This window comes from Siniperca chuatsi, linkage group LG4, assembly GCF_020085105.1.
Source record: "Siniperca chuatsi isolate FFG_IHB_CAS linkage group LG4, ASM2008510v1, whole genome shotgun sequence".
In the NCBI taxonomy this organism is placed as follows: Eukaryota; Metazoa; Chordata; class Actinopteri; order Centrarchiformes; family Sinipercidae; genus Siniperca; species Siniperca chuatsi.
The window spans coordinates 32,450,118-32,521,354 of NC_058045.1; the positions used below are offsets into that span (position 1 = coordinate 32,450,118).

The window sequence follows — 71,237 nt, forward strand, 5'->3', positions numbered from 1 at the left end:
AACCTCCACAAACATAAAACCAACCGAACAACTAATTTAACATGAGCCAACATATTTTTTAGGGCTACAACTCATAATTACTTTTATTATGGATCAATATATGGATTATATATCTCGATATGAATTCTGGGCCCTGTTCATAAGCAGTCTCTGTGGGCCCCCTTCCTCTCTTGTAGGCCTAAAAGCAAAAGAATCCCAACTTTAGAAAGCTGAGTTTGGTATAATTAGGATGATATCATCTTGTGTGATTGTGTAAAGCACTTTGAGACATCTTAGGGAACTGATGCTGACACACAGGGCGTTAATATAAAAACACCAGCCTGAGCCCTGAGGACCAAACTAAAACCAAATGAAAATGTTTTACTCACATTTTGCAGTTTCTTATAAAAAAAATCCCGCAGAATGACCCAACAACATAACCAACTGAAGCGTTTTTATAACTTAAAATATGTAATTCAATACAACATGTGTTGGACAAATCAAAACATGATTAAACTTGGAAGATACGGTATTTTCTCTGAATATTAAAATGATTCAGCAGCGCTCCTCTCTCTTGTTTTCAATCACGTACTGGTTCTGTTCTGTTTTCAGGGTCTTTTTGCTACAAAACCGAAACACATCTGCAACAAAACCAGAGAAATCCCAGACCCTCTACTTATTATATTCTGAGTAACAAATCCCATAACACACACACACACACACACACACACACACACACACACACACACACCCCGATCTGACCCCCCACTCGTCCACCAGAAGTGGCCTCTGACAGGAGCAGCTGGTCCCCCCCCCAACCCCCCAACTCACCAGATTGATGAAATTTTCATAACCGCCTATCCCCAAGTCATAGTTCACCTTCAACATAATTAATGAGGCGCTCCAGAGATCCTTGAGCGGACAGCGTGCTCGCCGCGGGGCGAGCTGGGACACGTTAACGACGGGCTGAATGGAGGAGTTTACACTCCGACTGACTCTGTTAATGCCGCCGCGTCTCTTATTCACTCTGTAACGCTGTGATGAAAGAATGATCGAGGCAACTGAAGGACGTTTCTGTCGCTTCTGCACTTGACCACTAAATTTACACTCCAGCCACAGAAGCTGTGCGAGGCTGTACTTACTGTATACCTTACATGTTTGTTGTTGTTTGTTCTTTTTTGCCTTAAATATCGCTATTTTATTGCCTGTCTTATTGTTTTATTCTGTTCTAATTTAAAATATTTCAGTATTTGTTTCTACATTTTCGGTGTGTGTAGCGTGGAGGCGGCTACAGCTGCGTTTCACTGTGCAGTCCTGTGTATAATGACAACAAAGCTGAACCTTGAAGAACTTTGAAAGTGCAGCCGAAGCTGATGGGAACGTCAGCAGCTCTGCAGGTGTTTGGTCAGAAACCAAAGTGTCGGACACGTTAACATGTCGACCTGACGGTGGCGCTAGATGGAAAGTCAGAGGATCAGCAGAGTTATTACAGTTCATCCTGAGGGGAGCATGAACGATGAAGCACGTCTCATCACAGTCCAGCAGCTGCTGAGACGCTTCAGTCTGGAAACTCAGACAGCTGCAGACACGTGCAACATGTATTCAGCCTCCACCGGCACTCACACTGACCTCAACACACACCTTCACTCAAAGAGGAGGGTCAATAACCATCAGTAATTATACCACACACACACACACACACACACACAGTCGTGTTTCCATCACTTCAGACTTACCCTAACCCTAACATTAGCCTTAAAGTCTTCACCCTAAAATGTAATGATTTAAGTTATGGGGACCTGCGTTTTGTCCCCAAAAAGGAAGGCGAGTCCCCACAACATGAGTAACACATGTCACACACACACACACACACCTGACAGAGACAATAAGAAACCACCGATGTGCAGTTTAAACTGCCGTCTCTATGTCTACTGATGTTAAAGTGTGTGTGTGTGTGTGTAAGTCTATTTACTCAAGCGCTGTACTTCTACCATTTTGGCCTTTTCTACTTTTTTTAGTGCTTCATAACTTCTGACGTACACATCTCATCACAGATGTTCCAGCTGTGGTAACGGGCTCCCCACCTTCACTACAAAGAGCTCTGTCCTTTAGAGCCTTCTCTTTGATTTATGTTCAATTGTGTTTTTTAGGAGAGTACTGACTCTTAATATTAACACGCATTAAAAACATTTCTTACTGGAAAAATGTGCAGACGAGTTGTCGGTGTCTTTAGAGCCCTGAGTAGTGCCTGCAGGTCTTTCTCTCTGTGTAGCCTGAGAGGCAAAGAAAGTAGATCAGTCACCCTCTGCTGCTTGTGAAGCTTAATGACTGTGAGTGCACGATAATAACTGAAAGCGACCTAAATGAACGTATCAACGTTTTTATTAACTCCTCTCTTCTCTCCTCTGGATTTTAGCAGCTCGAGACTGAAGATCCTGCTTACAGAGATTTTAGTAAATAAACCCAAAACCTTAAAAGAGGGGGGACAGGAAGAAGCTGGAGTTTGATACCCACGTGGACGTAAAACCCCCGAATCACGTCTTAGCTTTTCAGAAAGACCAAATACAGTTCTACAGAACAAAAACCCTGGAAAGGTGTCAGACTTCAGCTCACCAGCGCTCGTGCTCGTGCTAGCCTGGCTGACTTCGTGGATCATGTGATTCCTGTTCAACATAGCTGTTTCCTTCTCCAATCAGATACCGATCCTGCTGTGAGGTCCAGGTTTAGTTTTGTGTTGTAACAGCTCAGTCAGCATCTCCATAAATCATAAAGCTCCCTTTGGCAGTCCACCTACACACACACACACACACACACACACACACACACACACAGGGATGCTGGCAAACACACTCCTACATAAGACAAGCAGCTGCTCCATCACTCTGGCATTTAGACTGTGAAAACAGAGTGAAAAATGACTCTGGGTGAAGCCGAACACAGGAGTGGTCTAATTGTTCCTGGAGTCTGGAGGGAAGCGTTATTCATCGCCCTAAACAGCAGCGTGTTAGCAGCGAGGCTGAGGTGAAGTCGCTGCGACGGAGACGGATCCCTTCATCATCCTGACTGCTGCGGCCGGCGTTAGGAAGAGACATTTCTTCCTCACAGTCCAGACTCAGTAGAAGACAATACAGCTAGACTCAGTCCACTGAAGTGGCTATCAAGGCTGATCATACTTTTGCAAAGAATCTACTGACTGCTAATTATTTTGTTTCAGTGTTTAACACCTTTAAATTTTCACATTTAATACTGATATATATTATGTACCCTGAAGAAGACTGTCATGTCTGAAATTATTAAAACATTTTCTTGCATCGTGACTACGTGCATCTCTTCAGTCAGCGTTTCTCCCTGAATGGCGTTGATGTTCGATGTTTAACCTCTTCTGCCTTCTGTCGTTTAGACACCGAGACCTTCATTTCACACAGAATGTCACGGTAGACTGTGTTTGCATGTGTATCTGTGAAGAAATGGATCCGGACATGTACTGTAAAGGTGCAGCTGTAACAGCATGGCACTTCAGTGAAGTAAAGGAACAAACAGACACCGATACATGTGAAATAAAAAGATTTCCTTCTTTAAAAAACATCTCAAAATATTTGAAATCCAAGGTTGTTTACATGCATGTTTGCGAGCTCGCAGTCGTCCTCCTGACCTGCTGTGTTTCTCGGCAGGAACGTGTACACGCTCGCGCACGTGCACATCGTGCAAACGCAACAGGGCCCCGCTCGTGAAAACATGGCTCCATAGCGCTGCTAGCGACCAAAACCCCCACAGGGAGCCTCTAAAGTTAAACTTCTAAAATGTAAAAGAGGAATTAATGTGTGAAAAACATAACTGAATGTTTTATTTCCGAAAAAATGCTTAAAGAAAATAACCTTTTATTACTGGTTGTTTCTATCTAAAAGATGACACTGACCTGCAAATATGGGACTTTCTTCTTAAAATAAACATTTAAATAAATGCTGTTACAGTAAAAACAGGCGGGGGCTCTGTGAAGCTCTTAATTTGTGAATTTGTTAGATGTTAAATTTGAGTTGTGAAAGTGTTGTGATTTAAACGCTTCGTCTTCTATTTTTCCCTAAAAAGACGCAAAACACACGACATACTGTGTGCAGTCCATTTACTCAAGTAGCATATTCAAGTATATTTTCTATTTTCCAGTATTTCCATTTTATGCAACTTCCTCAATATTAAGACGGTGTCGTCCCTCGTTCGTCCAGGAGTGGTCCATCGTAGAAAAGGTTTCAGTCGCAGTCATCTGGACGCTGTTTTCAGAATCAAGACGTTTCGGCTCCCATCCGGAAGTCTTTCTCAATTGTGAAAAAATAGGACGGGAACTGGAAATTTAAGCTACTCTGTGTTACATAAGCCCCGCCCTCAGGGAGGAGTCTACCTGAGTATCTGTTAATAACTAGTTTCACCTGAAACTGACCTAATAGTTTCCATGATGGCCCAGTGATCAGTAATCAGGCCTCAATATTTCCTCAATATTTCAGACGGAAACTTTTTACTCTGCTGCATTTATCTGACAGCTGGAGTTACTTTGCAAAGACTTCAGACTAAAGTGTCCAACAATGAATCAAGTAGTTTAAATGACCTCCACCCTGAGCAGCTACAACAGTAAAACTCTGCTCACACATCAGTAATACTGATGAAATAATAAATAGTAAAATACTGTAACACTCTACATGGGGCCACTCTGCATATCGCACCTTTACTTTCTGATTGTGCATGTGTACTTCCCACCAGAGACAGTTCTAATAATACTAACAAATAAGCAATCTTCCGCCTCTGTTGTGTAACAGGAGTCAGAACAAAAGAGGCATTTATTTACATGAAAATGTGACTGAATAATATTTTTGCAATTATAATGCTTGAAAATGAACATAAAAAATATCAGTGTGTTAACAACCAAAGTCCCATTTCAGGTACAAGAGATGACGAGTCGCTTCAACTTTAAATTTCTGAAATAAAGGGCGTGTTTAAACGTCTTAGAAGCCACCTGAAACTGCAAATATGAAGCTTCATTTCTCACCGTAAATGATCTGAACTTTGACCAGTTACAGGTTAACTTGTAGCCATGGCAACACCTTACTGCACATACATAAATACATACTAATTTTCTGAAAATTGTTGTTTATTAAGTTGTTAATGCTAAAACCTTCACCTTGTCCTGCTCATGGCGTTAAACTCCTGTCACCATCACACTGACACACATTCGTATCGTCACGTTACCCGAGGGGTTAAATTCCTCTCATCCTCATCAGTACTGAGGAGGAGGAGGAGGAGGAGGAGGAGGAGGACGCCGTTCAGCTCCTCAGACATGTGAACTAACTGCCACCTAGTGTCCCATCTGGGACGCTTCTCTCCGGATCAAACACTCACTGATGATCCAGGTCCGCTCTGCACTGCACCTAGATCAGTTAAAAGGATAGTAAAGCAGAAAAAATTGGTTTCCAGGTTTATTTGAATACCTTTAGAGGCCTGAAGCGGCAACATTATTCAGTATTTCATAAGAAAAAATAGCAAAGATCAGAAGAAAGCTTGAAAAAAAGAAACCTAATTTTGCATGGCTCAGATGCCAGTTTAAAACTCTAATACAGCAGTTTGTGCTGAAGCTGCTTTCTGTGTAGGATCATTCTGGAGTTACACTGAGAGGCGTTTCTAATATTTAATCTACCTTCATTGATATAAACCGGGTGGACAAAATATTTGAAACACTTTTCTGTATAACGCTAGAGGATAAATATATGTGTATATATATGTTAATCCAGTAATATATATTATTCTGAAATTAGCCAAAGTAATGTAATAATGTGTACTTTTAGTAACATTTTTAATGCAGGACTTTTACGTGTAACAGTATTTTTACACAGTGCTGTTATACTTTAATTAAAGATCCATTCCAGACACAGAGAAATGCTCTGCTTGGAATAATAATTAGTGTCTCTCTCATGTACAAATAAAGTGGAACTGCTGGACACAAGATGCCTCCTCCTGTGACCCGGAGGCTTCACAGGCTTCATACTGGACAACGATTGGCTCCAAACTAGTAGCGATGTCATGAGTCCTGCAGGTACGTCCAGGTGTTAAAGTGAGATTTAAGGTGAGCTCAGAGAAACTTTCCTCCATCAGCAGATGAACACATCATTCAGCACCGTGAAGTGACGAGAAGCAAAACACGCTTTAAGTAAAAGATCATCCGCTACTGTTGAATTGTAGATGGCTATTATATATTCAGATGGTACAACATCTTAAATGGCATTACAGGTCTGAACTGTCCTGAAGACAGAGGCTGTTTGAGGGGAAATACGGGGCTGAGACGAAGGCAGATCGTGCACCAGACAGTTGTTGCATGGAGGCGGGCACGGCCTGTTGAGCAGAAGGTCGGCAGGCATCATAGATTTCAACGACAGGCTGACTCTCTGACAGTCCGCTGCTGACAGACACACATTTCGCTCCATTGCCAGCCTTTGCCGCACAGTCCCAGCCTAAAGAGACGGGGGGAGGGGTCAAAGGTTATGGCTGGAAGAAGCAGCAGTGATGGGAGACTGTCACGGCCCAGCGATCGCTGCGTGGCAAACCGTGAGCCTGACATGTAGGTTGAACTCATTCTGTCCAGCCAGCACGCTCGTCTCAGGCTACTAAATTAGATCCATTGCCAATTCATGAAAGGCAGACATCTGACAGCGTGCCTGTCAGATTCCCCGGGATATATGTATACTAGTGAGCCATCGCACCACCACGCTGCTCATAAATAGGCCTACATGTAAAGTCAGGTCAGACAAAGTCCTCAAATTGGCCCAGTGTCCCTCCAGAAACATTGTCATGGGAAAACGATAACGTGAAATAGAGCTGATGGATACACACAGGAGACACATGAGGGAGCACTGGAATGGAAATATACATGAAACATCAGGAACACGTCTGTGTTAATGTTCACATTACTGTTATTGTGTGTTGTGCAAATATTTGGACGAATTATATTTTGATGCTTTGGCAACATTGTTCTTGAAACTTTCAGTAAAGCTCTTTGAATTGAACTGAATTAAAAAAAAAAAAGAGGTTAGAGTTACAGATTCACTCACATCCACAGTCACCAGCTTTCTTCATGTTATGTTTGATCGAAAACCTTACATCTGTGGAGTGAAAGCAGAATGTGTTTAAAATATCAACAAAGCAGCCCGGAAGCGCCACCTGCAGTGGCAAAAGGCTTTCAGTTCGGATAAAACTACATTTCCCACAAATCTCCTCGCATGGCGCATGCGTAGTAGCGTCATAACGACATGAAGAACTGTTATGTTTTCAGTAGCAACCGTCAATCTGGACTGAATAAAGTCGTTGTAAAAGGTAAGAAATGTTTAAAAAGTAAACACAGAAATCCTTGAAACATATTTTTGTAAATACGAAGCCACAAACGCCACTACTATAATGTCTTATCATAATTAGAAGAATGAGCTAGCCCGTCAGCTAGCTGCCTCAAGAGTGCCGAGCTGAGCTAGCTAACGTTAGCTGAAGTTAACTCACCGCTCGTATGAGATTTGATTGAAATACACCACAACAAACACAAAACCTAATTTTTATACCACGCAAAACATTTCTGACCGTCGTCGATACAGTTACTTGTGCTACGCGCAGATATGTGAATGAGTTCATTTAAATAAAGATGCTTTCTTAAATCAGTGTAGAGGACGTGACAGCAAGCAGCACGTATTTCAGTGAAATGCTCCAGTTTTTGCACAGACTGATGGCGGTGGCAGCAGGGGGAATCTCGCAATAAAATTTGATGTAATATTAAAATGTAATGCTACTGGCAGGTCACTTGTATGCCGAATACATTAGAAGACACACGCTGTCAGTTAAAACTCTTGAATCTTGTTCTGCCGTTTGTCGTTTTTATCTCCACAAGGACATTAGTTTTAATCAAACATATTTCAAATGGAGTTTGGCGTAACTGTTTTCTCCCAACACTACAGAACGGTTTATATTACTTTAGTCAGGGCTGTATACCGACCCGGTGTTTGGTCTAAGGTGGCTGATAAGGTGAATGTAAATGTTGTACCTTTTCATTTTCAGACTGAAATATGTCCACTCTACTTGATGAGACAGCAGCAGATGTGCCAGTCAGAGACATCACAGTAACTCTGTCCCGACTTTCAGCAGGTCCACAAGGTCTGTCCAACCGAGCAACTTATGTGACTGCAGTAACTACATGTGCTCTGTGTGATGCTGTTCATTTTTAGCACATTAGTCTGTGAAATCATGCATTGTTATATCCAAATCCCTGATGTTGTTTCTACGTTCTGTTTCCACCAAGAGGCGCTTTGGAAGCCATCAGAGAGCGCTTAACCTGACTGATTGTGTGGAAAGAAATATATTTGAATATTGCTGTACATGTTGGTATTGCTGTATGGAAACTTGAAATTGCATCTGGTGTAAATGAATGACAAGATGCTTAGATAAACAGAGAAATCACTGTGAGTAAGAGTGTGTGCTGTATAAACAGCAAGCAGGAATCTCCATGGACTGTGATGTTTGCGGATGACGTTGTGATTTGTAGTGAGAGCAGGGAGCAGGTGGAGGAAAATCTAGAGAGATGGAGGTCTGCTCTGGAAAACAGAGGAATGAAGCTCAGCCGCTGTAAGACAGAATACAGGTGCGTCAATGAGAGGGACCCAGGTGGGACGGTGAGGTCACGGGGAGCAGAGGTGAAGAAGGTGCAGGACTTTAAGTACTTAGGGTCAACGGCTCAGAGCGATGGAGACTGTGGAGAAGAGGTGAAGAGGCGAGTGCGAGCAGGTTGGAGCGGGTGGAGAAAAGTGTCAGGTGTGTTGTGTGATAAAAGAGTCTCAGCAAGAATGAAAGGAAAGGTGTTGGAGACGGCGGTGAGACCAGCGATGTTGGACAGCTTAGAGACAGCGGCGCTGAAGGAAAGACAAGAGGCAGAGCTGGAGGCAGCAGAGCTTCAGATGCTGAGGTCCTCTTTGGGAGGGACGAGGACGGACAGGATCAGGAACGAGGACATCAGAGGGACAGCTCGTGTTAGATGTTTCGGAGATAAAGTCAGAGAGGACAGATCGAGGTGGTTTGGACGTGTCCAGAGGAGAGACTGTGAATATATTGGTAGAAGGATGCTGAGGCTGGAGCTGCCAGGCAGGAGGTCTAGAGGAAGACCAGAGAGGAGGTTTATGGATGTAGTGAGAGAGGACAGGAAGCTAACTGGTGTGAGTGAAGAGGACGCAGAGGACAGGGTTAGATGGAGGCACATGATTCGCTGTGGCGACCCCTGAAAGGGAACAGCTGAGAGGAAAAGAAGAAGAAGGTCGATATGACCGTAAGTCCCACCCGAAGAAAGAAAACAGCATAAATGGGGTTTAATTCAGGCTGAGCTCTCTGAGGACGATCACACTGCACATGCAGCCTCGTGTTCCTACATCTTCCTTCCTCGAAAGTGTTTTAATTTTAGAGTTGCAGTTTGTTTACTCACAGCTACATGCTTGAAAATATAAAAAGAACAACAAATGAGCATTTTTTTTTGTTGTTGTTTTTTTATGGTGACAGATTCATCCGTGTATCAAAATGCTCGGGCGCGACAAGACATCTCGCGGGTGTCCAGGGAGGAGCTGGAGGACCGGTTCCTGCGCCTCCATGAGGAGACACTGCACCTCAAACAGCATATTCACAAACAGGATGACAAGATCAAGAAGTGAGACGCGCACACGCACACACACACACCAAAAATTTACAGGCCTTTTCTGAATATTATCACTATAATATAAACATCATTTGAAAACAGTTGTTATTAAAGTGTTGAGACACATTTCAAGGGCCAGGAGCAAAATAAAATGAAGACTTTCTTACGCTTTGCTCAGTTTTAAATTAAAATGAGATTTTCTACTTTTAAAAATGTCAGTTAGGACTAAAAGTTTGTATTTAAGAAAAGTTGGATGACCCTGCTGAAGCCCACGAGCCAGAACATGTTGGTCTCACAATAAAGTTGCTCTTTATACTGTAAGTGTTTCTGGAGTTTTGACGTCTTCAGATTATTTCTTCGTCTCCTCGAAGGCTGTGAAGCTGTGCCAGAAATCCCTACTCTCCCTAAAGAGAAGTTTAGGGTTTGTAAATGCAGTTGTCCTTTAAATTACGGCTACATCTAACGATTATTTTCATTATTGATTAAACTGTCACGTGATGTCACTTCCATAAAGTCGGGGGACTCATTAAAAACAGGATGGCCGAAATCTGTGGATCGGTGGAGATCAAACGCCAAAAACACTGGATCCTACATTTCCCATAATGCATCTCGATGGTGTTTTTCATTAGCTGCCTCCACCCCCGCCATTAGATGGCTTCTTTTTCAAAATCCCCCAACTCCACTTTGTAACGCAGGCTCTATGTTAAAAATTTTAAGTCTCAAGCCGATAACCCAGATGACATCACTATGACATCATCAGGGTTATTTTTTTCAAACTTTTTAAAGCGCCCTCCAGATCCTCAGAAGACATTATACAGCTGTTTTCGCCGGCTGTATAATAACCCTCATGAGTAAAGTGAACTTCATCACAGCGACGTTATGACTTTACTTTGTCTATAATTCTCACCTGTAATCGTCCGTGTCCTCCTCCTCCTCCTCCTCCTCCTCCTCCTCCTCCTCCTCCAGGCTGGGCACTAAGCTGATGAGGCTGGTGAAGGACCGGGGTCGTATCGAGCAGCTGGCAGTGGGGGGAGGCCAGCCGGCCTCCAGAGTGCGGGACGTGGAGATGGAGGAGATGATAGAGGAGCTCCAGGAGAGAGTCCGGGGACTGCAGGCCGAGAACGAGGGACTGAAACAGCGCCTCCTCGTGGCCAAGCAGCAGCTCATCAACTCGCAGAGCAGGAGGTCGACGCCATACAGCCACGTCCAATCACGAGTCAGCTCTGGGTTAAAGAAGCTGCGAGATGACGCTTCCTCTCCTTCTCACACACGACCAAAAAGTACGTCACAGATATTTATCTGAGAAGTGTCCGGTAGAGTACCCAACTCGGTTTTAAATGACCACAGTGATATCGTATTTCAATTTATTCTGCTGCTGCACACATTGTAAAGTCATAGTTCACCCCAAAATGAAAAGCAGTATCTGATCACCGTGTCAGCAGAAACCCCTTTAACACATGCACGGCCCTCCAGACACATCCTGTCGCAGGTTTGCCCCTGTGAGTGCATCACAGCCGCCATAGCTCCACCTCGCTCTACAGACGAGCCACGTCACTTTTAAACCCGCACGATAACACTGCAATGTACGAAAGGATTTTACATTTTATCTGCTTTTACCTGAAAGTCTGCGCAGGAGATCCTGTAGAACCTGTTACATGTTGAAAATATGATGCATGAAATACCGTTAAAATAAAGGTTAGAATCTGAAACATGTTTTCAACGACGGGTAGATTTTCATCTGCAAATCACCAAAACCACGCTGACTGTTCTGTGCTGTTATCAGCTGAGGCAAAATCCACCAGCCTCTGTTACATGAAATTAATTTAAATTGAATTCTTCTTCATTAATCCCTCACGTTTGAGCGGCTGCCGGCTGCGGACCCAGCAGGGGCCGAGCGGCCTGCGGTGTCCCGTTGATCTCTTGCTTGCTGGGCGCGATGCACTCCATAAGTTTCCTGGCCAGAATTCTACTTTTACAAATTCATATATTTTAGTTTTTATTTCAACTGATTGTAATGAAGAAATCATGGATTGCAGGTAGGGCTGCACAATTAATTGAAATATTATCGAAATCGCAATATGGCCAAGTGCAGTATCAAAATCGCGTAAGCGGCAGTTTTTTGATGAAAGCAAAATGCGACAAAACAGCGTTATAATGACGTCATAATGACGGACTGTAGAGCTGCAGAGACGCCCCGCCCTGCACACCTGGTTCTCCAGGTGTAAGAAAACATGTTTGTTTGGTACAGACCCCAGCAAATGTCACATCATCATGACTTGAAAGGAAAATTGTGACGCAAAAATGATCATTTCCACTAATCGTGAATCACAATCGTAATATCTGTCAGTATGGCATTATGATTTTTTTTACCTTATCGTGCAGCCCTAATTACAAGTTTGTTGATTCGTCTGTAGACGAAACAGCTTGTGAAGCATAATTCAAGTGTTCTCTAACTAAACAATATCACTTAGAAATCACTTATACAATATATTTATTTAACCCCGTTTGTCCTCCTGCTGTTTGTTTTTCCTACATCTCTCTCATGGATGTCACAGCGATTGTACTGATCCTCTGTGAACAAACTCTTTGGTTTTGACTCCTGCAGGTACCAGGAGTTTGGAGGGAGGTGGGAGACCCCCGACCGGCCTCGTACCTCGATTCGGACACAACCTGCTGGAGGAGGCGAGGGCCGAGATCCGCAACCTGTGAGTGCTGCGCGTCATCGCTAAGCGTCTGTCCGTCAGACTCTCTTTTAAATCAGCCGGTTTAAAGGTCACATTTATAACCTGGAACAAGATTCCTCTGCTGCTTTGTAGCGCGTTGTTTTTACACAGATTAACCACAGTGGTGAATAATCAAGACAAATCTTCTTTTTCTGGTTGCATCCATATTTTACCATGATTGCCAAAGAATTTAACCTCTCACCTTGTGAGTTAGTGCTGTGCTTTAACCTTCAGACTTTGTCTCAGTTTATATTCTCTGTCTCTCATCTCTCAACCCACGTAACTCCGATGTTTATCTCAAAGTAAAGGATCACACTCTGCTGCATTGGGATTACAGAAATCCACAACTCTTTACACACTTTTTTACTCTGCTCATTTATCAAAATAAACACTGGTGGGTGATTATTTTTTTCCGTAACAGTAGTGCAAGGGATTACAATTTGAAATTCAATAATTACATTACAGTTACTAATCCCAGTAACGCTCCTTTACTTTGACATTGTGGGGGTCGGCTTCACCTTTTTAGCGGGCTTGGTATCAGTTTGATCTGAGGACACACAGAACATGAGCAGGTTAACCTCTACCAAAAGAGGACAAATGTTTCTACCTACTAAGTCTTATTTACATGTTGTGTGTTCTTAGCTGGCTTGCTAACATTAGCCACTGGTAGGCCTACATTGTGTGAAGCCCGAAGCTTCGCTGTGAGGACTCCTGGAGAGCTGCCATGTGGGGTCACAGAGTGTCAACAGTAAATCCCTCCAATCTGTTGGCTGCTTGCTAAACCACAACGTCTCTTTTTAAATACAGAATATGAAATGTGTGGAGGCTGTGAAGTTGTTTGAAGACACCTCTGACAGAGCTGAGGGCTGAGTGACGAAAGTAAAGCGTAATATAACTAATTACTCTTGCTGTTGAGTGATTAGTAAATACATTTTTCAATTAGTATTACGAAATGAGTGATTGATTACATCTTTCAGGGAACATGAAACGCTGTGCGGGACAAAACAAGGCTTTTTGTTCTAGTCCAGCGGTGTCAAACTCAAAAACACAGCGGGCCAAAATTTAAAACTTGAACAAAGTCGCGGGCCAACACTGAACAAATGAACCTTTCAACATGAACCCAAACAAGTTTTGCTTTAACATTGAATATGGAACAAGCAACGCTTATTACCGTTCAATATACATTCCCCGACAACATTATAGGGCAATGAAAATATTTGAATTGACATTTGCTTTGAACCAAATTTCAACGTAAAATATATTTATTTTTTTATATTTTTATGTATTTTTTAGTTTTCTATATGATGCAATTTCTTTTATAAAAAGATCAAAACATTTTTTTTTTTTATGTTTTTATTCTGACAAAAATATAGGGAAATTAATTAATTAATAATTTATTGACTTTCCGTGCCCAAGAATTACATCTGAACGCCCAACTGACAGCTGTAGCACGAGGTCGCTATGACTGCTGTCACAGAGGAGAGGGCGTTTCTGGGTCCTGTCAAGATTGACGCGCCAAAACAACAGCAGAGCATTATGGGATTTGTAGTATTAGCGGTGAATGCGCTGTATAATACCAGCGGGCCAGCTCTAGTAGCCATTTGGTATTGCCTGGCACGCCAAATATAATTACACTGCGGGCCAGAGTTTGACACCTTTGTTCTAGTCTCTGAAATGCAGGGTTTTTACTCATCTGACTGGAGACGGTATTATGTTTGCCATATCTGTATTAAGCTGAAATAACTGAAGCTAACCAGTAAACTTTCTTTGTGCACCAGAGAGAATGTGATCGAGCTCCAGCGGAGCCACATGGAGGAGATGGAGGGAGTCTCGGAGCGGCTGCGGGACGAACTGAGGAAGAAGGAGGCAGAATATCAGGAGAGGCTTCTGCAGGTCCGACAGCAGCAGACCTCCAAACTGAGGTAAAACGATATTTCGTCATTTGAGTGAACTCACCCTTTAAAAGCTGTTATGTGGCCAGTATTGCTCTCTCTACCTCAGTACCAGGACCTCTTGTCATTCCACTCATACTGGAATATGCTTCGCTCTTCCAATATTATACTTATACCAGTGAAATCTCACCATTTTCAAATCCTTCAAATATGTAATTTAATTATGTTTTGACAGTTTTATAAAGTTGTCGTTGGTAAAAAAACAATATTTAAGTGCATAAATGGTCCCGGATATCATCTGTCAATTGAAACCACAACCAGAGCAGCAACAGTAGCTGTAGTCAAGTCAGTTTTATTTATATAGCCCAGTATCACAAATCACAGTAAATCTGTTTGACTGCAGCTTTTGCAAACACTGTTTGAGCAGAACCTGAATGTGAGAACTATTGGTTGTGTTCGGTGGGACCTTTCCGTTATACCAGACAGAGGAGAGAGGGTGCACACATGTATCTGTATGAATGCACAGTAACACCCGTGCGTTGTGTCGTCTCTCAGGTCACATGTCAACAGCAACGTGACGATGATCAAACTGCAGAAGCAGCTGGCTGACAGGTCCAGCAGCGTAACCGAGCTGGAGGGCCGATTTCTACAACTACAAGAGGTGAGAAGCTTTTACGGCTGGAATCCTGCAGTTACCGCAACTCACAAGGCAAACGGTGAAATCCAATAATGACAAATCAATACTTGTAGCCCTGTGGGGAGCAGTCTTCCCCTGTCGTTTCTGAGACAACAAATCTCTGAAGAAAAGAAGAAAAGCTGCTTCTCGTTATGAATACGATTTTCAGCCTCACAGTGAGTCAGCTGAGACCACCGGCCCGTTCTTCCTCCGTGGATGACGGAGTCGTCCAGATTAAACTGTTGATGACTTTGACACGAGTCTGGATTTTTTGTTTCTTCGAAGCTGGTTTTAAAATTCATCTGGAACTGTTGTCATAGCAACAAGTCCTTAAGCCCAAACCTGCAAAAGTGCAGCTTATTGACAGTCAGCTGGATCACGACCAAGACGTTTGACAATGAGTTCAGATACAAACGGATTCCTCAGATTTATAATGACTTAAGTGTCGACTTAATTATGATTTTAGATGAGAGAGATCACTATGATCTGTTGGTGTAGTTATCATAATTTAATTATCGAAACGAAGAGTTGCACATACTTATACGTGACCAAATACACAACTAAATAAATGTTTGTACACTTTAATAGAACCAGTTAATATGTACAGTAGTTTGAGAGCAAAAAGACAAACTCAGCTAAGAGATTCTGACGAGTAAAAGACGAACTGAGTCATCTAATGCAGCATTTCATTTGGTGATAAGATAAACAACAAAACTTGGATGAACTGCGGGACTCTTTGCTAAAAATGGTCATTGCAAGTACAGTTATTGTTGGCAAGATGTTTGGAAGGTTTTGGATTTATGTTAGGCCTATAACTGAGAACCTCACCAGTCACGCACCCGACCTCATGTACTTGACAATCTCAGTTACTCAGCCAATCATAAGAGAGCCGATCATGGTTTCAGCTCTCTACTCATTTAGCCTTTACTTCAAAATAAGAGCGCAGTGCTACTCATGATAACGTCATCCAGGACCAAATCAGTCAAACTGCTTTCAGAGAACCAGATTAGCTGGATGAGAACTAACAGGATTATTGTAGCCTGATATCAGCATGTTAGTCTGAATTAGTTAAACCACATTTGATGAACAGGGCCCTGTACACGGCCAGGATCTTAATCCTTCCTCTGCTCTGTTTGTCTTTGGTTTAAATAATTGCCCAAATCCCACCAATCAAAGTGTTCTATGTCTGAGGAGACGTATCCGTCATTTCATCAGAAACAACCTGCAGCGGAACAGAAGCAGGTTACTATTTTCTGTCCACACTACTAAAAGTTAGTAAATGAAAGATTGAAAAATGTTTGACTTACATGTTTTAGTTTTTTTTTTCCACATCTCACTACCCAGAATGTATCTAAGCTGCAAAAATACTGAGCAAGTAAAATCTTTGAACAGCTGATTTTGAGTTGCAGGACACACATCAGAATCACAGCAGTAGAGTTTCAGGAGAAAGACGTTGATGAAAGGATTAAAGGATCAGGCTGGTGTTATTCTATATTTTTCTACAAACCTCATGTTCAGACCAAAACCAGCAACACGTCGGTCCGTCCCTCAGCGCCGTCTCACTTCCTGTCTGCGGCTCTCAGCTGCGAGCCCGTTGGTTCCTGCTGAAGACGTAAACCTTTAAATATATAGTTTCCTGTTTGAAAAGGCTCAGTAGTTTCCTCAAACAGCTGCTCGCTGTAGTTTCTATCAGACCAACAGGAGGAAACAGAGCATCTGTTGGGGACTATTTCCAGCGGCGGATGAATCCACATGTGGTGCTGTAGTGAGTGTTTGGGGCAGCAGGACGGTGTGTGTGGGGCTGAGGCAGAATAAACTACAGTGTGTGTGTTCATGGTGATGGAGGAACATGTCACCCAGTGCAGCAGAGCGGCTCGCTGATGTGTTTTAACAGTTTCTGGACAACAGTGGAGGCTGTGATACACACACACACACACACACCTGTTAGCAGAGACGTTCACTGCTGGTTTGAGTCTGAACGTGAGGTTTGATGACAAGAAGAAAAATGTAAAATATTACCAGACTTATACTTTGAAATATGTTGTGTGTTTTTGCTGAATCTTAATTTGTGGATTTCAGAGTCAGAGGACCCTGAAGGTCAGTCATGATGCAGCGATGCTGAAGGTGGACGAGCTGTCGGGTCAGCTGAAAGACGAGAGGCAGAAGAGTTTGGACCTGGAGAAACGGCTGCAGAGTTCGACCATATCCAAGATGAAGATGGAGCAGGTGACCGCTACACTACACTGTGGCTGCTTGGTTATACACAGAAATGTGAAATGCCTCACGTTTGTTTGGAAGATGGCTCTCTGCTGCATCTTCATCCAGTTCAAGAGTCTGGACAGTGCTCTCTCATCTTCATTAAGGCTCTTCTCTATTTTTGCCCCACAGTGGTGGCTGAAAATTCACCTTTTCAGACCACAATCCAAAAACCATCACTTTTATAAATCACTTTTTATTCCTAAATGAATTAAAACATATATTAAAAAAAGCAGACCTGTGTCTCCACCTCCCTTATAAAACATTGGCCCTCCAGTGAACACTGCTAAATAACCTGAATCACTAAGTGACAGAAAAGAAAATCTTAATCCTTGCATAAAATTATTATTTCTGCAGTATTAACCCAGCTCTGCCCCAACAACTGCTGAAAGAGAGTACTTGTGCTTGAAATAATAATCGGCAATAAAAAAAATACTCAAACTATAAATTCAGGATTATTAAAGGTGTGGTAAGCGATTCTAATCCAGTACGCCTCTTTCTGTGAAATTCATTGAATATCTCCTCTCGGTCCGCTAGCTGTGCGTTCAGCGTGAGCGCTGAAACCCTCCGGTGTTCGTACTCAGCCCCGGCTCTGTGAACGGACCGAGCCACACAGCACTGTTCCAGCCATGATCTGTGTGTGTCAGTAATATTAAATGACTTGTCCACCGACATTCAGCTGACTCTCTAGTTTCTAGTTTAAGATCTGCTGCTGTTGTGATGTTAGCTGTAGCAGCAGCAGAGTTGTGAGCGTCGCTGTCTGGAGCTGCTGTGCTGGCTCTGGGAAACCGTCTCGTCCTCTCTGGCTGTTAGCTTCGCAGCAGCAACTGTAGCGACAGTTTGCTAACCCACAACCTAGCTAAGCTAACCCACAGCCTAGCTAACGTTGTTCTCTGTATATCACGGTATTTGTCACGGTATTGGATTCCTCCAGAATCGCGTACCCCACCTTTAACTGAAATATATTGAGAACAGAACAGTTTGATCTGTAGATGGATATTCAGCTGTTTGTCTGCTAATGTATGTATGTTTGTCATCCTGTATTGAAAAGTGCTGTAGAAATAAAGCTATTATTATTATTAATATGATTAATACTTTGATCAAACTAACTGAATTTAAAATATAAAGGGTGAACGTCATATAAATAAAGCTTTTTATAGTCTGGAAAGTTGGTCTGAAGCTGCTTTCTGTCAGTCGTTACGTTTAAGGTTTCAGTCCAGTGGATCGTATAATCAGGCAGCGGGGCCGGACCTTCTGTGGTCGGTCTGTGGTGGAGATGAACCACAGGACAGACTCATCTCTTCTTTCCATCCTGTGCGTTCTCTAGTTGCAGGAGCAGATCAGTGAACTGGAGCAGGAGAAGGACCTGCTGAGGGAGAACAATGAGAAACTGGTCAACAGGTAAGCAGCCTCAGTTCTGCTGCGGTTCTGATGGTTTATATCAGGTAGATGTTGAGTCTGTTACACAGGTGTGTACTAGGCCTGTTCTAATCCACGGGGCGATTCTCCCTATTACTGAGTTTCAACACCTGGTTATCATCTACATGTCAAGGTCCCACTGCCAATCAGCCAATCACAGGGTGTCGCAGTCCTCAGGCTGCACCTCTCCCTAAAATGGCGCTTTTGAATGTCAGATCACTTTCCAACAAGTCCTTGATTTAACATTATTTTATTTTAACCCACAAATCTTGATTTCTTACTAAAAGCTGGTGTGTTTAGTGCTAATTAGCACGTTAGCATGCTCGATGGTGATCATAGCTATTACACAGTGTACGTTTTCAGCCGCACTGCTCGATGCACAGAGCTGCACATCTGCTGACAGTTCAAATATCATGACTCAGCTGTACCTTCAAAGGCGTTTCGGTCTCCACGCTTACATGTCACCAAATCCAAATGTTTCCAGTGCCTTTGATGTGTCTCGGCAACAAAAGTGGCAGATTCAGGAGCAGCAGCTGAAGTTACAGATCGCCCAGCTAGAGACGGCGCTGAAGGCTGACCTCGTCGACAAAAACGAAATCCTCGACAAAATCAAGGCCGAGAGAGGTACTTCTACTTCCTTTACTTGAATATTATAGCTGCTCTGCATGCTGCTTTCTAAATAGATTCACTGTTGCTGTGCAGGTTTAGAAAGTCCAGAAGAGTAAACAAAATTAACATGATAATGTTCTACTTATTAATAATTTGTAACTGGACTTTTGTCTGATCTGAATATACAAAATAAATAATTTCACGTTCCTCACTGATGTCATTTAATGTATTGTCATACAGAGTCCTTTAAAGAAAATATATGAATAATGATAAAGAGATTCAACCCCCGATTTAATCGACGTGGTTGTTTTTTCAGATACAAGTGAGAAGCTGGCAGAAGAGAATAAGAAACTTCAGATCCAGTTTCTGGAACAGAAGCAGCAGCTGGAGGAACTCAGTGATCATTTGAAATTCTACAGCAGGGTAAGATTTTAAAATGAATCCTGTAATCTTAAAGTTAGTAAATAGTTAATATAATGGACTCGTATCGTGTTCTTTTAAAGGAGAGTGAGTACGACGTGGCCGAACTCACCGAGGCGCTGCTGCTCATTAAGGTAAGTGGAAAATAAACCTTCCTTTTTTTTTATTTAAATTTTATTGCTTTTGGTTTTGTTATTAAAGAACAAACACAGAAAGTTATGTCTGTGAGGTATTCAACGTTTTCATTATGTAAAGGTTTTAATAGTGTCTTTGGGATGGTTTTCTAGGGAAAATAAACCTTTTAAACTGTCCGGTGAATACAGTAAAATGTGTCGCCCCCACAGACGCGTAACTCCCAGAGGAGCGGACATCTGGACTTCCTGAAGGAGGTGGAGGAGGGAGCGAGCAGCAACGCAGAGAGCACCGTCCGAGAGCTCCGAGCCGCTCACGCTGAAACCATCCAGGAGCTGGGCAAGACCAGAAACCTCCTCAGCATGGAGAGCAAGATCTGCAAAGACTACAAGGTGGAGGGGGTCACATGCAGACCAGCAAACTTTATATCTTTCTGCTTATCTTCCTTTTTTATCCTTTATTATCTTTTCATTGTCGTTTATTTTTCTCTTTATTAGCGTAGTATCTTTCAGACCAAACTCATTTTAAAAAACTGACAAGAAATTGAAGTTAAAGGAAGTTTCCAACCCACAGACATCAGCAGACACTTTGGATGTTTGCAGGTTTGGAGGTGGTGATGGTTTGTGCTTGTTTCAGGGGCTTTTTGCCTTCAGTCTGGTCTTCAGCAGTGAAAGACGTCAGCAGTTGAATTCATGTTATTTGTCTGATTTGACCAGTCAAGAACATTCAGCTGTTTGGCCCTAAAAAGTCTTTGGTTGCCTTGTCTGCATTTTAGTTGCTGCGTTGTCCTAAAATATGTGGGACTCCTGAAACACCCTCAGAGCTGATGGGCAGCACTTGAACCTCATTGTCATTGTTGTAATTCAGATCCACTGTGCTAGGCAGGGCTGCACCTACGATTATTTATTTTATCAGTTAATCTAACGATTATTTCTTCGATTAGTCGATTAATCGAACGACTAATTTAACAATTATTCTAAAGATAATTTTTTTATTACTTGATTAATTTAACAATTAATTTACCCAAAATAAATATCAAAAACATGTCTCATTAATATTTCAATATTTCTCTTAAAAAGAAACAAAGTGTGCACTCCGGGGCGTTATTCTGCAGCAAAAATATATTTGTCTACTGAAAATATTAGAATATTTGAAAGAATAAATTAATATATTACCCTGTTTCTAGTAGGTCGATTACGTCGATGAATCGCCCCAGCCCTAGTGCTAGGAGCGTCCTGGTGGCCAAGGGGTTTAGACCCTGACCGTGTAATCATAACATCTCTGGTTCGAGAACGGCTGGGGAACTTTGATGCACGTCTTCGCCGCTCTTTCTTCTTTTATTTCTTGTCAACTCTCTACTGTACATTATCCTGTAGAGTCAAAAAATGCCAACGTGTGAGAGTAAATCCCAAACAATGTGTGCTCTGAAACCATTAATGAGATCTGATAAGAAAGTCTCCTTATTGCCAGAAGTGTACATGCTCAGTCGACTTTGTTCTGAATCTCTTGGCGATGAGGCGGAGCTGGAAGCTGTGTTAAAGAAGATGGACAGCGACAGAGTCGAGTATGAGCAGAAGCTGGAGCGGCAGGCCCAACTGCTGGACACGAGGGCAGCGAAGATCAAGAAACTGGAAGGTATTTATTTATCCAGGCTTTCAACAAACCTTCATCTAAGAGAAAGTTCCCAAACACCCTGCAGTTCATCCACATCTTTAATGTAACTTTCATAGGATCGGAGTCTTTTCAGCATGTGGTTATTAATCTTCTGTATTATTAATCTAGAAAATTATATTGTTTAAAGGAACAGTTCAACAGTAAATCCTCTTCTTCTCTTTCTCTCAGAGAGTCAGATGTTCAGATTGATGCCTCTCATGTCTGTGCGCTAAATATGAAGCTACAGCCAACAGCTAGTTAGCTTAGCTTAGCATAAAGACTGGAAACAGGGGGAAACAGCTAGCCTGGCTCTGTCCAAAGGTAACACAATCCACCTCCCAGCAGCTCTAAAGCTCACTGGTTAAAAAGAAAGCAAATAAGTGTGTTTCCCAATAGATTGTTTAAACAGAGTAACTACACCCTGCCGGTCAGCGCAGCACTTCGCAATGTAGATCTCTCTCTTCAAGTCTTGCATGTAAATGAAACTGGCAGAATCATCAAAATAAAAGATGAACAACTGTGTTAGAAAATATCTGTTTTATGATAAAAAGTCATCCAGGAGAGTCTTGAGTTATTATGTTCAGTCACTTTAGGAGATCCAGCAGCTCCTGAGGGAAACATCTGGCTCTTTAGCTGCTAGATGCTCCGCTATGTTCAGCAGCTGCTCTCTGACTGCGTCTGTCTGCTGTCTGTTGCTGAGCAGCTCGTGTTCAGCAGCTTTTCACAGCTTTCTCTCTGAAAACGACTCTATGAGAGCGCTGAGAGGGAACCAGAACAGTGAAGTTGCAGCCGGACAGATGAACAATGAGCTGAAACTCACTATGAGGCTCTATGTATGAAATGACAATGTGAAAACAATGAGAAAGGGTATACAAAATTGGGAAAAACACTCACATACAACTCTATAGTGTAGAAACGTCCCATGAAAAACAGGTTTTTGATGCATAACTGTCTAGTAAGAGGTTGTTTTATGATATCTCCTCCGTCTTTGTTTGTTTTTGTGTCTGTTCTCCATCAGCTGTGATTATTTATGAACTCAAACTTTCTGTTTTGTCCTGTTGCTGCTCCTCAGCTCAGCTCAGAGACATCGCCTACGGCAACAAAACCTACGTCTTCAAACCAGGCATCACAGATGAAGGCGAGACAGATGAGTTTGATGAAACTCTTCAGTTCGAGCATGGAGAGAACCTTGTTGAACTTCAGATAGTCGCCGCCACGCTGTCTCCGTCCGCCCTGGAGGCTCTGGGCGACCCTGAACCCTCCACCTTCTGCACCTACTCCTTCTATTTGTTTGAGCTGCACTCCACTCCGGTGGTGACGGGCCAGAAACCAAAATATGGGTTCACATCTAAGTACGTGGTGAGCATGGACGACCGGTTCCTGGACTATCTCCATAGATGCTCCGTCACCGTCGAGCTGCATCAGGCCCTGGGTTTAGACTGGAGGACAGTGGCGACTGGTCAGCTTCGGCTGCAGCAGCTACTAGAGCAAGACGGAAAAGTTCATGGGAGCGTGCCGCTGGTCGGTGAGTTTAGATCAAACTAACGATCCCTGCTGGCAGGTAGTAACAGAATATGGCAAAGGAAAACACAATACAAACTGCGAGAGAGACACACAGAGTGAGCAGATCTGTAGAAGTGTTTTGTAACTGGAGGCAATTTGCCAAGTAAAGAGGCAGGTCCAAATCCCCAGATCCACCGTGAAAATGTAGGTGTGAAAAGTAGAAAACACTTGAGCAAGGCACTTAACCCTTACTTTCTCCAGTGTGGCTGAAGTTTGTGGTTGTACTCCGGAGTGCTTCCCTGTATATAGCAGAAAGGACCAATAGAAGAGACATTTAAAAACAAGTAAAATTAACAGCAAATGATAATAAATACTGTGGATGAGGTTAAAATATAAAAACAACTTTCCAGTTAAAATATAGAGAGAGTCAGCAGAACGCAGACTTGCACAGACCTTTGCAGTTGCAATTAAAACACGTTTGCAACTCGTTCTCAGGTACGTCCGATAAGGCGTGGTCCTTTGGCTCAGTGGATTACTGGCTGAGGCTGAGGATCCCCATGACAGAGACCATCCGTCTGTACAAAGAGAAGGTGAAGGCCGTCGGCTACATCAACACTGCACTGAACCAAGACGCACAGGTACCGGCACTAAAGGGAAACTTTAATTACGTTTATTACAGCTAATAAATGGGGGTTTATTTCTGTCCATCATTTCTATTAGTTATAATAACATTGTACCTATATTATTATGTAATACATAATAATATAATAACACCAAAGCAACTGCTGAAATCTCAGAAAGCAGCAACATCGCTAACCGAAGGTGCATCGGGGCAACAAACACGAGCAGTCAGATGATCAGACAGGTTGTAAACAAAGCAGCAGGTTTGCCAGATTAGCTTCCACTTTACTCGGAGGTAAAACTGAAACTCCTCATTACACATTACAGTAATAATAATAACAATAAGCTTTATTTATAAAGCGCCTTTACAAACCAGAGTTACAAGGCGCTTCACAAAATACAATACCATACAGATAAAACAAAATATTAGCACAAATACAGTAAGTTCGGAAGGTCAAAGTTGAACGTGCCTGTAAACTGTGATGGATGTTTCGAACCGGCAGTTTCAGTCACGATTTCAACATTTTCCTTTGTTTTCTCTCCCAGGTAAGTTTGACTGAGCCGGGAGTTTGTTTGCGTCCTGTTTGATCGCGTTTCTGGACTCATTTGACTTATTTTTTAGCAACGTTTCTGCAGTCCGAGATCTTAGCAATTCATTTTGCAAGTATCAGAACTGATAGAACCGGTGGCCGGAGCTCCAAAAATGAAACCCATGTAGTTTTACTTTAATTGTCTTGTTCTCGTATCTAGAACGACTCACAGTAACTGCAACGGCAGAAGTTTCAGTTGAGTTTCTGCAGAATGATGTAACCTCTACATAAACCAATCATTTTTGTCCAACGTCGCACCGCAGCTGCAGCCACCCAGCAGCAGCTGGAATGAACTCTACGTCACTGTCCAACGCTGCCGAGACCTGCAGTCCAGAAGCTCCCAGCAGCCGAGCCCCTACGTGGTCTACAAGGTCTTTGACTTCCCAGACCACCCGACCGCCACCGTTCACGACTGCTGCGACCCCCACTTCAACGACCTCAAGTCCTACTCCGTCCAGATGGATGTAGATCTGGACCAGCACCTGAAGTCTGAGGTCCTTCAGTTTTACGTGTTCGACTACAAAGAGGAGCGGATGGACACGTACCTGGGGAAGGCCAGAGTGCCTCTGCTGTCACTGGCCCAGGACAAGGGGGTCACTGGTGAGGGTTTACTGGGTTTGTGTTACTCAGCGTCGGGGCTCTTGCTCCCAGACCTGCACTTTTCTCACGGTGCAGTCTTAAATCTAATCTGATCAACCTAAATTCGGTTTTCTATAGTTTCAGAAATCTTGTAAAAAAATATACTGTGTTGTGTTTTCCTGTTTGGTTGTAGCTGCAACGATAAGTCGATTTATCGATTAGTCAGCAACTATTTTGATAATCGATCAATCGTTTCAGTCATTTTCAAGCAAAAATTACAGGTTTTCAGACTTTTGCTGCTTTTACCTTACTTTATAGCAAATAAATAAAAATAATAAGAATAGAAGTCCTGAAAGACATCTGCTGTCCCACGACAACTGAAGATCATATGATGTGATTGAAAGCTCCGGAACAGCTACTAAACAGACCTTGAGGCGAGATTGTGTCGTCAACGATCACATCACTGTTTTTTCAAGTTTTAACTACAACAGAGCTGCAACAATTAGTCAATTAATTGATTAGTTGAGCAAAAGAAAATTTATCAGCAACTATTTTGATAACGTGCTGCTTTTCTCTGCCTGTTATATTACAGGGAGTTAAATACTTTGTGGTTTTAGGCTGCTGGCTGGAGACAACACGACATTTGAAGACGTCACTTTGGAGTCTGGTGAAACTGGGAGTTTTCACTGTTTTGTGATGTTTTATGGACCAAACGTTGAAGCGATTAATGGAGGAAATAACTGGCAGATTATTGTTAGTTGCAGCCCAGTTTGGTTCAGTGAGATTCAATCTGCTCAGTCATGAATGAAAAGTTACATCTCGCTGTGCTCGTAACACAGACCACCTCCGCTGCAACGAAAGACTTTCCCCTCGGGGATCAATAAAGTATGACATCATAAAGATGAACACACTTCTGTGAAATATAACATTAACTTTTAGGTAAAAAGAGCAGAAAATGCCACATATTTAGTGAGTGTGGCTGTCACTTACTAACTGAACTGAACTGAGATGTGTCAGTGTCCGCGTTGGTTTCCCTCCTCGACTAAACAATAGACCTTTTTCACGGCAGACATTTTGACGTGTCGAAGCAGGAAAAGCAAAGGTGTAATTAAAGACATCAACGATGGCTGCATTACATTTAGATGCCGGCTCACTGTCATGACTTACTGGGACACTTAATGGACACTTAACAGAGCCGTTATTAGTGTTCGTAGTTCCACCTGTGCTTTTCCTGCTGTGACAAAATGTCGGCTGTTTCCTGGGGAAACCCTGACACGTAATCATTTTAAGAAATTATCTGAACAAAACATCAGATTTTTGAGCCACAGGAAGTCAAACCAAATCTGATTTCTGTCTCTGTGCCTTTTAGATAAATACGATGGATTGACTTTGCCGTAATTCACCTTCTCTGCTGTTCATAATAGTTAGGACTACATGAAGAAACAGCTGAATTTGGGTCCATTTCACTGTTTTGAATGCCGTACTCTCCAAAAATACCAAACCTGAAAAACCTCTGGATATTACATCTGTCTCCTCGTAACGATGACCTCACCACAGTTTGAGGATCTGAGACGCCCAAAGTTTAATGACATTCCCACTCGTGAGAAACTGAGTCCAAGGAGTAAACCCAGCATAGTTTTGATAAAACACTCCAAACTCGTCATTAGGTTGGTTTCATTAAAGACGTCTTTGTCTGCTTCTTATTTTTTGTAACAAGTCAGATCATTTCTCTTGTTTGTCCTTCAGGTGTGTTTGGGCTGACCGATCCCTCTGGACTCCCCGCCGGCCATATTGAAGTGACGCTGAAGTGGAAGTTCACTTACCTCCCTCCGCCGGGCTCCATCATGACCGTCAAAGAGCCAAAGCTCATCCCAAAAGAGAAGCACGTCGAGTTGACGGCTGAGCCGAGGCGGCAACAGCGCAGCGTGGAGGAAGAGAAGAAAGATGCCGACACGCTGCAGGAGGAAGCCAAAGACCTTTTTCATCGCTCCGCCTCTCTGCCTGAGGTCGCCACTGCGTCTAAGGTCAGGAGATAAATTACAGTTTTTCCCAGTTGCTAACAAGCATTGTTCAATACTGAAACCACATTTTCAAAACTCTTCACACAGTCAGCGGAACAGAAGTCCGTGCGGACCAAACTGGGAACCATTTTGCATTCAGCGACCGCACTTTTCAAAGTTCAGGAACTCTTTTCCCGTCCGTACTCCACAACATGCGAAACGCTAACACACTGCATTCAAAATGATCACACACATTCAAAACAGGATGATGGCACATTCCAAGCATTCACGCTGTAATTATTTTAAAATACTGAAAGTAAACTAAAACACTGGAGGCAGTGGAGACGTGTCTCCTGCAGGCCGCCGGACGGATCGGACGTCCAGCAGGAAGTTTATCAGCTGTGATGCTGATGAGGACAGAGAGCAGACTGGAAGCATCGCTGTGATTTACTGTAACGAACAACTGCACATGTTGCTACAGTAATGTGTAGGAAGTATTATATTTATTCTTTTTTTATTATCACTGCAGCCCTGGAGTTTTTCCACTCTTTTTTCACCTTTTGGTTATAATTTTCAAGAACTATATTCATATAAAAAAATGAAATTTGAATAATTTCTGATTCATTCGTGTTACAGATGCTTTCAATAAAGTGAAATTGTGTTACAGCATTTATGTGGAAAATCGGTGAAACTGTAAAAAAGAAAAGTTCATCCGTCATGTGACGCTCCCTGTTGTTAGTGTTTTTAAGTCAGTGTGTGAATGAAATGTGTGTTTCTGAATGAGACGTGTTGCCAATGTTTGTCGGTCTGAGTTTTGTAGGTGAGATCAGCTGTTTGGCCAACATTCATGCTGCTGATGCTGACTGTGTGAAGAGTTTTGAAAATGTGGTTTCAGTGTTGAACAACGCTTGTTGGCAACTGGGAAAAACTGTAATCCAAAACAGTGCAACCAAATGTCAAACGGTTCGTTTTCCTTTTGTGTCTTTTCTTTCTGGCTTCTCTGGAGCCACAAAGTTTTAATTGTGTAGAAAAGAGAAGTCTGCTCTCTGTTTGCCTTCAGAACCCAAAGATATGTGAGCAAAGCTGAGAGGAGCCCAGTCTGAAATGTCGACGTCTACCTGTAAAGGTGCATTCCTACAAACTACATTCCCTAATGTGAGTGTTTTCTCACCTCCAGGCCCCGCTGCCCAAACTCAGACACAAGACACAAGTAAAGGAGGGACTGACGGCCAAAAAAGTCACATTTGTAGATCCCACAGCTGCGAACGACCAGGTGAGATTTTTAAATAAGAAGTGAGTTACTGTGGCCCGCGCACGTCTTATTTTATGTGTTTTGTTTCTGAAAGCTGTGAACCAGACTAAGACCACAGACCGCCGATCAATAGGCGTCACTGACTGACTTCCTCCTCTGCTTTCTGATTGAAGAACAGGGTTGCAGAACCGATTCAGATTATACAGAAATGGCTTTAATAACTAGTGTAATTACTAATAACAAGGTTTTAAAATGGGGAGGGAAACTGCTTCGAGCTGCAGTGATGGCACGTATCCGTTCTGCTGAAGAGTCTGAGTCTGCTGTAGAGCGTAGGGCTGCATCCAAGGTTACCATGGTTATTTATTAATCTATAGCCCCCATATGTAGAGTTTTTATGCCATTATAGCATCTTTAAATTTATTCTGCTCTTGTTTGTGGGCAAATGAAACAATCTCAAGTCTATGTGTTGCTTTCAGCCCGTGCATCAAAGCGTCCCCAGGTCAGATCTGTTGACCACAGCGTCTCTGGTGAAACTACCAAAGTCAGAAATCTCTAATTCTGACTTTAACTAATTCTAATTCGGGCTGAAACCTTTAGAAACAAATAAAGGTACAAGTGGAAATATTTTTCAACTGTTATAAACCAGAAACCACCAAATCAGTTGAATGTTTTGGTGTTTGGTTGAGGACAAGAGCTCACCAGGTCACCTGTTGTACAGGTAAACCTACAGGGTCACTGTCTGACTGTGAAGAGGGTCGCAGTCAAACCGTATAAAGATTCTTCACTTCACCTATAAATAATAATAATAATAATAATAATAATAATAGGGTTGTATGGACACTTTCCTTCAAAGATTCTCTTTTCAAAGTTAATATATTTGAGCATAATTTACCATTAAAGGGTTAATATTCAACAAGTGGAGCCATTTAAACTAAATGTTAAGTGAATTAGAGAAAAAGGAGTTTACTCTGCTGAAGTATAACTCATTAATTAATGACAGCTGATGTGAAATCAATCAGTGTGTGCCTTTTTGAAACCTTTTTGTGTTTTGTATTTGCAGGTTTTGTCAGAAGCGACTCCTCAAAGCACCGCAGAGGAAGAGGATGAAGAAGAAGAGTCTCACTTCTCTGAAGGACAGCTGGTCCCAACGAGCTCTCAGTCCTGCTCAGACGATTCTGAAATCTCTGAGGAAATCGTCGAAGGTAAGGAAGTATTGATTATTAGAATCACCTGCAGTACTGGATGTGATGTGGGCCTGCCCTGTTGTTGTCAGCATACGTTTCCTCCTGAATATAATACTGATGATCATTTAAAATAAGAGAAGAGTCATTATTTATTCTGTGGACAGACTGCAGCAAAAAGCTATTAGCTATAAGAAATATTATTATATTTTTTATTATTTACTATTATTATATTACTCTGTATATTATAGAATTCTCTCTGCACAGCTGTGGTGCAGCCACATGGGTTGGTTATATTGTATTACCTTATTTATTTATTTATAATGTTTAAGGGGTGAAAAAGCAAACAAACAAAAAAAACAAACACCAATTTCATCAAAAAATAATAATTCACTGGCAATATTACAGAAGGAAAAGAAAGATGTTGTTTTTGTGTGCACTCTGCCAAAGTTTCCTGCTGTTCTGTTTCCTATAACTATCATACTTATAAGATTCACACTGTGGAAAGAAAACGCGTGTTGAGCCAGTTTGTTTTTAATTGTGAGTCAAACTCCGACGTCGTCTCCCCAAACGCCCTGCGCTCTGTCTTAAAGGTGCTAATGTTTTTGTTTTCTGACAAGGCTTCCTGAGCAGAACAGACATAAATATTGAATGCGGCTGCCAATAATCTTTAGACCGGGCTTCATAAATGTTACTCACCTTGTTTCTCAGCATCATCCTTCAAATCTTTATCATTCGCTTTTTATTTCCTTCTTAAAGAACACGCTCAGAGCCGTTCATCAGTTCTCCAGAATCAGTCTGATTCATGTCACTCCTGTCTTTTTTCCTCCTCTCCTGCTCGCTGTCCGGATCCGTCCAGATGTCGAGGAGGCTCCAGCAGCCGAAGAGGATCAGAGTGAATCGATTCAGTCCGACAGCGATGACTGCATTGTTCATGGACAGGCCACGGGGAGGAAGGTCAGTGAATCGCCTGTTTACCTTCCACAGAAGTGAGAGACAACCTTGGACAGAGGGCGCAGTCGATGTGCAGGGAAGGAATAGAGGCAGGGAGCGTTACAGCCCGGGACCACTGTTGCACTCATGTTTTGATTGTGGAGTGATTTGTGAAGGTGTTTTGTTTTTGTTGAGTTCGATTTTGTTCTGCGTACAAGCAGGAGCTCGTTTCTGACTCCCGAGCGCTCGCTCTGTTTGTTAACACCACAAACGGCCGGCTGAAGGCAGCGGGTTATTTCTCATTCTCTGCTGTTGTTATACAGAAGACAGTCAAACTGAACGTGAGGCTGCAGCTGCCAATTCTTTTCACTATCGATTAACCTGCTAATTATTATTATTACATCAGAAAGAGATAAAAATGTCAATTTACCATAATGTTAAGAAGAAAAAGCAGCACGTTTTCATGTTAGAGAAGCTTAAACAAGAGAACGTTTGGATTTTTTAACTGAGAAATTACTTTAACACTAAATCAGAATCAGAAACACTTTATTGATCCCCGAGGGGAAACTCTTTGTTACAGCAGCTCGCTGTCACGTCAGCGCACACAGGAAGAGAAGCACTGAGCAAATCATATAATACACTATAAAACAGGTCAGATAGATTAAGTACCAGGTGGGTATAAGTATAAGATAAAATAAGTGTGAAGTACAAAGTGGGTTTACCGCTTTGGATTATCAAAAGAATAATTTTCTGTCAGTCGACTAATCGATTAATCAACTTATCGTTGCAGCTCTGATTGAGTGATGGACTTAGAGACTTACTAAATAAATTCATATTCATTTATACAGATTGCACAATATAGTAAAAGCTGATGAGATGACTCTTCCAGCAGTTCTCCGTCAGTCAGACACTCTTCTCTTCACTTTCCAGATGTTCAGCAGGAGCAGCGGGACGTTTTGTCCTCAAATGTTTTTATTCACTTTCAACCCATGACCACATTCAGAGACAGTGTTCGCTTTGTCTTTTATTCCCAGCCCAGATCCTTCGTTAGAGGAAAACTCCCAACGTTTGATTCACTGTCGAGGCGTGGAAATGTCTCTGGGGTGGGGGTGTTCAACGTATTACTGATGCTCTTTCGTCAATACGCCCCACCTATGATTATGAAATATATAATTCAGCTACACGAGTCTCATGTTTTACTTGTCAGACTCCCGTTTTAATGTCTTTGTTCATCGTCTGTGACGTGAAAGCATCAGATTTCCACACAGTCAGAGAAATACAAAGTGTGCGTCCTGCTCATAGCTGAGTAATAAAGTCCCCCACAATGCACCACAGAGCGCCACAGGAAGTCATTCCTGCCTGTGGCCATCAGACTCTTTAACTCCTCCCTCTAAGTGTCAGTCTGTATGACCCGAAGTCACTAAACTGGACACTGATCATTAACATCTCTGCAATACTTGAAATATTGTGCAATATCCGTGTAATACTCATGTGCAATATTTAGCTTTTTCCTATTTATTATTCATACCTCCATTACTACTGTTGCAATACTACTTATTACTTATATTATTACATTGCATTATTATACCGGTAAACCCACTTGGTACTTCACACTTATTTTATTTTATACTTATACCCACCTGGTACTTCATTTATTTTCTGACCTGTTTTTATAGTTTTTATAGTGTATTATATTATATTGTTTGCTAGTACTTTCTCCTGTGTGCACTGACGTAAAGGTGAGCTGCTGTAACAAAGAGTTTCCCTTCGGGGATCAATAAAGTATTTCTGATTCTGATTCTCTCTCCTGATTGGCTGCTGACAGCTCCGTCAGCTGGACGGCAGTGGAGGAGGTCGCACCAGCGTCAGGTTCAAAAGTAGTTTAACAGACAGCCGAGAGCGTCGCAGCAACAGAAAGCAGTCGCTGTGCTCTGTGTTTCCGTCGCACTTCGTTTCGTAGTTCGGTTGATTTGAGTTGACGTCCTGTCATGTTGTTATCCTGCGTTACTCTTTACGGTGACACAGCAGCCGAAACCCTGATTACCAGGTGAAATGACCTCCAGGAGTTCGATCGCTGCAGAGACTCACCCTGCGTGGTTATAAGTTGAATCTGAAGGCACCAAACGTTTTCCGTGTGGTTTCAGTAGTATCGTGATTTGTTATTGCAGATTTATGTTTAGAAATACGACTTATTAATTTGTCCGGCACCCACAAAGGTCACAGCAGCTCTAGTCAAAGTCGAACAAATCTGAACTTTTGGGCGCAGCGTGACCATCACGACACAGCTGCACACAGAAGCAGTTTTTCCACAGCGTGATGAATGTGCCACTCGATAGGAGTTAACGCTGTGATTGAACTCTTTGTCTGAACTAACTGTGGTCCGTGCGTTGGCCCTCAGCCCTCCCAGCGAGTGCGGGTGGAAATTATGTCTCTGAGCTTGAGGCCGGAGTCTCGGGCGGCCCGGGACGGCAGCGTGGTGCGTCTGTTTGTGGAGTACTCTCTCCTGGATCTGCCCACGGAGGAAACCCCCCTGTCTCTGCCCAAACCCCCCCGGGGCAAGAGCATCAACTACAACTACAGCAAAGGTAAGAGCCTGCACATGGCACGGCTGTGCTCCAGGAGACGTAGCTACAGTGAATGTGTTTACGTTTATGTGAAATCACTTGAGAAACTGTTGATGGATAAAATAACCAAACCGGAAATGTTTGTTTTGGGTAAATCCAGCTGATTCAATTCCTTTACACATCAAGCTGCTTTATCACATTGATGCAAAAATCATATAAAATTTGATCTTTGATCTTTGATCTGCAGTGGTCTAATACAACCAGAGATATTAAAGGGAAAGGGAAAGGAAAGTTTAATGTCATGTCAGCCGACCTGCGGTGTAACACGATGTGTCGCTGTACAGAAACACAGCGATATGCATCATGGAGCTGGAAAACATGTCTGTTGTCTCCCAAACAGGACGTGTGAGCGGAGTGAAGTAAAGCAGCTTTAAAAACCTCTGGCTTCTGCCTGTGTACATTCATGTAGTCGAAACAGTTTCACCGTCCTCTCAGTTCGTGCCACCAGGTGCAGATCTTTAATTCCCGTCTTTCCGTTGACTTTATTTCCAGTCAAACTGAAACTGAAGCGCAGCGTTCACACCTGAAAGGTGTTTGGACACTTTTTACAAAATGATTCTATTGAAATAACAGCAGAGTTTGTTTCACGAGTGAATGACGGCTCTGCTCCCTGAGTCGTCAGGAGGGTTCGACTGAAAGGAACAACAGCCATGGAGGGAATCTGTTCCTGCCTGACGTCCGTTTCTGTTCCAGAGTGTTTCCCTCCAACAATAATCCTCTCCAGCTTTCCCGCATTTTGAGTCGTGATAAAACGTGTTGGTTTTACAAAGAACTAAAAAGTCTAGTTTATTAGTGAAGCCCAGTGACGTCAGGATGTCTCTCTCTAAGAGCTTTCCAGGGTCACAGCATGGGTTCCTGTCGGAAAGTCAGTGTTGTCTTAATCTCCTCTTTCCTTGTCTGTTCGTTCTGTCAGAGCGTCTCTCTGAAACCAGAACATATTAACAACACGTAACAGGGACTCTCCGAACAGCTGAGCATTACTGGGATACCAGCACACATCTGAGCACACTCACTGGATAACAACACGTCCACCATTTTAGTCCCACTGGTGAAATATTAAAGTTCTCTCGGCTCATTTTAAATATAACTTAATATTTCTTTTGCGGCGGTGAATGTTGTTTTTGGGTCGTGTGAGATCCGGAGAATATGAGAAGCAGCACTCTGTTTTCCAGTGAACTTCAGACTCCAGTGTGTCGTGTTTTTAATGTGCGAGGTTTGACCGTTTGTTGTTCTGCCCTTTCAGTCATTCCTGTGGACGCAGAGAACAACGGGGCGAGGCGGCGGCTGCTGAGGGGCGTCCTGCAGGGACGAAACCCTGAGATGGAGAGGTGGGTGCGGACAGGACTGATGAGAAAAGGACGTTTTTGTTTTTCCTTGTTGAGGCAGGAAGTGAGAAGGCTGAGAGCGAGGCAGCTGGAGAAACAGTCACAGCAGATCTCAGAGCGGCAGCTTGAATTCACGTCAGTTCTAATGAATTCTTATCGTACAAACTGAGATAATAAGAAGTGTTCAGTTTGCAGTAAAGGAAGGAAACACCTCGGCTTCACTATCACCTTCCTTCGGTGGCATCTAGTCATGCAGATAGTTTTCCTGCCTCTGAGATTTCTGCCTCCACCCGAAAAAAAAAATTACACTTGAAAATTCAGAAATCCGCTCTCAAGTCCTGCTGCACAGGAAGCGATGCAGTTTGTATTTCCTGTGTGTTGTGAATGAAAGAAAAGAAGAAGAACAAACAGAGCGCCGCCTATAGAAAGCAATGGATGAAAAGAACCTGCTCGGCTCTTTAAAGCTTCTGTCTGTTTTGCATCTTTTGGCTCTTCATACAGACGTATTCATGGATTCTTTGTTTACGGAGTTCAGTCTGACTAATAAATGAACTTTGCTGTTTCGGTTCACTCTCGTCACGTCAGAACAACTTCATAAGATGATGAAATGTCAAAGTTGTGTTTGGGTTTTGTGCTGCTGATCAGACAGAATAAGCAACGACTGAAGAAATATTGACAGGAATTTTTCACTATTTTCTGACATTTTAAAGACCAAACCATCAATTGACTAATCCTAAAAAAAAGAATCGACTAATTATTTGATTAGGAGAATAGTCCTGATTTGCAGCCTTAAAATGAGGGTCATGAAATGAGTGACGGTATTAATAATAAGTGTGGTTGTTGTTGTTGTTGGACAGAATCCGGTTCACGGTGGTGAGCGAGCCTCCGGAGGAAGAGGAGCAGGAGAGGGAGTGTGAGGACGTGGGAGTGGCCTTCCTCAGGATCCCTGAAATCCTGGAGAAACAACGAGACCTGACTGAGACCAGCCTGAGCGGTCAGCACGCGCACACACACACACACACACGTCAAACATGAGAACTGATTACAGATCAGTAACACGACTCAGTGGCGTCGGGGAGGTTTTCGGTGAAGCGACAGTGAGCTCAGAACAGCAGCATAGCCAATCAATAACAGGCGAACGGTGAGTCTGTGCAGCCTCTAACAGCAGGAAGCAGAGTGGGACACAAGCGAACTTTGATTGGATCGTCGTAAAAACACACAAGGAGCAGTTACAACCGAGCGCGACAGCTCATTTTGCTTATTAGGACCAGTTGATTGACAGCTGGGTTGGTCGCTGCTGGCAGTCAGTGTCTGTCTGTGTTTCCTGCAGTTCTGGACGTGGAGGACGGCAGCGAGGTGGTCGGCAGTCTGACTGTGTCTGTGGAGGGACTGGAGGCTCTGCAGGCCATCATGGAGGACCAGGACCAGGACCAGGAGCAAACCCCCGTCTCCTCTCTGCTTACATCAGCATGAGGCAACGACACTGACTCAACATCACCTGACTCCACCGACACGGCAGGACCGACTCAGTGCTTGGTGAACGGGGGTTCATTCAGGTTTTGCACTCTGGTGGTTTTTAGTAGATATTTGCACTGTGAAACATGTCAGTTACTGCATGTTCACACGTTTCTAAGCATAAGGGGACTCGGAGTGTTTGAATGAATGACTGTTCAGGTCACTTCAACTGTTTCTTTGCCCAGGAGGCGCAGATTTGGTTATTTGCAGGTCAAAATAAATGCAGGGTTTTTAACCACGTTAGCAGCGCGGCTCTTTTTAATGTTAATGTCTGCCTGTCTGTCCACCTCTTCGGTCCAGACTGAAGCGTCTCAGCAGCTGCTTCATCGTTCATGCTCCCCTCAGGATGAACTGTAATAACTCTGCTGATCCTCTGACTTTCCATCTAGCGCCACCATCAGGTCGACACGTTAACGAGTCTGCTGAACATCAGCATGTTAGCATTTAGCTCAAAGCACCGCTGTGTCTGAGTGCAGCCTCATATATTTCAGACATCTAGGTTACATTTAGCAATTGTTTCAACAGCATTTCAGTGACGATACTTTAGTGTGTAATAAGGATTTGTTTCATATTGAAATTCAGTCGTTACGTGTAACCAGATCGATCCCAGTTTTAATGTGAACTTCGACACGTGTTTTGACCTGGAACTCACCAAACGGCTGCTCCGTGTGATGGAAACATGGTAAAGAAGCTGCGCTGGTCAGACTTGGCTGACGTCGGCAGGTGAACAGTCACCATGTGGAAGTCTCAATAAAAAGTGAACATAAAGATAAAGTGTAGTTTCCTTCCCTGTTAGAGAGGACTGTACTGTATGAAGACAAATGTACTGCGGTACGATTAGGGAGACGTTAATATATAACTGTATCCTTACATCCAGAAGCTATTATGACGTATGTAAAGGTTTGTTGATAAAACGTGCTGTTACAATGATCTATTTTTAAATGTGAAAAGAATTTAAAGTTTGTACTGCATTGATGCACTGCAGTTATTTAATGTATTTTAGGCAGAGGGGATTCGTTAGTGAGTCTTCACCTGTTGATGGGATATTTCCTGTAGCTCGGGTTCGGGGGACGACGAGCAGCGGTTTCATTTAATTTAGACGCTGGTCCAAACCTGCAGAATAATGTTTGTAATGTTGTTTATAGGAGAGAAAGGAGTCTTACAAGCGTGCCTTAAATTTGAAACTTCCTGTATGATGTTTTGTATTGTGCTCTAATAAAGAGTGTTTTTTCTGTATACGTGGGGAACCAAGTTACTCATTTTACACACATTTAGCTTCACAAACATGATGAAGCTGCTAAAGACAGTTGGAAGTGTGAAGTGACATCTTCTTTTCAAAGGTCAAAAGGACACAGTCGCAACCTGAGATCGAATTTGGTAATAAAAGCTCCACATTTAAAATCGTATAAATATTAATTTTCATAAAGTATTAAATAACAAAAGATACAGAAAAGGTCGACTGAGAGCCCTGGACTTGTAACTGAAGCCTCCTTCCTGAGTTCTGCTGAAGGCTTTAAAGCAAACGTTCGACATTTTGTGAAATCTTGAGAAGTCCACTCTCAGCTGGTTAGCTTAGCTTAGCATAAAGACTGGAAACAGGGGGAAACAGCTAGCCCGGCTCTGCCCGAATGTAACAGAATCCACCTCCCAGCTCCTCTGAAGCTCCCTGATTAACACGTCCTGTCTTTATTTCTGTGCACTTTGGGTTCATTAATTATTAACGATGTTTCTGAGCTGCTAAACTAACGGTGCTCATAAAGGCCTCGTTTTGTACTAAACTGAACTTAAGAGTTTGAACGAGCAACAAAATGAACTCGTGCACTGAATCAACGCTGAGGGATGAGCGATGATGAACAGCGACCGAATCTTCGAACTGAGGGAAACGTTTCGGATCAGCGAAGTGATTCATAACTCACACAGAGAGACAATATCGTGTTGAACTCAGACTGTTCTGAAGAGTGATGTATAAATAAAGTTTATTGTACAGCGTATCATATGCACTTCAGCTGAACTTTGAAATGTATTTTTACTGTGGATTTTGTCTCCTTCACTTTGGGACGGGATCTGTCGAGGGACAATTTCAACAGGGGATCAATAACTTGATATTTCCACGTGAGAACTGTTTTACGACGGACTTGCAAAAATGTGAATCTGTCCTTTTAACTTTGGTACGAAAATGCAGAAGCTGCAATAATGTGATCAGTTCCCATAAAGTATTAAATAACAGCAGGTTCTATAAGAAACAGACAACGACCGATCGATTAACCGATCGACGAGAGATCAGCAGCAGCTTTTCGTTTGGCGCTATTTTATTTAGGGGGTGCAACTGTAAACAGACGAGGGAAATGATTATGGAATACATCCAAGTTTGATTATTAATATTATTATTAGTGTGTGTGTGCTGTTTGTTTGCTTTTGTGTGTTTATATAAGTTGTACATTGTCTTTGTTATTATTGTGATCAGTTATAATATATATATATATATATATATATATATATATATATATTCAGCAATTGGGTCATTTGGGTTATTGATTAATCATTCAGTCATTTTACAAGCAAAATGCCAAATAATCTGCTTTCAGCTGCTCAGATGTGAGGATCTGAATTTGAACCGAATCTGTCGGACAAAACGAGACATTTGAAGACGTCGCCGTGCGCTTTTCCACAGTTTTTTAACATTTCATAGACTAGAAAATAGTAAAAATAGTAAAAAATAATCATTAGTTATAAAGGTTTTAAAGTGTGGAGCCTGAACTCTGGACTCGCTGCAGTGAGTTGATGTGGGAAATGAGTCCGGTCCTGCTGTAGTGAGTCCGAGGTTTAGGTTAGTTCCCGTCCTGCTCGCTCGGTAACTGCTGCATGTGTGTTGCTGTGCTCTCATGTTGCAGTGGCCCAGTTCGGCCACACGGTGGCTCAGCTCAGCGTGTCAGCTCCAGCTGACAGCCTGCACGTCTGACGGACGGGAGGAGGAGGAGGAGGAGGACAGGAGGAGGTGACGAACAGGAGGAAGAGGAGAGGAGGAGGTGACGAACAGGAGGAGCTGAAGAACAGGAGGAGGAGGAGAAGAACAGGAGGAGAACAGGAGGAGGAGGAGAAGAACAGGAGGAGAACAGGAGGAGGAGCTGACGAACAGGAGGAGCTGAAGAACAGGAGGAGGAGGAGAACAGGAGGAGGAGGAGAAGAACAGGAGCTGACGAACAGGAGGAGAACAGGAGGAGCTGACGAACAGGAGGAGGAGGAGAACAGGAGGAGGAGCTGAAGAACAGGAGGAGCTGAAGAACAGGAGGAGGAGACGAACAGGAGGAGCTGAAGAACAGGAGGAGGAGACGAACAGGAGGAGCTGAAGAACAGGAGGAGCTGAAGAACAGGAGGAGGAGGAGAACAGGAGGAGGAGACGAACAGGAGGAGCTGACGAACAGGAGGAGGAGACGAACAGGAGGAGCTGAAGAACAGGAGGAGCTGAAGAACAGGAGGAGGAGACGAACAGGAGGAGCTGACGAACAGGAGGAGGAGACGAACAGGAGGAGCTGAAGAACAGGAGGAGCTGAAGAACAGGAGGAGGAGACGAACAGGAGGAGCTGACGAACAGGAGGAGGAGAACAGGAGGAGCTGAAGAACAGGAGGAGGAGACGAACAGGAGGAGCTGACGAACAGGAGGAGCTGAAGAACAGGAGGAGGAGAACAGGAGGAGGAGACGAACAGGAGGAGCTGACGAACAGGAGGAGCTGAAGAACAGGAGGAGCTGACGAACAGGAGGAGGAGACGAACAGGAGGAGCTGACGAAGAGGAGGAGCTGAAGAACAGGAGGAGGAGACGAACAGGAGGAGCTGACGAACAGGAGGAGGAGGAGAACAGGAGGAGCTGAAGAACAGGAGGAGCTGAAGAACAGGAGGAGGAGACGAACAGGAGGAGCTGAAGAACAGGAGGAGCTGAAGAACAGGAGGAGGAGACGAACAGGAGGAGGAGACGAACAGGGGGAGCTGACGAAGAGGAGGAGGAGGAGAACAGGAGGAGGAGACAAACAGGAGGAGCTGACGAAGAGGAGGAGGAGACGAACAGGAGGAGCTGAAGAACAGGAGGAGCTGACGAACAGGAGGAGGAGACGAACAGGAGGAGCTGACGAACAGGAGGAGCTGACGAAGAGGAGGAGGAGGAGAACAGGAGGAGGAGACGAACAGGAGGAGCTGACGAACAGGAGGAGCTGACGAACAGGAGGAGGAGACGAACAGGAGGAACTGACGAACAGGAGGAGCTGAAGAACAGGAGGAGCTGAAGAACAGGAGGAGGAGACGAACAGGAGGAGCTGAAGAACAGGAGGAGCTGAAGAACAGGAGGAGCTGACGAACAGGAGGAGCTGACGAAGAGGAGGAGGAGGAGAACAGGAGGAGGAGACGAACAGGAGGAGCTGACGAACAGGAGGAGCTGACGAACAGGAGGAGGAGACGAACAGGAGGAACTGACGAACAGGAGGAGCTGAAGAACAGGAGGAGCTGAAGAACAGGAGGAGGAGACGAACAGGAGGAGCTGAAGAACAGGAGGAGCTGAAGAACAGGAGGAGGAGACGAACAGGAGGAGCTGACGAACAGGAGGAGCTGAAGAACAGGAGGAGCTGACGAACAGGAGGAGCTGAAGAACAGGAGGAGCTGAAGAACAGGAGGAGCTGACGAACAGGAGGAGCTGACGAACAGGAGGAGGAGACGAACAGGAGGAGCTGAAGAACAGGAGGAGCTGACGAACAGGAGGAGGAGACGAACAGGAGGAGCTGACGAACAGGAGGAGCTGAAGAACAGGAGGAGCTGAAGAACAGGAGGAGGAGACGAACAGGAGGAGCTGAAGAACAGGAGGAGCTGACGAACAGGAGGAGCTGACGAACAGGAGGAGGAGACGAACAGGAGGAGCTGAAGAACAGGAGGAGCTGACGAACAGGAGGAGGAGACGAACAGGAGGAGCTGACGAACAGGAGGAGCTGACGAAGAGGAGGAGGAGGAGAACAGGAGGAGGAGACGAACAGGAGGAGCTGACGAACAGGAGGAGCTGACGAAGAGGAGGAGGAGGAGAACAGGAGGAGGAGACGAACAGGAGGAGCTGAAGAACAGGAGGAGGAGACGAAGAGGAGGAGGAGGAGAACAGGAGGAGGAGACGAACAGGAGGAGCTGAAGAACAGGAGGAGGAGACGAAGAGGAGGAGGAGACGAACAGGAGGAGCTGACGAAGAGGAGGAGGAGACGAAGAGGAGGAGGAGAACAGGACCGAACGCAGGAACGTCAGACTCTCAGGACACAGCGCCGAGGACGCAGCAGGTTTCGGAGCAGCAGGTAAAACCTTCTCTCTGTGTTCGCTGTGAAGTTACAACACGTAGAGCTGCAACTGTTAGTCCGTTACATTAATCAGCCGATCGAAGACAGAATTAATCTGCAACTATTTTGATGTTCAATTAATTGTTAAAGTCGTTTTTTACAAACATTTGATGGTTCCAGGTTCTCAACAGAAAAGTGAATATTTTGGCTTTCTGGACTGTTGGAACCAAACAAGACATTTAATGTGCTTTAGGAGGTTATAGTGGGCATTTTGCACGGTTTGCAGGTGTTTTTTAGCCCAAGTTAATCCAGAAAATGGTGATGCGAGCTGTTACAGTCTGCCGTTTATTATTGTAGTAAACGCAGTTTTGTTCTCTTCAAAACTGGAAAAAATAACGTGAACTGTTCCACAGAAACACTGTGTTGTGTTTTCATTACAAAACGGAGAAAAAGGGGGCTTTTTTATTTGGAGATAGTTTTATATAACAGTGAAAAAAGAAGCTGGTGCGGTTGTACAATCTGAATGGGAAAGGTTTGTTGTCTCCGAAGATTTTCAGCCACAGTGTGTGTGTGTGTGTGTGTGTGTGTTATTTTTTGCTTTCTCTGTGGCTGACATCTCCATGGCAACATCCTAAATGCTGCTGCAGTCTATCAACAGCGGCCCCTCTGTAGGAGTACAGCAGGGCGTCCGCAGGACTTCAGCTGTTCGTGAAGGTTGGCCTCGTAGACACAGCTGAACTCTTCTTTCAGGTCACGTGACGCCTTAAGTGTGATGAAACCTCTATTGTGCTCATCAGGTGACTCAGACATCGCCAGTTGTGATGCCACGAGGTAAACAGTGACCACGTCTGTCTCTTCGCCTTCCTCAGAATATCCAGGGAGTCTGCACTGAATCCAGTTTCCCCCAAAAGGCCTTTCCAAGTCTTCAGCCTGCTGTCGGCAGTGATGTTGGTTAGACAATGTCTCTCCACCTGTCAGTCAAAGTGTCAGCAGCTCAGAGAAGTCAGCCTTTAAACTTGCATTAATTCATTTATTAGAAATCGGTTGATCCATCCATCCATCTTCTGCTGCTCATCTGGTCGCGTTAATTGAATTAATTACTGTATATCATTAGGAGTTATTGTTCTATGCTGCTGGAAGCACAGACAAAACCTTCTCTGCGGTATTAAAAACTCTTAAATTGACCTTCATGGACCTGCAGAAACTCTGACATCGTCTACACTTTTGATTTGACCTATTTATGGAGCTACAAAATCACGCTAATCTAAAAGATAACATGTGAAATTGAGACACTTATGTTAAAAGACAGACATACAATATGTAACATAAACTGGAACATAAATAACATCAGTGCAAAATAAAGCGACGCAACAAAGCTCTCATCTCTCTTCATAAATAAGCTCTAACCTGACTTCTAAACGTCCTCTTATTGTTGTCCACTTCATATTTAACGTCGCATCAACACACATGCGGAGTATTGACCATTGATGATGTTTTACGTCTCTTCTTCTACTTTCAGCTGCTACAGTTCAGTTTTAATGTCTAAACATGACCCAGAGATCTAAAATCTGACTCTTTGTGCTTCTTTGTGCTCATTTACAGAATTGCACGTGCGAACAGGAAGTATCATGAAAAGCACTTGTTGTGTGAATCATAATTTAGATGAATTTTATTTTGAGAAATCACCTTGTCTCGTCCATCCTCACTCTGTGATGGCAAACTGGATCACGACACGTCCACCTTCTTCTTCTCTTGGTTTCACCAAACGCGGCGTCTTTGATTCCGCTTGTTGGTCCAGTCTGCGTCCTGTCGTCCCCCTCTGGAGCTGAACTTGCTGGGTTGGACTGTCCCGGACAGTTCTGTGGACCTCACACAGCTCTGCAGGACTTTACAGCCTCGAACAAATAAAACCAAAGCAAATAAGACAAAAGGCGACAGATATCATCCTGCCTTCGATCCATTAGTTTCTTTACAGTTTGAAACGTTTTTCAGTTTGTGCCACCACTTGAAACACTTTTTTTACCTTTACAAAGCTGAAATGATTAGTTTGATTAATCAGTTAGTCAACTGACAGAAAATGAATCAACTATTTTGATAACTGATGTTTGGACATTTAAAAAAATGTCCTAAATTAAAACAAATCAAACACAGAAACAAAGTGAAATACAACGCACATTGTTAGATGTATTTTTTCTTTTTATGTAGACATTTACTTTGGAATAATTCAACAAAAGATGTGTTTAAAAGGACAATTATTTAACTCGGGACTGACCCCTGAGGAACTCCACAGGTCAGAGGAGCACGGACACTTTAAACAATGTCCCCTCTTATTCTGGATCTGGTCTAACTGAACCTCAACCTTTTTCAGACCTGTGGATGTACATTAAATAAGCACTGTGAAGATGAATCCCAGCATTAAGACAGTTGGTTTCTGTCCTCCAGCAGCAGCAGAGCCGGTCACCATGAGTCTGGACGAGGACGCCCGCTGGCTGGACTGGATGACCAAACAGTTTGAGAGCATCGCTGGAGACGACAAAGAGATCGACATCGATGAGTTTAAAACGGCTCTCAAGGTCAAAGAGGTGAGAAAGACAGAGGTGGAAGAAATATTCAGATCCTTTACTTAAAGGTTCACCCCAAAATCAAAAATACATGTTTTCCCTCTTACCTGTAGTGCTGTTTATCCGTCTAGATTGTTTGTCCATGTAGGAACTATTTTCTTTCTACCGATATCTCCAAAACTCACACCAACACAATCCAAACAGATAAATAGCACTACAGGTAAGAGGGAAAATACGTAGTTTTGATGTTGGGGTGAACTGACCCTTTAAGTAAAAGTACCAACACAACAATGTAAAAATATTGTATTATCAGCTTCATGTACTTAAAGTATCAGGAGTGAAAGTACAGAAGAATTATCAGCATTTTACTGCTGTAGCTGCTCGAGGTGGAGCTAGTTTAACTGCTTTATATACAGTTAGCTGGTTTTAACTGCTTTATATACAGTTAGCTAGTTTAACTGCTTTATATACAATTAGCTAGTTTTAACTGCTTTATATACAGTTAGCTAGTTTAACTGCTTTATATACAGTTAGCTAGTTTAACTGCTTTATATACAGTTAGCTAGTTTTAACTAATTTATATACAGTTAGCTGGTTTTAACTGCTTTATATACAGTTAGCTAGTTTAACTGCTTTATATACAGTTAGCTAGTTTAACTGCTTTATATACAGTTAGCTGGTTTTAACTGCTTTATATACAGTTAGCTTGTTTTAACTAATTTATATACAGTTAGCTGGTTTTAACTGCTTTATATACAGTTAGCTGGTTTTAACTGCTTTATATACAGTTAGCTTGTTTTAACTAATTTATATACAGTTAGCTGGTTTTAACTGCTTTATATACAGTTAGCTGGTTTTAACTGCTTTATATACAGTTAGCTTGTTTTAACTGCTTTATATACAGTTAGCTTGTTTTAACTAATTTATATACAGTTAGCTAGTTTAACTGCTTTATATACAGTTAGCTGGTTTTAACTGCTTTATATACAGTTAGCTAGTTTTAACTGCTTATACAGTTAGCTAGTTTAACTGCTTTATATACAGTTAGATAGTTTTAACTGCTTATACAGTTAGCTAGTTTAACTGCTTTATATACAGTTAGCTAGTTTTAACTGCTTTATATACAGTTAGCTAGTTTTAACTGCTTTATATACAGTTAGCTAGTTTTAACTAGTTTAAATACAGTTAGCTAGTTTTAACTAGTTTATATACAGTTAGCTAGTTTTAACTACTTTATATACAGTTAGCTGGTTTTAACTAGTTTAAATACAGTTAGCTAGTTTTAACTGCTTTATACACAGTTAGCTAGTTTTAACTGCTTTATACACAGTTAGCTAGTTTAACTGCTTTATACACAGTTAGCTGGTTTTAACTGCTTTATATACAGTTAGCTTGTTTTAACTAATTTATATACAGTTAGCTAGTTTAACTGCTTTATATACAGTTAGCTGGTTTTAACTGCTTTATATACAGTTAGCTAGTTTTAACTGCTTATACAGTTAGCTAGTTTAACTGCTTTATATACAGTTAGATAGTTTTAACTGCTTATACAGTTAGCTAGTTTAACTGCTTTATATACAGTTAGCTAGTTTTAACTGCTTTATATACAGTTAGCTAGTTTTAACTAGTTTAAATACAGTTAGCTAGTTTTAACTAGTTTATATACAGTTAGCTAGTTTTAACTACTTTATATACAGTTAGCTGGTTTTAACTAGTTTAAATACAGTTAGCTAGTTTTAACTGCTTTATACACAGTTAGCTAGTTTAACTGCTTTATACACAGTTAGCTGGTTTTAACTGCTTTATAACATTCATGATCATTGACCAGTTATTGAAATGAAACCATGTGAGAAGTTTAGAGAATAAACGTCTCTCTTACAGACAGAGTTGGTGTTTGACACACTGAGCTTTGCTGTGGTTGTCATGAGATGTGTTATAATGTGCGTGTTGTGTTATAATGTGTGTGTTGTGTGCAGTCTTTCTTTGCCGAGCGTTTCTTTGCGCTCTTTGACTCGGACGGCAGCAGCTCCATCAGTCTGGACGAGCTGCTGAAAGCTCTGGACCTCCTGATCCACGGCAGCGAGACGGACAAGCTCAAGTTCCTCTTCCAGGTCTACGATGTGGACGGTCAGTGATCCAGTTAACAAACACACATATAGACACACAGGATTTTGAACTGATGTACTACGGAAATGTCATCGTAATTACTATTAAATTATGACACGCGACAGAAACTGTGGTTTATACAGATATGCAGACGATGTGACTTGGTGTCAGCAGAGTGAACTGGACCTTCACTCCAGTAAAACAAAAGAACTGGAGTCGGTGTCAGCAGCTCAGTTCAGACTGAGCCTCGTTTCATCGTCGCTGCATTAAAACAGGTCGCAGCTCGCTGACTAGTTCTCACGTACAGATCAGTTGTTAGGAAATGTTTACTAGCTGCAGGTGGAACTTGTTAGCTAACTGAACCAACAGACAGTCTGGAAGATTTTAAATTACATTTCACTAAAATAACACAACACACCTCAAATTATGAAACGTTATGCTAATAACATTTGACTAAATGAGTAAATAACGTCAGTTAGCTTAGCATAGGCACATATTTCCCTCTCATTATAAACTGTATGAATCCCACTAACTCTGAAACACAGATTTCTCCGTGTCTGCAGACAGAAATAAAACACATTTACACAGATTTATCTTTGAGCCTCTGAAACTGTAATGTTTGGAAGTTATGCTAGCTCCTGATGCTACAGCGACTTCCTGTTTGCATAGCTGATTGCTCCTGATTGGGCGGCGCTGAAGATGTTTCCTAGCAACAGATTTACACGTGACTAAAGTCTCGCTGAGACGTTTTAATGGTGCGACCTGGTTCAGTGTATCACTAGTCTGAAACTAGTTACTGAGAACTGAAGGACTTTACGTTCAGACTGAGCTGATTATCTAAAGAGGACTTTATTACTCAACCCGACATAATCAATCGCCAATTAAAGTATTTATTTGCTCAAACAACTTTATAGTTTTGGTGTAAGTCAGCTAATTTTAGAAGCAGTCTATAAATCTGTCATTGAAAGTATTCTGCCGCACGTCATCACTGTGTGAGGAGGAGGAAGGTGAGGAGGAAGGCTCAGTGTAGCAGCTACAGGACGCATCAGGCTGCAAAGTCAGTCAGTTCTTAGAGACTCAGATTTGATCTTTTATACAGTCGGTGTAGTTGTAATGTGTTGTCTGTGTCTGTTTTAATGTTTTAATGAACTGCCAGATGGAATAAAAGACAATTTTCCACTTGTGTGGGCAATAAAGTTGGATTCTGTTCATTCACTTGTTCACAGTTTTTCCTCCTCACACGTTTACAGTTTTCTAAAGTTTTTTTTCCGTCCACTCGGCAATAAACGAACTGCAGAAAATCCCGTTAACACTCCTCTTTTAACTCAAGGAGGTTGTTTTTGCTCGCAGGCAGCGGTTCTATCGACCCAGACGAGCTGCGAACGGTTTTGAAGTCGTGTCTGCGTGAGAGCGCCATCTCTCTGCCGGAGGAGAAGCTGGACGACCTGACGCTGGTGCTGTTCGAGTCGGCCGATAAAGACAACAGCGGCGCCATCACCTTCGAGGAGCTCAAGGCCGAGCTGGAGAACTTCCCGGAGGTGATGGAGAACCTCACCATCAGGTCCGACAACACTAACATTTACTGTCTGCATGTTGTCCTCTGCTACGAACTGAACTTATTACTAATATTTCCTGGTTATTATTCTTATGATTTATTCCCACTAAACACAGTTAACTGAATTCTACTTAACCTGTGGGGGCAGCATGTCCTGCGTCCAGTCTGCCGAAACATTATGCAGAACAAGACTTTTCGGCTTTAATCGAATCCCTTTTCGACGTGTCTTCGCTATGTAATGTGTCTGAATAATGAACACTGACCTGAACTGAGGCGAGTGAGGCCTGCAGCTCTCTGGATGTTGGTGTGGTGTTATCTCTGACTAATATTTAACTTTGTTTGATGATCTGAAACATTTAAGTGTGACAAACATGCAAAAAAGTAAGAAATCAGGAAGGCAAACACTTTTGCACACCACTGTATATATATATATATATATATATATATATCTTCTCTCTCTCCCCCCCTCTCTCTCTCTCTCTCTCTCTCTCTCTCTCTCCCTCTCTCTCTCTCCTCTGCCCTCTCCCCTCTCTCTCTCTCTCTCTCTCTCTCTCTCCGTCTCTCTCCCCTCCCCCTCTGTCTCTGTCTCTCTCTCTCTCTCTCTCTCTCTCTCTCTCTCTCTCTCCCCTCTCCTCTCTCTCTCTCTCTCTCTCTCTCTCTCTCTCTCCCTCTCTCTCCTCTCTCTCTCTCTCTCTCTCCTCCCCCTCTCCCCTCCCTCCCTCTCTCTCCCTCCTCTCTCTCCCCTCTCTCTCTCTCTGTCTGTCCTCTCTCCCCTCTCCCTCCCTCTCTCTCTCCCCCCTCTCTCTGTCTCTGTCCTCTCTCTCTCTCTCTCTCTCTCTCTCTCTCTCTCTCTCCCTCTGCCTCCCTCTCTCCTCTCTCTCTCTCTCTCCCCTCTCTCTCTCTCTCTCTCTCCCCTCTCTCTCTCTCCTCTCTCCCTCTCTCTCTCTCCCCTCCCTCCCCGTCCTCCTCTCCTCAGTGCTGCTAACTGGTTGAAGCCTCCTGACGTGGAGCAGAAGAAGCGCCACGCTCCACGTTACCTGACCCGAGCCTACTGGCACAACAACAGCCGTAAGCTGCTGTTCCTGTGCCTGTACGCCTGCCTCACTCTGCTGCTCTTCATCGTGGCCATGCTGCAGCACAGTCACGGCGGCGCCTGGTACATGGTGGCCAAGGGCTGCGGACAGTGTCTCAACTTCAACTGCACCTTCGTCATGGTACGACACCGGCCGAGTCGTTTTCCAGCCGGTTACACGTGAAAACATCTGCACTTCATGATAATTACAGTTTTATTTCAAGCAAGGAGCACAAAGGGCTTTCAGGTGCAGGGAGATAGAAGCATAAAAAGACAATCTCACATGTAATTACTGTAATTATTATTATATTTCTTCCTCTTCATTCTTTTTGTATATGCTGCTAAGTGGAGTGGAGCATCTGATCTAATCTACAAAAACAACAGCGTAAAGGACAGTTCCATATAAAAGCTATAAAAGTGAATTACATACGAGTCCCTGTAATATCTGGCTCTTTGAAATGCTTTGGATGCAAACCTCTGCGTCAAATCTTCAGATTTAGATTTCTTTTCACTCTCGTGGTTTCTTTGGGGAATCCAAACTCACTGTAAGTTTTCCGTTTCTTAAAACTGACCAGTTTTGTCATGACTCGCCTGCAGGTGGGATTGTGGATTTTACTACTTATTATATACCTTGTGTGCGTGTGTGTGTGTGCAGGTGCTTATGCTGCGTCGCTGTTTCACCTGGCTGAGGGCCACCTGGGTGGTGAGGGTCTTACCTCTGGACCAGAACATCTTGCTGCATCAGATCGTGGGCTACGCTGTCCTCTGCTTCACGCTGGTGCACACCACCGCTCACATCTTCAACTTCGGTACAAACTGAGTGTCGATCGGATCAGAGTGTCCCCTATTTAGGTTTGATTTCAGATGATGTGGGACTGCAAGCATCATTTCAGATGTTGTATGGTTTAATATCCTGAATATAATACTGTTAAATCATGACTTCGGGCTCCTAGTTCTTTACAGGATCAATACTTGCATAAATACTTCTGGTTCATTTCTTATGTATCGTAAACACAAAGGTGCTAATGAAAGCCGAACTGAAATCAAGCGTAGATGTACTTATTTATTTTATTCTTTATTTAATTCATTCACTTCGATGTCTTGTTGATACATGTTGGGATTCTTTTTAGTTTATTTCTGTTATTTTAATTCACAATCGATAGAACAAGTCACAGGTGCAGAGGGGGTTTAGTCGAGGGGAGGGAGAGAAGTGGATTACAGCATCGCATTAAAACAGAGTGAGCAGGAATAGGTCTGTTTATTTATTTATATTTGTAAGAAAATGCAGTTTTTATTACTCTGCGGGGGCAAACATGCATTTATTTACACATATAAACACGTGAGCAGGTGAAACAGGTGCGAAGTAAGTGTTGATGCTGCGTCGGTGTGTGTTTCAGTGCAGCTGTCCGAGAGCAGCGAGTTCAGGCTGTGGGAGTACCTGCTGACCACGAGGCCGGGGATCGGCTGGGTGAAGGGGACGGCCTCGGTGACCGGAGTCATTCTGCAGGTGGTGATCTGCCTCATGGTGCTCTGCTCCAGCACCTTCGTACGACGCAGCGGACACTTTGAAGTAAGAGTCAACGTGCTGATACTGGTTCAGAATGTGTATTGGCAGATGTGCGACTACAAAACTGCACTACATCAATGTCTTTATTCATAAAGTTCATAAATGTGCTAAAGTGCCATAAAGGACAGGTTCAGTCTGTCTTAAAACAACAGTCCGGCGTCCACGTGAACACTGAACCAGGTTTTTCTTGCTGGAATGGTTCCTGCTGCTCATACTGGACATTAAAAGATCTCTTCATGATGGGATTTCAGTGGAAGTGATGGAGGACGAAATCCACAGTTTCTGTGTAAAACGTTTCAAAGGTTTATCTGAAGTTAGTGCGACGCTTCAACAGCCTGAAGTTCGTACTAAAAACACAGAAACTTTCCACCTGATGTGTCAAACTCAGACTGTCGAAGCTTCATATGGACACCTGACTATAGTTCTGAGGCGGACTTGAAAAACTGTGAACCTGTCCATGTTCACCATCTTAGTTTAGCGTGTTAGCATGCTAACATTAGCTAGTTAGCAGTGAACACAGAGTGCAGCTGAGGCTGATGGGAGCGCCAGCAGCTCTGCAGGTGTTCGGTCAGAAACCAAAGTGTCGGACGCGTTAACATGTCGACCTGATGGTGGCGCTAGATGGAAAGTCAGAGGATCAGCAGAGTTGTTACAGTTCATCCTGAGGGGAGCATGAACGATGAAGCACGTCTCATCATTCATGTTCAACAGTTGTGGAGATATTCTGGACCGAAGTGGAGGACAGACAGACGGACTCATTGACTGACTGACATTCATAGAGCCATGCCGCTAGCAGGGCTAAAAATCTTTAACAGTATAAAAGACGCAAAAAATGTAACTTTTAAGTGCATTGTGAGTTTTCTTTTAAAACATTTAGGACATTTTTCCACCTGCTTCTGAATGTAGGTAAATATTCAGTCCTTACCAATGTGTCTTTTTGTGTCTTTCTCTGTCTCTGTATATAAAACATTACTTTCTCCACCTTCGCCCATAATAAGCTTGTTTTTACCGCCGTGTTGTGTCCAGTCCACACACAGTGTGTGTGGTGTTGGATGGGCTCCCTCTTGTGTCTGTGGTCACTTATTGCAGCAATGACAGAACTATAATCGTCCGTTTTTATTCTCAGGCTACAGATATTGTTTCATTGTCCGGTCCCTGAAGTAGAGCTACACGCACAGTAGACGGTGTAACGTCGAACTCTCCGTGAGCAAAATCTTAAAAAGACTGGATAGAAAAATGAACTGAAAAATCACTGAAAGTCTGTATGTTATATTGAAAAGTAAAAGATAAAGATTATTAGATATAAAGATTTTTGAGCCGAACACTTTAATGATTCCAGTCTCAGTCTTTCTAATACTTGTCGGTTTCATGGGATGAGATGATAAACCTGCAAACAGCTGTGTGACACTGTGTGCTGTTTGTCCTCCAGGTGTTTTACTGGTCTCACCTGTCCTACGTGTGGGTCTGGTCTCTGCTGATGGTCCACTGTGCAAACTTCTGGAAGTGGTTTGTGGTTCCTGGTTTGCTCTTCCTGCTGGAGAAGATTGTAGGAATCGCAGTTTCCCGTATGGGAGGGCTTTACATCGTGGAGGTCAACCTGCTGCCGTCCAAGGTGCCGCACGCAAACTGACACCTGCTGACAGTTTATTGATTATTCAGCGCACATCATAAATATAAATACTTATATTTCAGACAGCAGCATTATTTAAATTACAGATTGTCTCTGTGTTTAAAATCTGAATGCGACACAACACGTTTTCAAAGTTTAGAGAGTTGAGCATCTCGTCGCTGATTGGTCCGAGGGGGGCCTGCATTATTAAGAGATTTACTCTTTTAAATTTCCACTAGAAATGTGGAGTCAGCTGATGTGCAGATGAGGTATTTTATAATTTGTTTTAAAATTAAAAATGAATACAATGAAACTTGTGTCATCCCCAAATTGCAGCTTCTGTCCTCAGGCACCTACAGTATAAGATGAGTTTTGCAGACGTACTGGGAATGTCCCAACATGAGACGTGTCCTCAGTTTCCCAACATCAGAATAATCATTATTAACTCTTGTTGTTCATCTTGTCGTTGTTTATCTCTCAAAAATGATCACAACAAAATAAAAAATGAATAAAATACATTAAAAATACATTTTAATTTCTGTAGATGGTTCCATTTTGTAAATGACTGAACTTCTCAGTCTTTGACGTCAACAGACTGCAGAGAGATTTGCAGCTCTTGTCGTGGCCAACATGCGACTGTCAGACATACCGTTACAGGTGATGTGCAGATAGAAAGAGTATCTTTGAAAGTTTGTTCTCGGTGCATCTTCCAGCAGTTTGCAGCTGAATCAGGAGCTTCTCAGTTGGAGGACAGAAACCTTCACACGGACAAAAAGAGACCGGATCACACTGATTGATCTGCAGCCTTTAACTGTGCAAACAGACCAATGTCTCGACAACTGTGTCTTCGTCGGAGTCAACATGGACAAAGACATAAAGCAAACACATATAGTGTCAACCTAGAACAGGTGGACAATTGTCATTGGATAGTTGGTTGAACAGGATTTCAAATCTATTGGATAATGGATCCGAGATTCAGGATCACAAGATTCCAGATCCAAGAGTGGGAGTTAATGGCTGCAGATCAGTCAGTGAGCTCCAGTCCCCCTTATTCCCCCTAGAAAGTGTTTACTGTGCGTTAACAGCTGGCCAGATGTGTGTGGTGTTTTCATGTCTTCTAATGGAACCAGTTTGCCAAACTCACATTCGCAGCTTCACTGACGTCTGATGGTGTCAGCCGTAACGAGTGTGAGGTCAGAAATGGCTGATTTTGTAGTTCTGTCACCGTGGAAAGCTTCAGCATCAGCAGAACGTGGTCACTGGAGGAATGCCTGTGTTGTTCTGTGTGTGTGCAGGTGACTCACCTGGTGATCAAACGTCCTCAGTTCTTCCATTTCAAACCCGGAGATTACGTCTACATCAACATCCCAGTGATCGCCAAGTACGAGTGGCATCCGTTCACCATCAGCAGCGCTCCAGAGCAGTCAGGTGCACCTCCCCGCTCTCACACACGGCGGTGGAAAGTACCTGAGTACATTTACTCAAGTTACTACTTCCATTTTCTGCTACTTTCTACTTCTACTCCACCGCATCTCAGAGGGAAATCCAGAACGTTTTACTCCACTACATTTATTGGACATTAGTTACTTTGCAGATTCAGACTATTAATACAAAATATAAAACACTTAATAAACGATGATGTATTATTATAGGTGAAGCTACCCAGCAGAATATAAAGTCATTAAAAGTAGCTCCACCTTCACCAGCTGCAACATTAAAGTGATGAACACATCAATAATTACAATCCAATAATATGATATATATATTATTCTGCATAATGAGTACTTTCACCTTTGGTACTTTAACTATATTTTTATGCCAATGCGTTTGTACTTTTACATGAGTAAAGTTTTGAATGCAGGACTTTAAACTGTAGTATTAGTACTTTTACTGAAGTATTTCTTCCACCTCTCTCTCACACACAGATGCCTTTTTTTGCAATAAGGCAAATTAGTGGAAAAACAGCCCAGAGACAAACTGCACTGACTGACGCAAGACGTCTTAATAAAAACGTCATGTTAGAAACAAATGTGTTGTAGAGGAATTACACTTACTGGGGAATACTAACCTGTTCAAACTGATGCTGAAGTTAACATCCTTAACCAGTGTCTCTTCCAAGATGTTGATGCTTTTCAGGGTGGAAAACGTTCTTCATCAGCACAACTAGCATGTGTTTGTTTTAACTTTAGCATCTCATACAATGCAAGTTTTTCTTCATCCAGGTTCCAGCTGCTGTCCCATTTATCCAGTTCTAAAAACATTAAAATGTATTTTACAAAAACAAATGAAAGGAGCCAAATACAATCAGTAACACAGAGACGTCAACGGGAAGGGAGGAAATAATAAAGCAATGAAATAAAGAAGAGCTGTGTATGTACAACGTAGGTGCTGAGAGAGACGGAAGAGAGAGGGTCGTGTATGTATGGATAGCACGTGAATAGTCTGAAAGAGTGTGACATTATTGCATTAATAGGGCCATTACAGGACTCCATAGGTTACCATACTTTTTGTAAACTGGTGTGTTTAACAGGAGCACAGATGACGCAGTGTAAAGTGGCCCCCCACTCTTACCTGGTCCTTCTCCCGGTATCTAAAGAGAGATAACTCTACAGTAAAATAGTGGGACCCTCCAGGCAGCAAAGACAAACACAGTGGGCTTTAAAAGATATGTGGCTGGCAGGGATAGCCATTTAATATTAATAATATCTACCAGTTTCATTTTTGGAGACAAGCTTTTGCTTTTTTCATTTTGGCTAAGTTAATAGATGTAGTGAGATTTAATAATTCACACAGATAATGCGTTTGCTATATTCTTCAAAGCGAGCTGGGCAGAGGTTGGTTTCTGTTGTACGGTGTGAGGATCCTCAGTTGAGGCTTTAATGTTTAAAACCTTTGACCTGCAGATGTGCTGTGGCTTCACGTCCGCTCGATGGGTCAGTGGACCAACCGTCTGTACGAGTACTTCAGACAGCCAGAGAGCCCGGCGGTCAGCCCCAAGAGACTGGGCACCAGCCTGAGGAACCGGAGGCAGCTGATGAAGGCCCAGGTTCAAAACACACACACACTTTTCTGTGAATCACTGTCTCCGTCAGCCAGGTTTTATTTCATGATACGTCCCGTCTGTCTTGCTTTTCCTTACAGGAGGAGTTGTTCAGCTCCACAAACTGCGGCGGAGGAGTAGCTTCTAATGAGGACGACGCCATCGAGCTGATGATGTACCGTCAGAACGGCTCCCAGGCCGATGAGGCCGCGGCCCCGATGTCTGAGTCTCCGGGGCCAGCGGAGCCTCTTCCGGACGAGCTGGGTCCGGCAGAGAGAGGAGAGGCTCCTCCGCTCAAAGAGGTCCAGAAAGGTGTCTTCAGTATGTTAACAAATATCAGATGGACTTTTATCTGCTGTCAACTGGTTCTCCTTTTTAAACTGCAGGTTCCTGCCAAGTTCGGTGAGAATCACAGGTTCTGTAACATCAAGGTGAGCAGATACCCCATTTAGCATCAGTGCACTTACAAAGACATAACTGAGCAACATATTTACATTTTTCCTTTTTAACAGTATTTTTATTATGCTTTTCAACACATAAACACAAACACAGACAGCTCCAACAACACCAGCAGCACACAGACGCCACCAGAACTAAACATATATATATATATATATATATATATAGAGTATTCTATGTTATGTGTCAGTGTTATGTAGACGGACCGTATGGGACTCCTACGAGACAGATCTTTGCCTCTGAACATGCCGTCCTGATCGGGGCCGGTATCGGGATCACACCATTCGCCTCCATCCTGCAGAGCATCATGTACCGGTAAGATACCAGACATCTGCAGGTCAAGTACAGCATCCCACGCCTCCTTTTCTCAAGAAACTTCCTCCAGGTTCGCTGAGAGAATTGGGAGAAACTACATCTCCCAGCATGCTTCAGATGAGTAGCTGGAATAAAGAGTAAATAACAACTATCTCCGGGGCAGACCCAAGCATGTTGGGAGATCAAGCGTCAAAGTTCAGCCTTCACCTTGAAAATAGCAATCAAACAAAAACAATCCCAACTCAAGGTGCACTTAAAGCTTTTTCCTGAGCTCTCAACTGTACCGCCACAGTCTTCGTCAGTGGAAGGATTTTGCCCAGTTGTCATGGAGATAGATCTGATCCCATCCACAGCACCACCGGGACTTGTTTGTCGTCTGTGTTTGCCCAGCGCGCATATGAGCAGATCCGTCTCCATGACAACTGAGCGCTAAATAGGGCTGCGCGCTATGGCTGAAAGCTCGGGAATAAGCGAGTAAGTGGACCTTGAGTTGGGATTGTTTTGTCCAAATGTTGGGAGACGTAGTTTCGTTGCCGCCTGATAATGAGACTGACAACACTGGTGCTGAAAACAATGATTAATCGACGCGAAGCATTTTGTGTATGAAAGGTGCTTTATAAATAAAGTTTATTATTATTATTATACGTTCAAAGCAATGAGTCTATTTAAGAGCTGTTATCTCTGTAATTTAACTCACAACAACCTGTAGAGGCGTGTTGATCTCATCACTGGCAAATATTTTTCTGTTGTTGTTTTTCATAAATGTAGCCATGTAGCTAGGCAGCCAGGAAGTGACATGACGTCCCCGTCCTTAGTCCCGCCTACAGAGCTCTGATTGGTTGGCTCTTTCTCTATTGGAGGGAACAGTGGCTTCTCTATGGGTCCATTTTAAATATTTTTGGGGCATTTAATGCTTTTACTATTAGACATCAGAGAGTTAAGAGATGATGACACTTCACAGCTGGACTACAGGTCAGGTCAGATCTAAGGGCAGGGGCAGAGCAGACAAGAAGAATGAATGAAGTTCTTCAAATCCATCCATCCATCCATAAGCCAGAGAACCCGGAGAGAACCCACGGTAACACGGGGAGGACATGCAGACTCCACCCAGAGAGATTGTGTGATGTTGGTCTGGTCCGGGAATCGAACCCACGATCTCCTTATTGGGAGGCAGGAGCTTTAACCGCTCTGCCACCGTGCACCCGTTCTTCAAATCAATGTGTAAAAATAACTTCATATGTAACTTGATATTGTGTTTGTTTTCTACAGATACCGCAGGAGGAAGCAGAACTGTCCCAACTGTAGCTACTCCTGGTGTGAAAACATCAAGGACAGCGACATGAAGCTACGCAAAGTAAGAAAGCACCATAAAGGTTTAGTGACGGCTCGTTACACAGATTTTGTTGCAGTTTAATGAAATGATTGGGAAAATGTATTTGATGCGAACAGACGTGGACATTAGTCTGTTTTGGACCCTGCAGGTCGACTTCATCTGGATCAACAGAGACCAGAAGTCGTTCGAATGGTTTGTCAGTTTACTGACCAACCTGGAGATGGACCAGGCCGATGAAGAGCCAGAAGGTGGGAGAGAGTGAAATAAACAGAGAGCCGTCAGAATCAGAATCAGAAACACTTTATTGATCCCCGAGGGGAAACTCTCATTACAGCAGCTCACTGTCAGTCAGCGCACACAGGAAGAGAAGCACTGAGCAAAAATATAATACACTATAATACAGGTCAGATAGATTAAGTATAAAATAAAATAAGTGTAAAGTACAAAGTGGGTTTACCGGTTGATGATAATAACACAGTATAAAGTAATAGAGCATGAACTGTTGAGTTAAGTGTAGCTTATTAAGATTATAATGAGACGGAGGATATTGCACAGCAGTAATAGAAGTATGAATAAATATCAATAAATAGGGAATTTTAAACTGAACAGAGTATATTGCACAGCAGTATTAAACAGAATATTGCACAATATTCAAGTATTGCAGAGATGTTAATGATCAATGTCCAGTTTAGTGACTTCGGGTCATACAGACTGACTCTTAGAGGGAGGAGTTAAAGAGTCTGATGGCCACAGGCAGGAAGGACTTCCTGTGGCGCTCTGTGGTGCATTGTGGGGGGATGAGTCTTCCGCTGAAGGTGCTCCTTTGTTTGACCGGCACGTCATGGAGCGGGTGGGAGACGCTGTCCGAGATGGCGTGTAGTTTACCCAGCATCCTCCTCTCTGACACCACCGCCAGAGAGTCCAGCTCCACCCCCACAATGTCCACCGGCCTGACGGGTCATGTAGAAAGATAATCGTGATGATGTAGAGACAGAAATAAAACCTCTGATGAACCTCTGTCGTCTGTCAGGCCGCTTCCTGGAGATGCACATGTACATGACGTCAGCGCTCAGCAAGAATGACATGAAGGCCATCGGCCTGCAGATGGCGCTGGACCTTCTGGCCAAGAAGGAGAAGAGAGACTCCATCACTGGACTGAGGACCAGAACCCAACCTGGACGACCCGAGTGGGGGAAGGTGAGCACACGGTCACAACACCTGAGCAGTTTACTTTTTTGGTTTTCTTCTGACAATTGGGAGAGTTTCAATATGCAAAGTTCTTAACTGGACACCTGATGTATGATATACCTTATAATTTAGGGCTGTTACTAATGATTATTTTCATTATTGATTAATCTGTGTATTTTTTGATTAATCCTTCAGTTAATAAAATAAACCATTGACACACGTCCATCACAGGTTCCCAGAGTCCAAGGAGACGTCTTCAAATGTCTTGTTGTGTCCGACCAACAGTTAAGAACCCGAAGAGATTCAGTTTACTGAGACAAACCCGAGGACGTTTGCTTGACAAATGACTTAAACAGTTCATTTATCATCAAATTATTGTTGCTGATAAATGTTCTGTTGATTGACTAATCAATCGATTGTTTCAGCTGTAATTTAATTTACTCAACAGAGAGTAAATATTTAATTCCATTAAAAGTAAACACATCATTGCATTTGACCACCAAAAAAAAAAAACAACTTTGTATAAATCCAGGAGAAGAAAAGAAAGGCATTAATGTTAAACCGCCATTTCCTGCACAAACATGTTCAATAACGTTATCGAATATAATGAATATAATGAATATAATGAATGATCAGAGGAGCAGCTGCAGCAACACGGCTTCCTGAAGAAGGGGGTGCTGTTGCTCCGCCGTTAGCTTAGCCGGGTTTAAACCGGCGTTGCTGTGTCCTCAGAAGCTGTAGTTTCCTATCTTAAAGCACTATGTTGAGCTGAGGCCTAAAATATCGTCTCTTCCTCATGTAATGGGGCCTTTAAAGAGTACGACTGCTGTGGGTCTGAAGCACATTGGGGAGATTGTTTTCCACCACTGGTTGTTCAGAAAGTGTACTGCTTGGTTTCCGGCGCTCCTGTGGTGAAACAGCGTGTTGTTGGTAGCCGTTTTCAGAATCGCCTCCTCTGTAAAACATGTTGTTGTCGTGCGTCAGGTGTTTCAGAAAGTGTCTGAGGAGAAGAAAGGGAAAGTCCACGTGTTTTACTGCGGCTCTCCTGCGCTGGCTAAAGTCATCAAAGCCCAGTGCGAACACTTCGGCTTCAACTTCTACAAGGAAAACTTCTGAGGGGGACACCTGCTGTTCAGCACACAACTCCTGCTGTGCCATCCTGTGTGTGTGTGTGTGTGTGTGTGTGTGTGTGTGTGTGTGTGTGTGTGTGTGTGCTTTATACCGTGATTGTTTTTCTCCATAACAACCGTCTGTGTTGTGCTCTGCCTGTTTGCTGCCTGTTTGTTGGACAGTAGACGATGCTCCATCGTGTTAGCTGTTGAATCATATATGCACTGGTGTGGTTTAACTGGTGACACGTCACTCACATGATGTACCTGTGTAGATCTTGTGATGACTCATTTATGTCTGCATATAGAGAATGAACCAGGTAATAAATGTTTTCTCTCATTAAAGGATCATTCCCTCTGATCTGATCTTTTTTTTTTGACATTCGTCACAGTTCAGGTGACGTCACTTAGCATTTTTGTTGAACTTTCTTTCATTTAATCTCTCTCCTCTACAAGTCAAATCCAGGAAAGCAGCTCTGCGTGATATTATAATGGTTTGTACACGTAAGGTCGAGAAAGGTCGCAAGCATTTTCAGTGTGTTCGATGTTTCTCTTTTTTTGTGATAGAAAATGACTGAAGTGAGACGTTCAGAAAGCGGCTGGGAACGGCTGGTTTAATCTTTAACAGTGTGTTGGATTTTATAAACTGATCGTGCGCTTTTTAATGTAAAATCTTAATCTGAGAAGTAACTGGTAACTACAGCTGTCAGATAGAGATAGTTGAGTACAAAGTACAAGATTTCCACTTCTAAAATGTAGTGGAAGTATAAAGTACCTTAATACTGTACTTAAGTACAGTACTTGAGTCCAGGAAGACTCTTCTTAGCATTTCCACACATAAAAACTGAAACGCATCTGCAGTGTCTTCACATCTGTCATCCTGCTGACGTCACTGGGACGTGCAGGTGTCTCCGTCAGCGCGTTAGTGAGGACCTCCTGCAATCAGCCGAACATCTGTCAGCATCAGGAAAACTGCAGAACTCTGCGGGGAAAGACGAGCCGCCGGACTCAGACCTCCGTGAGCAGCACGCACCTTCACAAAGTATTTCACTCCCAACTCACAGACTGAATTCAAAATGCACTCAGGTGGGGTTTTTACTTGTTTTGTGATTTAACCTTCTGACATACAGATAGACTGAATCTAGCATTCTCACATCAGTCTCACACCAGGTCAGGCTGGATGGTAAGCACATGGCACGTCACTTCACTGATTTTTAATGGTAGTCATCTAAGTGAGCTTTGATCACGCCTTCTCCCAGCTCTGCGAATGACATGCTGGCCTGCTGCTCCTCATTAACAGTAAAGGTAAACAGTTATGTGTTGATGAAAAGTGACCAATTAGGAACTTTGCATCCAAATATATCTGAGACTAAAATTCTGACAACACCTTTCAGTCAGCTGGTAATAATAGTAGGACTGTTACTTTAACATAATATGGTGTTTTTACATTTAGATCATTGTAACCACGGATACTAACATTTTCTTTTTCGAACTGTGTTTTATGAAAGTGAATTTTAAATGTATTTTTTTAGTTTGTAATGATTGATTATATCAGTGAATGTCCTCTAAATGATTGGAATAGATTTCCTTAACGAGACCAGTTTTATTTCTTCACTAAAATATATATAAAAAAAATGAGCCAGACAGAAAAAAAAGCAACTATTTCCAGGATTTGTAGTCGATGTAAGAGTAGCTTCTCGCTGCTACAAATGCTGGTATTTCCCGGTGGATTTAATTGTATCCCAAACGAACTGAAACACTTCTAGTTCAATATTCTAGTACTACGAATATTGTTTTATTTGATACTGGATTGCACCGTAAAAATTGTAATTTTAGTGAATGGAGGGTTGCGTTACGGTGCGTTCGATTAGTTGTACTCGGTGCTCTGTTGATAACCCTGTGTGTGACTAGCTAGCAGCTAGCTAGTTACGCAGTAGCAGTTTCGCGTCTGGCAGCTAGTAAAACATTGGACCAATGCCTTAGAAAACACTTTTTCTTTGCCTGCCTCAGATAATATGAATGTTGTCCATTGATTTCAGTGGACGCTATTCATTAGAATAACCGCAAAACACCGATGTTAGCGTTAGAAGGCTTATTATTTTGTAGTGGCCACATTTTCCGTTTTTGGCCGAGCTAGCTAACTAGCTAGCATAGCTACTGTTAATTCAAGATAGCCTGTTAGCAACGCCTATGATGGCACCGCCGGAGAGCGACTCGATAAAGGAAGGTAGGCCGTACACTTCGGTTTTATTGATTGTTTTTGTTATATCAGTGACGTCGAAATCAGACGTTAACAATGTATTTACGCTTGTATGTTTACGCCAATTGTATTAAAATCACAAATTACTTGGCGCTTCGTTTTCCAGATCGTTGGCTTGGTAACTATATCCGGAATGGGCTAATTTAGCTCTTTGGTTAGCTGCCTCGGAGCGGGTTTAAATGGCTAGCTAACATCACCTAAATTCACTTTTTTTAGGGGGTTTGTTACTGGTTCTGTAAAAAAAATCAGCGTGTAGCCGGGTGGCATGTTAGCCAGAGTAACGTCACTAGCTATCAAGCTAAATAAAAGGACACATCTAGCTAACATTAACATTATGAAACCGCTGCCAGTAACAAATTGGCATCTGCTTGTAATGTATACAACGAAGAAGGCTAACTGTCCAGTGTTTGTTTCGGTGTGGCTTGCAGCTAAAATAGCTTATATGTCTTATATTAATCAGACTTTGAGACAGCGATATTAGTTTGATAGTAATGAGCCGCTCATTGATTCGGTAAGGCTTAGTATTGATATTGGAAGGAATCATTTAAACTTAGCTAGGTTATGCTTTATGTCAGAGGACATATAATTAATGTAATATGTACATGTTTCAGGTTATTGCGCCCCTTTGGCCTCGCTGTCAGTATTCATAAAAGATGTATTCTGTGTATGGAGATGTTGATAGTGTAGCTGTTCTGTATTATACAGTGTGAATGAATAAAGTTGGGGCAGTTTAAATGGTGGGCTGGCTGTTCCTCTAGAGGCTCAAACTAATGGAAGTTGTGTGGAGAGGAGCACCTCTTTGGGTCTGGCACTGTATTTTGAGGGTATGTATTGCTTTTAGGGCTGCAAGTAACTGTTATTTTATTAATCTATTGATTATCTTCTTGATTTAATCATTTGGTCCGTGAAATGCCAGAAAAGAGTTTGAAGATCCTGATTTCCTGAAAACCCTCTGATATTCAGTTTACTGTCACAAAAGACAAAGAAACACATCAGCTGACAGACTGGAAGCACAGGATGTTTGGCGTTTTTGCTTGAAAAATGACTTAAATCAACTGATTGATTAATTGACTAATGATTTCAGTCCAACAGTGTCTGCCTCGGTTGTCAAACATTTGCTGTTTCCAGCTTCTCAAATGTGAGTGTTTTTTCATTTTATATCACAATAAACTGAACACCTTTTTGGTTTAGGACAAAAAAAAAAGAAGATATTTGAAGACGTCATCTTGGACTCTCGTGGTCGGGCAGCTTTTTTCTGAGATCTTACAGCTTAAACAATTATTAAATGAATCCAACATCTTAATCAGTGATGGGAATCGTTGTCAGTTGCAGCTCTGAAGTAAACTTATTGATGAATTCACGTTCTTGTTAAGGCACTGGTGTTTTTTTTTTTCCCCCTTGCACTTTATTTTTCCCGGTGGAAGCTGATTGAGCTCCACTCTCCCTTCGGGCCCCGCTGTCCTCCACATTCACACTGTTCCCAAAAAAATTCCAGACATGCTCAGTGGGAACCGAGCGGCGTGACCGCAGAGATCTGCTGCTGGCCGCTGCAGCAGGTGGGCTCCAGCGCCGCCTGATGAGAGCTGTCGAGAGATTGGACCTCGCCGGCCTGTGCTTCGCCTGGACGCTCTCCCAGCCGGGCTGGAGATCCAGACTTTTGCTTTTCAAGTTACAGTCCTTCCTCCCTAAGCTTCGGACCGCTGCCGTCACAGAGATGTGGAAATTAAATGACATGGCAAAATCTAAGAGCAGCCTGTGATGCGCTGTGTTGTGGAGTCGCGGTGTGATGTGATGTACTCTCTCTGGGGTTGTGGAAAGCCTGTGTGATCCCAGGAGCATGGTGCTGATCTGTTTCTCTTTATTGAAACTAAACTCAGGCCAACTCTGTAATAACTCGCAGAACTGCAGGCACAAAACTAACACCTTGCAGCTATTCAGCAATATGAACGTAGTAACAGCTTCATGCATGTAATGTTTGCCTGTTTACATAATATATATATATATATATATATATATATATATATATATATATATATATATATATATATATATATATATATATATATATAGGGCTGTAACTAATGATTATATTTTCACTATCCGTTAATCTGCCAGTGATTTTTATTTATTTCTGGATTAATCTCTTGGTCCGTTCAACGTCACAAAACGTTTAAAAATGCCCGTCAGTGTCCTGCAGCCCAGGATGACGTCATCGGATGTCTTGTTTGTATTCAGTTTACTATAATGAACAAGCAACACATTGTCAAACATCAACCGGTGAACTGTGATCTAAACTTTTATTCATTTGTTATTAAAAAGAAATAGTTGCCAGTTCATTTGCTGTCAGTCAAACTTCAGAGGATCGGCACTTCCTTTGTGGGGATTCAGATCCGATCTTTGCTGTTTTTGCATGCTGGGATTTCTGGCAGCAGCCTAACTGAGGAGATGATCCAGGACTCTGTAGGGAAAAGCCGCAGACAGCGCACACCTGCCCGGGCCGACGGCGCACTGACAGTGAAACAGCGGCGTCGGTCACCGGTAGTCCCGCGGTGACGTCTTCACGTGTCGTGTTTCGTCTGATCAACAGTCCAAAATACATTTAATTCACTGTCACATTAAAAATAAAACCAGCCAAATCTTCTCATCGGAGAAGCTGGAACCAGACACTGTTTCTGCTGGAAAAATGACAGAAACAGTTAATCGATTATCAAACTGGCTGACGATTATCTTTCTGTTGATCAGCTAATCAGTTAATCGCCTGATGGTTCAGACCAAAGCGAGAGAAGGAAATCCCACCTGAACCAAGACGTACATGATAACAAAAATAATCTTGTGATGTCGACTCGGGATGAGCTTTGATGGCATTTCACCGGATTCAAATCCAGGAGCGCTGAAAGGATCGATCAATAAGTCGATAGACGGAAAATCGATTATTCGTTTTAGACATCTTTCATTCAACATTCACCAGTTCCCGTTCTTCCATCGTCTTACATTATAGTAAACTGTTTTATTTTGTCACCTTGTGCTCTGAGGAATTCTGAACTTATTTATTTTTGTTGACATTTTGTACATTAAATGGTAATAATAATAATAATAATAATTGTTAGATGCAGCCCTAAAGTCCAGTGTGGAAACCACGTATCTCATCAAATCCTTGTGATTCCCTCATCGAATCTTATTACGTTTCCCTAACGTCCAACGTTTGCACGTAACTAAAGTGTAGAATAGCTGCCGCCCACCTGCCAGCGGGCCTCCTGTCCAGCGTCAAGGTGTGAATTGCGTTTGGGGCGATGAGATGGGCCCTGGTCAGTGGGAGGCGGCTTTAACCTCCAGGTCGCTCTGATGGAGATCACAGCACCAGCTGATTCTCTTCTTCATGTTGTTAACACGAAGCCGTTCCACTCAAACAGAATCTTACACCTCGGATCTCACGTTCATCGTTTTGTGCCTTTTTTATTCCTGCTGGTTGTTACGGACCAGCTTGTTCGCGGTGACGCTGCTGAACGCGGCTTCAGAGTTCAGTTTATTAAAGTCCGCATGAAACTGCTGCAGAGCTGCTGTCGTGCGCTGTGCTCGGCCACAGTTTTACACCGCAGTGAGGGTCATCAGGGAAGGGTTGGATACCCGGAGTCACCGAGAGCTGAAACGATTCATCGATAATCGACAACTATTTAAATAACCGATATATCGCTGGAGTCATTTTTCCTGCAGAAATACCAACATTAGCTTGTTCCTTTTTTCTGTTTTCTCTGTTTTAATTTAATCGCAAATAGGGCTGCAACTAACGATTATTTTCTAAATCAATCGATTAGTTGTTTGGTCTATAAAATGGTGGAAAATGTCGGTCAGTGTTTTCCAAAGCCCAACATGACGTCGTCAAATGTCAGCGTTCAGTTTCCTGTCACAGAGGAGTCAAGAAACCAGAAAATATTCACATTTAAGAAGCGAAAACTTCTTTAAAAATTACTCAACCCGATTAATCGACTATCTAAATAGTGATTAATTTAATAGTTGACAACTAATCGATTAATCAGCTGATCATTGCAGCTCTAATCACAAACTGTATTAGAGTTACAGCACTTTGTTGATTAGTCGTTTTTGACGAGGGCTGGGGCGATTCATCGAAGTCATCTACGTCATCGATCGTGGAAATACGTCGGTGTGGGGGGGTGAAGGTGAGCAGATTAAAGGTTTGTGAGTAAACACTAAAATAAGGTGGAGAATCACGTAGAATTAAAAAGGTGACATAAGAAATAACCTGCTAGAAACAGGGTAATATATAAATTTATCCTTTCAAATATTATAATATTTTCAACAGACAAATATATGTTTGCTGCAGAATAACGCCCCGCAGTGCTCACTTTAATTATTTAAAAAATATTGAAATATTAATGACACAAGTTTGTGATATTTATTTTGGGTAAATTAATTGTTATATTAATCAAGTAATAAAAAAAATAATCTTTAGAATCATCGATGAATTAGTCGTTAGATTAATCGATAAAGAAAATAACTGTTAGTTGCGGCCTCACAGCCACCTTTGCTTTCACCTCTAAAGAAGTTTAAATAGCTGCTGGTGTGTATCAGCGACCGACAGGAACGATGCCCCTCTGACACTATTATTATTGAGTATTTTCATTAATGATTAATCTACTGATATATCAGAAAACAGTGAAAAATGCCCGGTACAATTTCCCATAGTGCAAGTTGATGTATTCAGATTTTTTGTTTTGTCCAACCAACAAAATATTCAGCGTATTCACACCGAACCACCGCTCTGCTCTCTCTCAGCCTAGACTCTGCATGGCGACGGACTGGCAGCAGTGGGAGTGAGCAGCCAATCAGCCAAGGCCACCGGTAGCAACATGGCGTCCCGTCAGAGGAACTCGGTCCGGATCCTGTCCAGCCGGGAGCGAGGCTCCCAGACCTTTGGCTCGCAGAGGCTCCTGCAGCTGCTGGTGGAGGAGAAAGTCCGCTGGATGAAATGGCAGAGTCAGGTATGTATCTACTGAGGGGAAATAACTCGTTAGTTGGGCGCAATTACTCGTTTTACTCCAGTATTAATTCAGATATGGAGTTTTTCCCCCACACGAGGTAAACAAGAAGTAATCTTACGTCACGAATAAGTCACTTCTACCTGAAAGAGCCGACGGCCATCTTACCGAGTCGCACCTGTAACAGTTTCAACACGGCACGAGTCAGAACCGAATGCCTTCAGATCCACGTAAAGACTGAAACGTGAGATTAAATGTGCGTCTTGTTCCACCTTCTAACATCAATGTAATAAATGTATTATCTCAGTCTTCATCCCTTATGCACACAGAAACTAAAATCAGTGTAATAAAATATGAAACGCTGTGAAAGAGACAATTTTAAGGTTATAAAATCGTACAACCACAGTAATAATCTGACCAACAGTCTCTCCTTACGTTTTAATTTTTCATTCATGCCGACTGTGGACGAATAAATGAATATCCAGTCAAACTCTTCACATACAGCATGAGAGCTAACAGGAAGTGAACTTAACATCCTGTCATTAGTGTGCTCAGTCAAACGGGAAGTAAATGGACTGTAGCGCCTTTCTATTCAAAGTGCTTCAACTACACATCACATTCACCCCGTTCACACAGCTTGAGTTGAAAGCAGTTCGGGTTCAGTGTCTTGCCCACGGAAGGGAAGTCGGGATCGAACCGCCGACCTTCCGATTGGTGGACGACCCGCTCTCCCACTAAGCCACAGTCGCCCCAGACGACGAAGCAGACTTAACTCTCTCATAACATGAAGTGACGAAACTGATGGGAAAATGTGTCGCTGAGAAGAGGAAGCGAGCGATGGTCAGCAAGTTTTAAAATCCACCAGTGACGCAGAAAACACTCGATCATAATTCTGTGTGTGTGTGTGTGTGTGTGTGTGTGTGAGTGAAAAGAGCTTTAGAAGTCATCATTGAAGGTTTGGTCTGAGCTGCATTATAGTTTTGAATGTAGGGATGTTGCAGCGTGCTGTGCTACACGGCTGTGAGCTGCCAGGTTTACTGAAACAAAAGGAAAGAATACCGGCCGCTCACGGGGGGGAAACGGTTAACTCCAGGTGAATGCCAGGTGAATTATAAACTGTAGAAAAGGGGGGGGTGGCCTTTTTCTTACTTCAGGCACACTCGCACCAAGCCAAGGATGTAGTTAAAAATGCCTTTTATTGATTAGCGCAAGTCAGAGTCTCAAAATGTCACAAAGGAGAAAACGGCGAGCAGTTCGGACCCTCGCTGGGTCTTCCTCGGGGCGTGGCTGGGAAGAGTCCACCTGAGTGGGAGGCCGTGGTTCCTCATATAACCTCAAACGTTGACAACATACCTGCGTATGTTGCACCTGGGTGGTGCGCACGTAAAGACAACTAAACGCATCAGATGAGGCGAGGCAGGGAAAGACCGTAAGGTATCTGCCACCTGACATCGAGCAGATACTGCAAGAAATTACAAAACCTCAGAGAACAAACGGCAGACTTCACCGCAGCGGTGAGCGAACGGCAAACGGCGGCCCCCGGGCCAGAGCTTTCCCTTTCATTGTTCAACACATTCACATGATTTTCCATGAATCTGCCACAGATAAGAATGTAAACACAAGGCTTGTGTAAATGTGGCCTGTTGTGTGTTTGGTGGTCATGACTTGCGCGGTATGGACTCAGCCTTGATACACGGTGCGCGCTCTGCCAGGTGAGCTACGGGGGGTCCGTTTAACGTAATGTTGATTTGATACTCACATGGACATCATCATGTGATCACGCTCACTAACTGAATAATTAAATATCAACCACCAGCTCATTTATATTTACAGGTGTGCTCACGCCCTCGCCCTCACCTGAGGGAGGGGGCGTGGTCACGTCCATGTAGAGTAAAGGAACAACTGGGAACCAGATGTGCGGTTATGTTCTTCTGTCTTCTTGTGCAGATTATTGATGGATTAGTGTGCGAGCCTTCTGATGACTGCAGGATTTACCTCCGGGCTTTTGAATTGTTCCTTTTAGCTCGCCGTACCTAACAAATTGAGCCGGGCGATATCAACAGCATACACACTGATCGCGATACAACATTTAATTGATTAGGAAAATTAGAAACTTCAACATGCTGCCGATAAGTTACATTGACAACGTACTAGTTTATTTGTACTGTATAGCGCCTTTCAACAACAAGGTAATTCAAAGTGATTTACAGAAAACAGAAAATATATAAAAGAAACAAGGCAACAAAGTCAAAAGGCACATTTAAATAGTTAAGTAGTAAATTATAAAAAAATTAAATAGAGGATAAACATAAGCTAAAATAAAACAATTAAAACAGGAGATTAATTATTACAGTGTAGGGCAAGATATGAATAAATAGTCCCAAATCTGATTTAATAAAAAGCAAACAGAAAAGTCTTAAGCCCTGATTTAAACGAACTGAGTTGTAGCAGATCACGTTTTCTGGGAGTTTGTTCCAGATATGTGGAGCATAAAAACTGAAAGCTGCTTCTCCAGGTTTAGTTTGGACTCTGGGACAGAGTAACAAACCAAAATCTAGACAGGAACAAAGCTGTTTCTAACCAATCACGTGTCAGTCTTTGAGGAACAGAAAGTCCCCTTCCCAAAAAAAGGCACAGTGGGGTTAGCCGAGTTAAACGCACCGCATGCTGCCGAGTAGCGAGTGTCTCAGAGAAACCCCCCCGCGGCAGGCTGGGGTCTGATGTTAGGAGGATCCCCGTTAGCGTTACGCAACACAACAGAAGTAGTGACTTAGTCGATATTGATATTTATCACGATATAAATTGATATGACGTTCATTATTTCGAGCCTGCTCTCCAGTTTCACATCGTGTTGATGTTTACATGAGGCCATGAGACTCGTCCTGTTGAGGTTTCGTAACGGCTGCTCGCACGCAGTGATTTGGACTTAACGTCACGAGAAGACTTCGCTGAAAGCTGATATACAATAATATTGAATTAATAGCCGTGTTGGTTACTCGCCGGCGTGGCTATTGGCTGCCAGTAACGCCGTGATGATGATGATGTAAGTGCTGCTTCAGCTCTGACGGACACCGTGACGTTACAGAATCGGATGAAGACTCGCTAACATTTTAAAACAAAACACATGCGAGGGGAAATGCAGTTCACTGTGATACAATGACTACAAGCTGCTTCAGACATTAATATTCAAACTGTAGCCACTGACGTGAGCACATTTTGTCTCACTTTGAGTTAACAAACGGGGGAAACTAAACACTGTCACTGGTGTGTTTCAAACCAAAATGAGCCAGACTCCTAGCCGACCGTCAGCCCCGTCTCTGTCCTCCACCTCCCGCCGGTCCTCTCTGCACCAACACTGGTCTTATTGTGCCTGTACCTCTAAAGCCAGGGTCAGACCACGAGACTATTCAGATGTCGCCCAGTGAGGCCTGGTCACAATTAATGTCCAGTCTCTGTTCAGTCCAGGCTGCAGACCAGGAACGAAGACCAGGGGTCACAAACAACCCAGATCTGTCTGTGAGACACATTTTCAGCTAATTATGTGTTAGCAAAATAAGTGCTCTGCCTTTTAGGGCCGAGTGATGTTTTGATGAAATTGTTGGTGATGTGTGGCAGACTCTGCTGCGCTGTCGTAATTGATAGCAGCTGCGGGACAGGATGAATCACCTGACACACATTTCAGCATGATTATTTGCTTAACATAAATGAAAACAAATCACAAATTAGATCCACGTCGGTAGCTCAGAGACGTTTGGTACAGAATCCTCAACATTATTACATTTAAAAACGTTTAGACCTTCACGTGTTCTTCAGATGGAAACTTTATTGTAACTCGTCCATGTGAGAAATTATTCCCCTGCACAGACGGTGTCATGGGACAGAGTGAAAATAAGACTAAATAAATCAGGACCGGGCAGAAGGACAAAAACTCGACTTACTGTCAACTTCACCTGAGACTCTGTTACATCCGCTGGTTAGCTCTTTTCTTCTGGAACAGAGCCGTAACTTTCCCAAAGAGGTGAATTTGAATTCCTGTTTGATGCAGTCAGTTTATTGTGGATTTTCCCGGCCTTTAACCCGGTCTTGACTGCTATCTGCTGGACTTTGAGAGTAGTGTATCTATTATCTATATATTTAATATTTCCTCCATTTAAAACAAATAGTCTATTATTACGTGTTATCTGTAACGTACAAATTGAACATATGTTTGAAAAAGCCATTAAAAGCAACAGTATGCTAAAACATTGTCTACTCTCTTCGTGGTGAATAAGCTGCAGTTTGTATTATAAATGTACAGTACTTGTAAAGTCTTTTTCCTCACCTTTAACTGAAGTCCGATTGGTTTTTGGATCCAGAACGGACTTCATTAACGTACGGTTCACCTAGGTTTGATTTAATACTGTTCTCTTCCCTTTATTGGCTAGTACAGAGGTTTTCTCCAGAACTACTACATAGTTGAATCTACTTAACCGAGTGTAAAATTGTTTGTGTCCCTGATAGAAAGTGGAGCTGCCGGACAGCCCTCGGTCAACGTTCCTGCTGGCATTCAGCCCCGACAGGTGAGATTATCCGCACACACTTTGAAACGTAGAGAATATTTCAGAAATCACTCTGGAAATGTGTTTATTTGACCTGGGACTCGGTAAGACTAAAATGGTCGACTGATTTGTAGTAAATACAGTGAGTATTTCGGTTCCAGCTGATTTTAGCACCTTGTAGCTGGAAGAGCAAAAGGCTTGTTCTTAATGACGCGTGAGCTTGATTCCTCAGTGAGATTTGCATGCTGGCTGTGTGTTTACACAGCTGACAGACAAGCATTTGTTTATAAGCGAGTCAGTTATCACCGGTGAAGACGAAGAAGTACTATTTATTGAATAGTTCTTTAATGATAGCACTGTGAACTCTTTGCTTCTCATTAGGACCCTTATGGCTTCCACACATGTCAACCACAACATTTACATAACGGAGGTGAAGACTGGAAAGTGCCTACATTCCTTAGTGGGCCACCGTAGAACCCCCTGGTGTGTGACCTTTCACCCCACAATTCCCGGCCTGGTGGCCTCTGGGTGCCTTGATGGCGAAGTCCGCATCTGGGATCTGCATGTGAGTATCGCCCTCTGAAGTAGCGTAACAGGTAGAGCCTTCCTCTGAGGTCCTATACTAAGTAACGTGACCCTGTGGAGTACAAAATGAT

General features: G+C 42.9%; 3 protein-coding genes across 9 annotated transcripts in view; all 3 read left to right on the forward strand.

Moving 5' to 3' along the window:
- Window positions 1-7,185: 7,185 nt before the first annotated feature.
- rpgrip1l (RPGRIP1 like) lies at window positions 7,186-36,812 on the forward strand. The gene is made up of 25 exons (XM_044192219.1): window positions 7,186-7,329; window positions 8,056-8,151; window positions 9,541-9,685; window positions 10,640-10,953; window positions 12,279-12,378; window positions 14,175-14,318; window positions 14,844-14,949; window positions 17,044-17,190; window positions 18,548-18,621; window positions 19,124-19,263; window positions 19,565-19,671; window positions 19,752-19,802; window positions 20,013-20,192; window positions 21,318-21,435; window positions 22,526-22,978; window positions 23,452-23,594; window positions 24,431-24,767; window positions 26,493-26,770; window positions 27,924-28,019; window positions 29,059-29,200; window positions 30,039-30,136; window positions 32,511-32,697; window positions 33,980-34,064; window positions 34,919-35,055; window positions 35,392-36,812. Exons 2-25 carry the CDS (start codon window positions 8,064-8,066, stop codon window positions 35,532-35,534), a joined length of 3,813 nt encoding a protein of 1,270 aa, XP_044048154.1. The 5' UTR covers window positions 7,186-7,329; window positions 8,056-8,063; the 3' UTR covers window positions 35,535-36,812.
- A 6,450-nt stretch (window positions 36,813-43,262) lies between these two features.
- Window positions 43,263-59,150, forward strand: nox5 (NADPH oxidase, EF-hand calcium binding domain 5). 3 transcript variants are annotated; one of them, XM_044192227.1, is made up of 16 exons: window positions 43,263-43,457; window positions 45,413-45,563; window positions 46,893-47,103; window positions 48,074-48,311; window positions 48,825-48,978; window positions 49,567-49,739; window positions 51,166-51,348; window positions 52,641-52,773; window positions 54,249-54,391; window positions 54,487-54,687; window positions 54,772-54,816; window positions 55,035-55,159; window positions 56,429-56,513; window positions 56,641-56,740; window positions 57,523-57,689; window positions 58,665-59,150. In XM_044192227.1, the coding sequence occupies exons 1-16, from the start codon at window positions 43,278-43,280 to the stop codon at window positions 58,794-58,796; spliced, it is 2,421 nt and encodes an 806-aa protein (XP_044048162.1). In that variant the 5' UTR covers window positions 43,263-43,277; the 3' UTR covers window positions 58,797-59,150. The 3 variants fall into 3 exon arrangements, with proteins under 3 accessions (XP_044048162.1, XP_044048163.1, XP_044048164.1); XM_044192228.1 differs by lacking the exon at window positions 58,665-59,150 and adding an exon at window positions 57,912-58,657; XM_044192229.1 differs by lacking the exon at window positions 51,166-51,348.
- Window positions 59,151-60,678: 1,528 nt separating this feature from the next.
- The window catches only part of ambra1b (autophagy/beclin-1 regulator 1b), a 39,503-nt gene continuing 28,944 nt past the window's right edge, over window positions 60,679-71,237 (forward strand). The window contains exons 1-5 of one of the 5 annotated variants that reach the window (XM_044192212.1): window positions 60,679-61,016; window positions 62,134-62,187; window positions 65,841-66,046; window positions 70,544-70,602; window positions 70,963-71,146. In XM_044192212.1, the coding sequence (XP_044048147.1) occupies window positions 65,915-66,046; window positions 70,544-70,602; window positions 70,963-71,146 (375 nt within the window). In that variant the 5' untranslated portion in view covers window positions 60,679-61,016; window positions 62,134-62,187; window positions 65,841-65,914. Of the gene's footprint in view, window positions 61,017-61,807; window positions 61,874-62,133; window positions 62,188-63,316; window positions 65,225-65,840; window positions 66,047-70,543; window positions 70,603-70,962; window positions 71,147-71,237 lie in introns of those variants that run through there. The other 4 variants (XM_044192211.1, XM_044192209.1, XM_044192213.1 and 1 more) reach the window with 4 other exon arrangements.

Coding starts and splice junctions, on each gene's coding strand:
- nox5 (XM_044192227.1), top strand. CDS start 43,278: ATGAATCCCAGCATTAAGACAGTTGGTTTCTGTCCTCCAGCAGCAGCA. Junction 43,458..45,412: donor CGGCTCTCAAGGTCAAAGAG/GTGAGAAAGACA, acceptor TGTTGTGTGCAG/TCTTTCTTTGCCGAGCGTTT. Junction 47,104..48,073: donor ATGGAGAACCTCACCATCAG/GTCCGACAACAC, acceptor TCCTCTCCTCAG/TGCTGCTAACTGGTTGAAGC.
- rpgrip1l (XM_044192219.1), top strand. CDS start 8,064: ATGTCCACTCTACTTGATGAGACAGCAGCAGATGTGCCAGTCAGAGAC. Junction 12,379..14,174: donor AGGGCCGAGATCCGCAACCT/GTGAGTGCTGCG, acceptor TTTGTGCACCAG/AGAGAATGTGATCGAGCTCC. Junction 20,193..21,317: donor AGATCTGCAAAGACTACAAG/GTGGAGGGGGTC, acceptor CTTGGCGATGAG/GCGGAGCTGGAAGCTGTGTT.